Source organism: Castanea sativa, chromosome 5 (genome assembly GCF_040712315.1).
Source record: "Castanea sativa cultivar Marrone di Chiusa Pesio chromosome 5, ASM4071231v1".
Classification (NCBI taxonomy): domain Eukaryota; kingdom Viridiplantae; phylum Streptophyta; class Magnoliopsida; order Fagales; family Fagaceae; genus Castanea; species Castanea sativa.
Window position 1 is genome coordinate 80,144,105 of NC_134017.1, and position 70,031 is coordinate 80,214,135.

The 70,031-nt window shown below is 30.9% G+C and overlaps 3 protein-coding genes across 4 annotated transcripts; 2 read left to right on the forward strand and 1 right to left on the reverse strand.

The window, feature by feature from the left end:
- Positions 1-18,311: 18,311 nt before the first annotated feature.
- Positions 18,312-27,974, forward strand: LOC142635983 (beta-amyrin synthase). Of its 2 annotated transcripts, none has more exons than XM_075810030.1 (18): positions 18,312-18,541; positions 18,959-19,185; positions 22,858-23,043; positions 23,407-23,496; positions 23,632-23,829; positions 24,023-24,107; positions 24,279-24,445; positions 24,552-24,743; positions 24,833-24,946; positions 25,201-25,320; positions 25,484-25,606; positions 25,700-25,798; positions 26,154-26,210; positions 26,345-26,535; positions 26,637-26,814; positions 27,071-27,151; positions 27,251-27,334; positions 27,607-27,974. In XM_075810030.1, exons 2-18 carry the CDS (start codon positions 18,985-18,987, stop codon positions 27,739-27,741), a joined length of 2,301 nt encoding a protein of 766 aa, XP_075666145.1. In that variant the 5' UTR covers positions 18,312-18,541; positions 18,959-18,984; the 3' UTR covers positions 27,742-27,974. The 2 variants fall into 2 exon arrangements, with proteins under 2 accessions (XP_075666145.1, XP_075666146.1); XM_075810031.1 differs by having other exon boundaries at positions 18,391-18,519.
- A 5,806-nt stretch (positions 27,975-33,780) lies between these two features.
- Positions 33,781-35,025, reverse strand: LOC142635907 (uncharacterized). Its single transcript, XM_075809958.1, has 3 exons — positions 34,496-35,025; positions 34,267-34,339; positions 33,781-34,179 (listed from the first exon to the last, which is right to left on the reverse strand). The coding sequence occupies exons 1-3, from the start codon at positions 35,023-35,025 to the stop codon at positions 33,781-33,783; spliced, it is 1,002 nt and encodes a 333-aa protein (XP_075666073.1).
- A 16,468-nt stretch (positions 35,026-51,493) lies between these two features.
- LOC142636475 (beta-amyrin synthase-like) lies at positions 51,494-60,313 on the forward strand. Its single transcript, XM_075810712.1, has 18 exons — positions 51,494-51,542; positions 51,966-52,234; positions 55,453-55,638; positions 56,005-56,094; positions 56,232-56,429; positions 56,622-56,706; positions 56,877-57,043; positions 57,154-57,345; positions 57,434-57,547; positions 57,798-57,917; positions 58,077-58,199; positions 58,293-58,391; positions 58,747-58,803; positions 58,938-59,128; positions 59,230-59,407; positions 59,665-59,745; positions 59,845-59,928; positions 60,188-60,313. The coding sequence occupies exons 2-18, from the start codon at positions 52,034-52,036 to the stop codon at positions 60,308-60,310; spliced, it is 2,289 nt and encodes a 762-aa protein (XP_075666827.1). The 5' UTR covers positions 51,494-51,542; positions 51,966-52,033; the 3' UTR covers positions 60,311-60,313.
- The last annotated feature ends 9,718 nt before the right edge of the window (positions 60,314-70,031 follow it).

Sequence of the window (70,031 nt, forward strand, 5' to 3'; positions counted from 1 at the left end):
AAAAAAAAGTTTACTAGTTTTTTCTCAAAAAAAGAAAAGAAAAAGAAAGAGGTTTATTCAATAAAGAAAATGTGATACCATTTTAAGTTATTAATGCAATAATATTTGATAAAGAAAATGTCCAATTCAAATTTTGTGGCCAAGTTTTATATTTCCAATTGCTGATTTTTTAGTGATTAGTAGTAACTTAATACTAGTAATATATAGTACCAGTATTTGACTTCATTCTCGAATCAAATTCTTGAATCTGAAAGAATCACATGGACAAACTTGACCTTATAGAAAGCAAGTATTTGACTTCATTCTCGAATTTCACAATAAAATTTTCATAGATTTTGCAGAAAAATTCAACGGATTTTGTCAAAAATTAAATGTTAAAAGTACAAATAAGCAATTAGTATGTGAATACTAATCTCCAAACGAGATTGTACTTCCTGTTTTCGTTACCCTATTTTTGTATGCAATTTTTATGAGAAATGTTTTCTTTGTTTTAAAGCATTAGAAATTTAGAAATTAGAACTAGAATACCACCATGGAAAGTTCAATGAGATTCTATTCATCTTGATAGGCCAAACACGTATTAACCACTTATGATGAATTAACTAATTAATTAACCAAGTGAATTAATTAGGTTCAATTACATACAATGCGTGTGGTAGCCCAAACAAATCACTAAATAACTAAATATGCAGCGAAAATTAAGTGACACGGTGATTTGTTTACCAATGGGAAAAATCTACACGGCAAAAACCTTATCGGGTGATTTTAAGGTCACCACTCCTGAGAATCTACTATTATCAAAACAAACGGTTATAAGTAAACGAATCCTAGTACCTTGTATCAACATACAGCTGAACCCTTACCTCAATTTCTAACTGGACTTGTTCTGTAGTGACAATCTCTCATTGTATTGCACAGTTCTCAGTACGTGACTAACCAAAAGATGCGCGAATCCCAGTACGTGACTTGATCACCAACTTGAGACGGATGTTGGTTGTAAAGTTCTTCAGTTCATCACACAATGAACATCATGAAGTTGCTTAGTCACAAAACCCTATGATGTACAAACACAGCAGCTTCTTCAAAATGAACTAGGACAAATATTGTCTCCCGTTACAATTTGTATGAACAAGACTTTGCTCAATACTTGCATAACCTTAGATGGCCCTTAAAATAATCCTTATATATTGTTTAATATTGTGAGAAAAGAAAGTCCAAACACATACTCATGGATTGGATGAAAAACAGTTTTGAAAAACTGAGTTTCATAAATCTCGATAGATAGCCATCTATCGAGCTAGGGGCTTCAGCAGCTTTTAAACCTCAATAAATACTAGTTATCGAGATTTAAAATCCAGCACTTCTTCACTTGATTCTTGGACAGACTTCCATGGCTTTAACACTTGAACTTGAAACCTTGTTTCTTGAAATATTAAACACATACTAGATCTACTCAAATACAAGTGAAATGCATTTTGTTAAAGGATTAGCTAATTACATAAAATATTGACATATGTTTCTAACATCAATCACATATGTCTTAACACATCTCTTTGGTCTATGATTGTGTATGTGTACACAATCAATAGTATGAACAAAAGATGAATCATATGCCCTAGCAGGTTCTGAATATATTTTGCATTTATGAGTGGGAGTTTTTTTGTTTGTGTGAGACTACAATGAGCGATCCCAGGTTGCCATCTCTAGTGTGAAAGACAATGATATAATTTTAAGTGGTTAGTGGTAGCGTGATACTACAATAGTGCCTAAAAACATAGAGTTTTTTGATTTTTGATTTTTGACTTCACATTCAAATTAATGAATAAATTTATATAATTTTTTTTTGAGAATCGTATATATATATAATTATTTGGTTTCTACCTTTTTATACTATCCATTTGTCCTATCAAAAATAATTTAAAAAGAATAATAAATAACATATATTTTTTTGTAATTTAATAATTGGGGGATAATAATTAGGAATTAACAGTTGTTTCATTCGTATTGGCAACAATGAATGGAGACCATTTTCAGCTGCACATGTCAATACAAGAATCATGGACTCACATATTGTGTGTCCAAGTTAAAAAATCATAGTTCACCATGTAGTAATTGCAAAATATCTTTACCGTTGTAGAACAATATTATATATACAAAATTTTGGCTCTCTCCTAATGTGTGAGAGAAGATTCTGTCATCAACTGAATTATTTATATCAATTCTCTTTCTTTTTCTATTTTATTTTAGGGGAGACAATATTTGCGCACTTCTTGATGTATTCAATGTTCACATCCAATCTAAAAATCCTTTATATATAATATATAATAAAGAATTAAAACATTTTAACCCTCCATATATGCCTTTTGATAAAATATAATCCTATGGGTATAAATAGAGATTTATGTTCACTTAAAAAAATAGTAAGTTTAAGAGAAATACAAGAAATCCTATGGCTATTCTTCATAATTGTTATTTATAAAACCCAATGTCTTGGTTGTATTCTGGAGACAAATTTACAATAACTCTTTAGCAACAATAGTGTAGGGGGCAAATATTATCTAAGAAAAATGATATAGTACCTCTAAGTTATCTATTTTTTGTTTGTCTTTTGTATTAACATTTAGCTTTCATTATTACTTTGTGTAATATTTCCAACACTATATTCAAAATATAAATGTTAATTGTTTAAAATAATCATATACATATTCTTCTATTAATTAAGAATTAATTGTGGTTTCTGATTCTCCAAAAAAAAAAAAAAATTGGGTTCTAGTTAACTCAACTAGTAAGATGTCTTACCATCAGATGAGAGATTTGAGATTTAAATCTCGTCTATAATAAAAACTATTTGGTGTTTTGGTCTAATGATAATGAACAATTACTGTAGAACAGATGCCATGGGTTGAAATGCTATCATATTTATTTATTTATTATAAAAAAAAAAACTATGAATTAATTACTTGACCATAATCGATACATTTTTCAATGACAAAAGTACCCTAGAGCATATGCTCTTACAAAAACAATGTAATTAGTGTTAAGAAAGAACGAAAGAAAGAAAATATGAAAAGTAAGATTTAAATGTCACATAAGTAATTATCATTTATACAAGGTATGTGAAAATTGATATTTCATTTTTAAAACGTGAGTTAGAATTCTTGCATTAAATAAGAATTGTAACTCTTTGAGAACTTTATCAAATGAACAATCACAATTTCACCAATTCTCAATAATTAACCATATAACTCGTTCAATAGTTTAGTAGTTATCACAATCGATTAGTCTAATAAACATGGCATCGTGCTTTCTATTGAAATATGCAGAAAATATGAAGTTATGCATATATGTAGAAGAGAAGAAGATGTGCAGAAGAAGATGAAGTAGCAGCGTTTGTTGTAAAGGTTGCTATCTAAACTACAAGTCGTTTATATTAGATAGTACTAAACAGCAAGTGTACTTTAACTTAGCATTGTAAAGTGGAGTTAGTTATTTTAGTTTCTGCACGTGTCGTAGTTAGGTTGTTTTCCTGATTTCCCTCCTCTTATTCTGGTGTATAAATACAAAGGTCAATGTACTTTATATACAACAAGATATACAATTACATGTAGAAATACTTTCAAGCATTTATGTGTTATTCTCAACACTTTCCTTCAAAGGTTGACAAACACTAATGTTTTTTCGTTTTTTGTTTTGTGAAGACTAACAATAATTTGACTATGGAAAGGAAATAAAGTAACATATCTTGTAGTTTATTATCATTGTTTTTGGAAACTATAAAGTTCTTTTTCATTGCTCATTTACTAGTTTTCTTCTGTCATCAACCAGGAATTCAATCTTTTTAGTTTTTATATAGGATTGGCATTTATGTGGTTTAGTGTTTTTAGTCTAAGTTAATTGGAGCGAGTCAAGATTTTATTCTAGTTATAATAATGATTACCGCACACAAAATGATTATCTATGTTTTCAAAATATGATTTCACATGGAGTGTCTGTATAGAAATATGTAATAAAGAGCGTAGCAAAAGATGTAATATGTAATATAGAGGTGAAATAAAATACAATTTTTTTCTTTAGTTACTTGCTACAATGCACAACTATAGATGACTGTGTACTATCACAATTACAAGAAGTTAAAATTTTTTAGTTATGACACCACCATTGCAGCGTACTTTTTAGTATTGGAGGTGCTAAAAATAGCAACATAATTTTTTAGCACCACCAATACTAATGCTTTAACAAGATATATTTAGTTATTGTTGTGGCTCTTCTATAGCTATCACACTATCAAATACTTGTACTAAAAATGATATGATTTTACTGCTTTGGATAAGCCTAAAGTAGGAGAGAGTATTACATGTTTTGGAAATATGCATCCTCTTCCTCATACGAGGGTAGACCCCACAGCATGTGTCGGAAACATCCATATGAAGTAGGACTCACTTAAAGCTGATCTTCACTATTCAAAGTAGTACTCCAATAAGAATGACTTTTTGTCATCAATGTGGAAAACAGCTATGAACTTTCGTGTTTGATTTCTTAATACGTTTGAATGAAGAAATGGAGGAAGTCAAATGAGAACACAACTGATCGAAAAGGTAGTCGACAAGTCGTAGTAGAGATAAAATATACAATGTAGATTTCAATTTCAAAGATGAAAAAAAATGAAATCTTTATATCGCAAACAAAATTGTCAATATTCTTTGGATTCTTTATTGAAAGAGTTTAAACATATACCACTTCCTAACATAAAGAAACAGCAGTCCATTGGATCTATTGAATTTCCATTGAGTTTTGACAATTTATGTTGATGTACATGTGAGTAAGGCCATCAGGGTATGAACCTAGACACTGACGCGCACACCCAATGCAATTAGTTTACGTTCTTAAAATTTACAGTCAATTTTTGTGTGCTTAATTGGTTAGGTGAGTGAGTATATAATAAATCGATTTGCTAAATATGTCAACTATTTGAATGTCAAACATGCATGAGACAAAATTTTGGTGCCACACCAAAGTAGTTTAATTTGTATTTTTTGGTTAAGAATAATAAAGTAGCTCAAGTTTGAAGGCGTATTTGAGTTCATGTATGTCCAAAATTTCGCACTATATGGTACAAATGAAATTATTACTTTTTGACAAAGAATAGAATTGTTACTTTAGTGGTCCCCTTTTGAATCTTGATACATTATTTGGTGGAATAATTATTTTATGGAGTCACTGTATCTTTTATTATGTACAATTTTTTATTTATTTTATAAATCAATGTATGTTTTCGTGAAGATTGGCTTGCATAGAATGCCTCTTGATATCATTCTGTTCACTCTATTTCATATCTTTTTTTTCCCCGTTAAGTGGGCACCTATTATTATTAGACTATTTGTGTTACTATTATACATGTGAAAGGAAAAAAAATGATCAAACCAAAAAACATAAAATTTTCCATATTCTTTCAATTCTGATAGTTTTGAGCATGACTAAAATTCTTTATAATTATAATAACAAAATCTTCCATGTTAATAACTTATAGTTAGAATGCTAATAATTACAAATTTACAACTTGATAGAGAGTTAGATTCTAAGAAGCACAAGAAGTATGTATTTTAAATTTACACACTTCAGATTCAAAGTTCACTAATGATATGGACTTGACTTTTTCTTTTACTTATTTTTGTTTTGTACTAGTTAGACTTAGTGTTAGTAATTTAGTTTGAGTATTTAACTCTACTACTTAGTATTTAAGTTAGTATTAATTAAACGTTTAGTAGCATAGATGTGTAGTTGTAGATGCTTTTGCCTTTTATATTTTTACCTTTTAATTAACTCTTATTTAATAAATGGGGGCATTTTCACTGCCATTGGTGGCTACTAAATGGCTAGGTAGTGTCAGTGCAGTACTTTGTATCTTTATGTCAATGCACCTAACACCTTGGCATGTTGTCTAAATATTTTTTAGGAAATTACAAAAAAAAGGTTGTGTCATAGGTTAGTCGGGTTGGATCGAGTTGACTTGAAAAAAAAACAAAAGGGTGAGCCGCGGGTTGGCCAATTTTTTATTCATGCCAAAAAATTCGGGCGAATTTTGGCCTGTTTAGCCATGTCTAGGTGGGAGGTGTTTGCTAGATTTTAAAGGTTTTTATATTATTTTATTTTCTTAAAATATTAAGTATTTTAACACCCACAAATACGGGGAAAGGGTAGAAGGTCTTAAAGAAATTGACAATGGTGTATATCCAAAAAGACCTTAGATTTTAAATGTTAAGGGACTAAATTAACACAATTAATAGTTGATGAATGATATTAAGCTTTACTAAATTCTTAGAAAACTAAATTACTAATTTATACATCCTGTAAATAATTATTGGTAATGTATCATTATATAGAGTTAAATTGGGAGGGATTTTAAGTCCAACTTCTGGTAGTGTAACATTAAGGAATAGTTATACACGGTTTAACTTGATCATAATATATATATATATATATATATATATATATATATGTGTGTGTGTGTACATTTTTTGGATGTGGTCAAGGTTAATCATATAATTGATGTAATTAACTTTTGTCAATATTACATTATTCACTAATTTTCTATTGGATATGTTTATTTTTTATTATTTTTTACAAATCTATCGTTAGATTATATATTTTTGGGTCATAATTTACATGCTTGTGAAAATATAAATTTTTTTAATTTTAAAACTTACATGTTATTTGAAAAATATATCACATCTATAAAATGTTTAAATTAAAAATAAAAAAACTAAAATTATATACAAAACATAATTTTACGAATCTAATAATAAAGATTATCCTTAAATACAATACATATGCCAAATTTTGTATCAAATAAGTTGCTAATTATTTTTTTATTTATAAACTTAAAGCTTAAAAGTTTAAATAATTATTTATCTCCTATCGTGTTTATATTATGAGAGCATGCGCGCATAAAATATAATGTTATTCGATATAAAGTTGTTGAAATCGTGTGGCATTGACAAAAGTTATTATATACGAAACAAAATTTTATGAATCTAATACTAAAGAACATTTTATTAACATAATACTCATGCCAAATTATATCAAATAAGTTGTTATTTATTTTTTATTCAGAAAATTAAAGCTTAAGTTTTTAAAATATTGTACATTAAATAAATAATTATTTCCTATCATGTTGATATTATGAGAGCAAGTGGGGTATAAAATACAATGTTATTCAATATAAAGTTGTTGAAATGGTATCACATTGACAAAATTTGTTATGTACAAAGCATAATTTTACAAATCTAATAATAAAGAACATCCTATTAGCACAATACACATGCCAAAATTTGTATAAAATAGGTTGTAATTTATTTTTTTATTCATAAACTTAAAACTTAAACTTTCAAAATGTTATAGATTAAATAATTATTGATTTCCTATCAGGTTGATATTAGGAGAACATGTGGGTATAAAATACAATGTTATTCAATATAAAGTTGTTGAAATGGTGTAATATTATAAATATTATTATTTATAATCTCATCTTTACATATTAAGAGGATTTAGAAAGTTAGTTATTTCTTTTTTGATTTACAAAAATACCCCTAATTTAAATAACTTATTTGTGTTCCTAAAACATAGGAAATGGGGTTAAAGCTGTAAATCAACAAAAATTAATAACAAAGAAGTGAAGAACATATAGGGTAGAAACACTGCATAATGTTTATCACAAAAAAAAACCATCTCACTTCCTCGTATAGACAAAACTACCCCACCTTCTCCTTAAAATTAAAAAAAAAAAACCCTCACCTTCTATCAAAAAAAAAAAATCCTTCGCATGCTTTCTATTAATAAAAACCTATCCCAAGTTCTATTAAAAAAAAAAAAAAAGCTACCCCACATTTAAAAAAAAACCACCCCATTTTCTTATTAAAAAAAAAAAAACCCCATATCACTACATATATTGTGAATGGATAACTCTATGACTTTTGTAGATAATTTGGTTATGAGTGTAAAATTATGAGAAAATCTCAAAAAAAAAAAAATAAAAAGAAAAGAAAAAAAACCTCATCACACACACGAAGTGTGTTTGATGAGCCTAACTAGTATTATATATTTGAATAATATAATAATATATATTTGAATGGTGTAATATTATAAACAATTAAACTAGATGAAATGTTGGATATTATATATATATTGTAAGGTCATAATTTGCACTCAAACCCACGGTGAGAAGGGGATAGGCCCAAAAAGCCCAATACAATGAAATTTATAAAGAGTGGGCTTGAAATCTAGGTTTTAGTGATGTTAGATAACTAAGATGATGGACTCGATCACAATATTACACACAAGGAATTGTCTATATGAAAGAATTTTATCCTCGGACACAAGCCGATGATGATTTGTAATAACTCTTTTAAAGATGGATTACAAATAAGGATGGTGATGTATACAGTCTTTTTCTCTCTGTTTCTTCGATCCATTTTCTAAGCGTCTTCCTTTTCCTTTTATATCATCTCCCTCCTTCTCCCCATCTCACACGTATGAATCAGATTACTATTTAGATACTTGTCCCATTCACCTCTCCTGAAGTCTTTGGAGGTAGCCGTAAGGCATAACCTTGATACTCAGACACCACTTCCTCATTAATGCGGCTAGAGAAGCAGTTGTAGAACATTCAATGCGGTGGGGGTGGTAACAACTTTATCTTAGATATTTTCACTGTCCTTCTTCTTATCTTCCATATCTACCAAGCTTATCCTTACCTATAGGATCTTCTAGAATATTATCTCTGGACGTTAACCAGCTCTTCTCTTACCTCGACTTTACATAGCTGAGGACATATTCTTCCTCGGATCACATTCTTGGATATCCTTGATCAGATATCACCTTTTTACCTATTAGTATTGCTTCGTGGGTTGACATTCTCATATTCTCGGATCATTCAGTGTCCTCGGATTGGGCCTTTAGCCCAACAAATACTCTTGGGCCAGCCCAATACGTGTTCTTGGGTCCATTGACCATACATACATACATACATACATACATACATATGTATGTATGTATGTATGTATGTATGTATGTATATAATTTGAAGAGATAAAATAGATGTCTAAAATTTCAAAGGATGTGTCTTTGAATTATTTATAATTATTTTGATAACTATTTACAATAAATTAGAGGGGGAGAATTCAAACTCTCTTTCTCTTCCTAAAGGATGCTTTTTTAAGATAATCAGGTAACACTATTGTATTATATTTTATTTAATAGTAGAATATTTTTTTTGACCATGCTCGATGATTGTAAAAGTATACTGTGGTCTTACATTATTACAAACTAGCTTGTAACCCCATTTATATGGACGGATAAATTTAAAGATATACAATAAGATGCATAATATAATTCCTATATATATATATATATATAATTTAAATACTATTGATAGCCATTTTTATATTTTTTTTAGCTCTTAAAATTTTTTTGTAAGGATATTATTAGGTATAAAATGTAAATTATCAATTTTTTTTAAAATTATTGTGAAGCACTTTTTATTTTATTTTAATTTTTACAATTCATTTATTCTAAACTCGTTGGTTTTTGTACTTAATAACTCACTTGGATAAATATTTATAATGTGGTCCTACATTTGATTCTAAAATTAAGAAATAAAACTCTATAAGAATAAATAATTTAATTAAGACACATGACACAAAATTGAAACTTTAATTTGGAATTTTAATTTGAGTTTCTCTCAGTTTCACCTATTATGATTATTATTATTATTATTATTATTATTATTATTATTATTATTATTATTATTATTATATAGACTAGTATGTAACCCATGCAAACAAATGAATGCATTTAAAATTAAACACAATTTTTATTATAAAAATGCAAGTGATTAGTCAAATTATTAAAAAGAAAAAGCATGTGACACATGTATATGTATGGATACATTTAAAGTTAAACACAAATTTTATCATAAAAATATAAATAATTAATCAAATTATTTTTTTAGAAAAAAGTAAACATAACTAGTAACATATTAAAATTCTACCTAAATTTAATGCTACTTATGATCATTTCTTTTCTTCTAATTTTTCATAAGATAGAACGTGTGACGATCTTTCTTGTGTGATGATTTTTACTAAGTACATGTGATTGAGTTTTTGTTATTTTTATTATTTTTTATTTTTAGTTCATTAATATTAGATTCTTAGTATTTTGCACTCATTAATTAACTTGCCACAAATATTAAAAAAACTTAAGTGGACACACGACACAAACTTAAGTAGATAATTATGGAGTGGTTCCCACATATATTTAGACACATTATGCAAAATTAGATTCTAATTTCAAATTCTAATTGAACTTTCTCTATGTTTTATCTATTAATATATACTAGCTTGTAAATCTATGCATATGCATGAATACATTTAAAGATATACAAAAAGATGGATGGTATAATTCCTATATATATATATATATATAATTTAAATACTATTGATAGTCATTCTTATATTTTGTTAACTCTTTAAAAAAGTTTTGTAAGAATATAAGTATAAAATGTAAACTGTCCATCTTTATTTATTTATTTATTATTTCTTAATTTTTGTTATTGTGAACTACTTTTTTCTTTTACGATTCTTTTATTTTAAACTCTTTGATTTTTGTACATAATAACTCATTTGGATAAATATTTATGATGTGATCTCACATTCGATTCTAAAATTAGGGATTTAAAATCAAGATTTTTAAAAATAATTTGATTGACTTACACATAAAAAAAAGCAAGGAAAAAAAAATATTTTTTAAGGAAATTTTTATTTGATCCTAGATTTCTACTTTTTGACATTTTTGTTCCATTTAAAAAAAGAAAAAGAAAAAAGGATGATATCTATCACAAGAGCCAAAATACAACAAAATATCTCTGTTTTTTTTTCTTTAGAATAAAAGGAAAAAGCCTCAATTTCTAAGTTAAGAAAATTTTAGCTTCAAAATCATTTAGAGCTATTTTTTTCTAACCAACTATATGAGTATTGAAAAGATCATTAATATATAGTTTTAATTAATCACATAACTTATTAATTTAATGTATCATGTAATATAAATAATAAACATAAAGAGTCTTTCAAATTGTAACATGGTGAGGTGAAGGAATAACTCAAATCTTGTCGTTAAGTTAATAATTGAAGGAATGGGTTGGCGCGGAAATAAGTATGGAATTTCCAACTCTAGTCAGGAGCAATTATTTTGCGTGTAAAATTGCTTATAATTAATTAATTATCTGTGAATCTCGAGGTTGTATGTTAACGCATGAAATAATATTAATGTTTGGCTCTAGCATGGTGCATATCTTTTCTTGGAATCTCAAAATTGAATGTGTTGCTGGATCGTATCATAATTTATAAGCAAACAAAATGAAAGTTCCAAAGACAATATAATAATAATCAGAATCACTTGATTTTCGTTCTTGCTTTCTCTAAGAAGCTTGTGAAACTCGGATACTCTTCCAACCTCACATGGGTACAGTGTACACAAGATCATTCATCAGCAAACTGTGCCAATTTGCTAAAATAGGTTTAGTTCCATCTTCTTGACATTCCCAGCTCCAATATGCAATAAAAATGTCACAACACGAGAAGCAACACATCAAGAAGCAAAGAAACAAAAAGAAAAAAGAAAATAGAAATTACGTTCTTGGTGAAAGGTTTTGTAACGAAAAGTTGAAAGAGAAAGACTATTGCTGGGCAAAAGTGAATTTCATTAACTGTTTCATAATTACATGCAGTGAGGCTTTGTTATGTATAGTTGAAAAGAAAACGACTAAGTTAACAACTGAAACCACATGTTGTCGAGAATTAGAGTGAGATATTACGACATGTAGCATAAGCCAATACCAAGAAATAAACGACTTGATTCTTGTTTTTTCAATAATTTGATAATTGGAGACAGAAAATTTGGGATTTAAATCTAGTTTCATGCAATTACTATTTGACTGTGAGACATAAAAGTTAACACATGAATGGTCCGTTTGGATTGAGAGGGAGTAGAATAGAGTAGAGTAAAATTGACCAAAAATTAGCCTATTTTTAGCTAATTCTACTTTACTCCTCACACAACCTCTCCCTCATAATAAAAAGTTATAAAGATAATAAAAAAGTAAAGGTTACTTTTTAAAGTTATTTATACTATATTAAAATTTATATCTCAAATAAAATATACTATATTCAAATCCAAAATATTTGAATCCAAAACTTTTTTTTTTTGAAAACACTTAAAAAGATACCATTTAAATGACAAGGTTTTTGGCGAGCTTATAACTTGAATCCAAAACATTTTTATTGAAAACACTTAAAAAGATACCATTTGAATGACAAGGTTGTTGGCTATGGTAGAATTATTTCTTTATTGTTCATATTCCTATAGAGTAGGAAAAGAACATTATGTGGGACTCATTATCATCAAATCTAACGATTACTCTGGACCCGTTTTAGATACACAAAAGAAAGTGAAAATTTGGTCAAAATGAAAGTGAACATAGTCACAACAACTCAAGTTGCAGCATGAGCTTAATGCAATTTAGTGAATTTAAAAATGGTCTGAAAAATTCAATTTACAGCATAAATATAATGCATTTTGTATTTCTTCTCCTTCTAAATTACTTAAAATATTACTGGCAATTTTTTTTTTTTAAATTTCTAATATTTCTTGTTTACATTCTTTATTCTTTTGGCAAGCCCTGCTTTGACTGGCGGTGATGGGTATTCCTCTAAGGTTTTTTAATGCTCAGTGGGTTTTGTTTTTTTGCTGAATTAGTGGGGGTCTTAAATGAAGATATCCACTCTCTATTTTGACTCTTGTGGATTGGTTTATATATGGGACCCTCTTGCTTATTGAATTATGGTCCATCTTCGCCCGCCTTTGTAGACCGTCCAATCCTCAGTTTATATATTGTGAAATTGAAACTTGGGTTATTTATTGTTTTCCCACATTCACATGCCAGATTTCTCACGGCCATCAGACAGGAACGCGTCATTGACTAAAAGTTCAAATATATTTTTTATTTATGGCTAAATATTTCGATCTAATATTTGTATTGACTTTTAGTTAGTTAAATTGGTAAAATTTTTAATTGTTAAAAATTTGAGTTGAGTAAAATTTCTAAAAAAAAAAATTCTTAAACTAGAACAAATATTTTAATAATTTTTTTAAAAATAGAACAAGTATGAACTAAAAATTAAAAACAAGACATGACGGACACAAAGTGGAACCCATACCTTATAAGAGTTTTTACTTTTTAGGATGTGAAATGTATTGTGATCTCTATTTTAATTATGGTAAATTACGAAAACCTCCTCTTTTCATTTACCTTTTAGAGAGTTACATACCGTCCAACATTTAAACGAAAATAACTGTCAACCCATATGTAGGAAAGTAGGAGTTTTGACCAATCCTATCTTATTTTATTTTATTTTTAATTTTAGAGAGTTTTAACTTGTGACGTCTGGTCCTGATAATAACTCTTTATTATCAAAACAAAATACTAATCAATTTTTGGTAAAGATAGGAATTGAACCTCTTGTTTCTTATTCAACAATCAGAGATTTTACCAATTGAGCTAATTGAAACCCACTTGACAAATCCTATCTCAAAAATGTTCATCTCACAAAAAAAAAAAAAACTATATAAAAAAATATTTTGACTTGTGGGATCTAATTAAGATTTGTTTGGATACCGCTTATTTTGCTGAAAACTAAAAACTGAAAACTAAAAATTGAAAATTTAAAACACTGTAACAAAATAATTTTTAAATGTGTGAATAGTAATGTAGGACTCATTTTTAATATTTTTTTTTTCTGAATAAAGTGGCTGTGGGTCCCGTGAACAGTGCATAATGTCTCCTAAATAGTGTAATCCACGTGCATAAAAAAAAAAAAAAAGAAGAAGGAAACGCCAGATGCAGATGCTGGATTAGTGAGCATACTGTAGTGTGGGTCCCTTGTGTATATAAACGCAAACGCAGAAAATGTGACGCAGAAAATGTTAAATTCAGACGCTCAATTAGTTTAACTAGTAAAATATTTTGTTATCAATTAAAAAGATATAAAGTTCAAATTACGTAAACTAGTTCAAATTCCTTTTACTAGTAAAATATTTTGTTCTCAATAGCATTTCTTTATCATTTAACCATAAGATAGAGAATAAAATTTTTTTCCATTAACTAAATGGTAGGTTCTTCTAAAAAAAAACTAAATAGTAGGTTGTCAAAATAATAATTTTTATTTATAAATTTGATATAATTTTATTTATTTTATGGCATCTGCTCCGATGTTCACTCCAAAATGATTATTTTTTATCGTTTGATAAAAAATGTGTGGGAGTCAACCGGGAACTGAGTGTTATTCGTCGGCCTGTTGTCTATTGCCTGCATAATCAAAGTGTAGGCTTGGAATCTGTTGAAGATCACATGTTTCACATTATGGGCTCTGTGCAGCTAAAAACCACCGACACTATACCTACATTGTGGAGTAACAATACAGGACAAGTGTTGGATATGGCTACAGGCGTCTCCTAAATTATCTTCCTTTGGAAAAATGAAGGACACAACAGAAACATAGGTTTGCCAAAAAAAAAAAAAAAAAAATGAAAGCTTGAAACGTGCTGTAGTTTTGACTTGATAAAAAATAATCATCTTGGAGTGAACGACGGAGCAGATGCCATAGAATAAATAAAATTATATTGTATCTATATAATTTTTTTTTTATTTTGACAACCTACAATTTAGTTTTTTTTTAAGAAGAACCTGTCATTTAGTTAATGGAAAGTTTTTTATTCTCTATTTTATGGTTAAATGATAAAGAAATGCCAAATTATAATGCTTTTAAAAAAAATAATATAATAATTCAATATTGGGATTTGAAAATCCTAGAAAATGCTCATTGGTTTATAAGGTACTTGGCATATAATGCCCTTTTATTGAACCTGAAAAAAAATCCCAAACGAATCTAAAATTTACTAACTAATAAAAGTTAAACTTCCACATCCATATGAGGAGAGAAAAAAATTTAAGACAAATTAATCCAGCGTGTCAAGAAAAATGAAAAAAAAATTCATTACAAAAAATTAAACACAAATTACACCTACGGTCAATTTCTATTTTCTTAATTATATGGGTACACAAAATCAATTTTCATGGATACGGTTCACATTTTACACCTATTGTCAATTTTTATTCGTTTGTTTGTTTTTGTTTTTTTAATTACATGGGTACTCAAAATTATACATAAATCAAATACTCCAATAATTTTTTCTTTATCCACAAAGTTATTTGGAACAAAAAAGAAAAAAAAAAAAAAAACTCAATTCCATAAATTTTGATGTGTATCTCACATTGGTTGGAGACGGGGAAATCATGTAAAATATCGACGTGAAAGAAATTTTTGTAGCCTTAGGGCTAATAAGCTCTCTAATTATCTTAATTGAAGCTTCACTAATTCCTTCAATCTCCATCAAGGTACGTATCGACATATCTTTGATCCAAAGAAAGAAGCTCATTGAGTACTAAAATTTGCTATATATACATGTTGTATTGTTGTTATTATAATTATAATTTTATTTGGATAAAAAAATATGGTTCTTTTTGAAAATTTTAAAAACACAATTGATAATTGACTTAATTTACGCTTAAATTTATTTTTAAAAAAATAATAGATATCTTTCGTTAGAGATTAAATGAAATAATATTCTCTTAGAAAAATATTTTTGATTTCTGAACCGTAACAACAAACATGAGAAGGAAAGATGATAAAGACAATTTGGTGAGTCACCTTAATGCTCCTCCACAGCACAAGTATGATTGGTTAACGAAGTTAAATCGTGCGGCCAACCAATTCACTTAATTGTTTCAATTGTGCAATAATTCACTTAATTATTTCCATGTTACTAGTCACATATATGGTTGGTCAATACTCAATACTGTGTTTGTTACAAATTAATAAATTTGATGTAGTATTATTTTAGCAATTCAAATATTTTTTGACACATAAATGTTATAAAGTTTTTTTTTTCAATAATTTATTGGATTGCAACTATAATTCATTGTGACTATGTGTGTTTTTCTTACTATTTGTCGGTAATTTGATTTATCTTTTCAAATAATATATAAAAATTCAATTATTAAATAAACCTTAACTAATACTTTTTTCACACGTGTTAACAAAAACATAATTTAAAATATGCTAGTGTAGAAATTCAATCTATCTAAAATTTCCATAATACCATTGTTAAGAGGTTGAACATAGATTCGAATGTCTGAAGAAAGGCACTCACAGGTTAATATGTAGCTTACTGTAACAATTAATTATAAAAAGTTTTGAGGGCTAAATATTTTAAGAATGGAATGGAAATCATTAAAATATTTAGCAAAATTACTAAAATTTTGAAAACCTGATAAGTTGGTTGACTAAGTTTATATTTGATCTATATTTTTCAGAAATAAATTGATACTTTTGTGACAATTGCAATTCTTTAATCTTTCAAATTTCCTACGGCTGATATAGTAGAATTATAATGAATGACATTAGCAGATTTATGTGTCATTATATACGAATAAAAAATTCATTGTAAATTTGTTGGGCTATTCAAGGTTAATAACTTTGAGAAAATATATGTATAATCCCAAGTACCTATTCCCATTCAATTCAAGAGATACAGTTTCAAATGGTAATCATTCTCTGAAAAAGTGATACTTTTGAAAATGGCCTCAATTTAGGCCAAAATTTTGAATGTAACAAATTGTAATTGAGTTGAACGATCCCATGCATCTATTTCCATTCAATTTAGAATGCTATTAGATTAATTTATTTTTTTATTTTTGTATTGTATTTAGTAGAATTTCATGTACAGTGATTGTGAATTGAAATTGTATGTATGTAGTATTTAAAATTAATTTTTAAAATTATATACATAATTATAGTGTAATGAAAACTTGGCATAGTCAATATCATGAAAATTACAAGAAAAAACTATTTTAGTACCTCTAAATGTCTTGGTCGAACTAATATTCTATATGTTTTATAACCCAAGCTAACATCGATAGCACCATTACAATTCATCATTCTTGTGCGTAAGTTAGCACGAGCTACTAATTAGAAAATTTGAATATATGGTGCAAAATTAGACTTTAATTTGAAATTCTAATTAAACTTTCTTTAAGTTTTGCCTATAAAAATATATATAGATATGGGGGGAAGGGGGAATTATATCGAAATAAGATCCCTAAAAGTTGAGAACCAAAATCACTTTTATGTTAATTTATTATAACATATTCTTTTGTTTGCATATTGTTGGTTCTTTATTTCATTGTAGGATATCCCAAAATATAAAATTTTATTTGGATAAAAAAATATGGTTCTTTTTGAAAATTTTAAAAACACAATTGATAATTGACTTAATTTACGCTTAAATTTATTTTTTTTAAAAATAATAGATATCTTTCGTTAGAGATTAAATGAAATAATATTCTCTTAAAAAAATATTTTTGATTTCTGAACCGTAACAACAAACATGAGAAGGAGAGATGATAAAGACAATTTGGTCAGTCACCTTAATGCTCCTCCACGGCACAAGCATGATTGGTTAACGAAGTTAAATCGTGCGGCCAACCAATTCACTTAATTGTTTCAATTGTGCAATAATACAAGTTTCTCTGTTCTCCTCCTCCTTTTGGTAGAAACTAAGTAAAAAAATAATAACTAGTTTATTTATTTACTAAGGAAATGGATTATTGATCTTGTCGGAACTTTAATTATTGTTTTCAATGCGAAGTTAAATCGTGCGGTCAACCAATTCACTTAATTGTTTCAATAATACAAGTTTCTTTTTCGCCTCCTTTTTTTTTTTTTTTTTTTTTTGTAGAAACTAAATAAAACATATTAACTAGTTTATTTATTTACTAAGGAAATGGATTCTTGATTTTGTTGGAACTTTAATTATTGGTTTCAATGCTATCAAGTTTCATTGGTTTTTTCTTTTTGGTAGAAACTAACTATAAAAAATTAATATTTTATTTATTTAACAAGGAAATAGATTCTTGATCTTGTTGGAACATCACTTATTGATTTCACTGTTAAAAGTTTCGATTATTTTTCTTTTGGGTAGAAACTAAATTAAAAGAATTACTATTTTATTAATTTGCCAAGTAAATTGATTCTTAGTCTTGTTGGAACGCGTAAATCCCACTGTTTGGATGTATGTACCAACATATAGCTATTTCCCAAATATTGCTTAGATAATATTTTAATTTGTATCCCTGAAAGAGAGAGAGAGAGAGAGAGAGAATATCATATTCATAGTGGGTTTGGCTGGCCTTATCTATATAAGGAGTGGCTTTGAACACTTATATAACAGTCATTGCTTCACAAGAAGTTCCCTCTCAAAGTTAAGGCCAACCGATCCATACCTCTCTTCTTCTCTACCTTGTTTGACTGCCATATCTCACATAGGTTTCTTCAAATTCTTCTTTGAAAGGTACACCCTCTTGGCTATCTAGGTAAGCAGTAAGCACAATATTTTGCTCTCCCTCTCTCTCTCTCTCTCTCTCTCTCTCTCTACCATGTTTATGGTGAAATGGGATCATGAAGGTATCATAACTTTTTCATGTATGAACCATATAAAAATGGTCATGGAGTTATATAAAAGAGTTTTCATGTATGAACCATTTAAAAGAGTTTTCATGTATGAACCACTTTACAAATTCTCATGCATGTATATCAAAGAGTTTTCAGGTACGACCCCTTTAAATAATGGTCACATGATCTTGGTCCTATATATACACAGAAAACTAACTTTTGAAAATTCTAATCCACGCAAAAAAACTTGATGCTAAAGTTTAGTGTTAGTTATTGTTGATGAGTATGACTATATATTTGATTTATTAGTACTTGACTACAAAATTTGCATGCAACAGTGAAGAGAAGCTATTAGAATTAAAGAATGTGGAAGCTCAAGGTAGCAGAGGGTGGCAATGACCCTTACATCTACAGCACCAATGACTTTGTTGGAAGGCAGATATGGGAGTTTGATCCTGAAGCTGGCACTCCAGAAGAGAGAGCTGAGATTGAAGAGGCTCGTCAAAGTTTCTACAGGAATCGCTACCAAGTCAAACCCAGTGGCGATCTACTTTGGCGAATGCAGGTCCATACATCTACATCTCTCTCTACCCATCCTATCAATTCCAAAAATATTTCTTACTATTTCATCAAATAATCAAAGTAGTTTTTGGGTGAACTTACCATGGGATGGAAGATTTGGAAGCCCTATAAGTTTTGCTATCGGTGCTATTGAGTTACATGTTTTAGCCTTATAATAAGGCTCGTGTTCAGTGTTTTTTTACATTGAGCATGTTGGGATGTGAATACATGTTCAAATTACTAGACACAAAATTCACCCTTAACTTTATAGGTGGTTATGGTACACATAGCATGACCTTACTTTATGATTATTCAACTTTTGATTTCTCATTAATGTTTGGTATTGGCACCCAAAAGTTAAACGAACCACATACTTGGCAGTTACCTTATCAATCATGCGTTGATTGTACTAAAAACCCTGAAGCCTGTAGCAGCAGGCTTCTTAGACTTGGAGCCAAATTAGAGATTAGACTATTTATTAAGAGATCAAATTTTTAAATAAAAAACCTTAAATAAGAGAAATACAATAACAAAAAAAAAAAAAGGATTCCAAAATGTTTGGCTGATTACTGCATACTTTACATTTTGAAAGAAAAAAAAAAAGATTTTTTTAGCATTTATTAACAGTCTTTTTATAATAATAATAATAATAATAATAATAATAATAATAATAATAATAATAGGCTTTTGTTAATAAATGTTCTAAAGCAGTAATTAAGGTGCATCAAATTCTTTATTAATTATATTTTTTTACATTTTTAAAACATAAAGTCAAAATATCTAAAAAAAGCATACATAATTACAATAAATTTATACGTGTAAGTTAATAAATTATTAAAAATTGTATTTAATTATTTTCTTTGTTAAAAAATATGAATTTTATCTTAAAATTAAATATTTATTAATTTTTAACGTTTGTCTTTAGAATACTTTTTATCAGGGACCATAATAATATTGAAGGTCTTTGCATCAAACAAACATTCTTCTCTTTAAATTTTAGTCACACACATATTGCGTGTACATTTTGTGTTTAAAACTTGCATGGAAGGTGTAAAAATGTTTAACCATTTCATATTTAAGAAATTGTTGGTTCGATTCACACCGTCTTTTTATTATTATTATTTTTATTTTTTTTGGCTGAATAGTTCAATTCACACCTTCTGTGTGAATGGGTTGTTGGGGTTAGCATTTCCTTTTCTCACGTCACTGCTGATTTATATCTTTCATATTTATTCCCATGTTACAATGATAACTTTGGTGAAAGATTTCAATCAAATTAGTGCCTTTCTCTGTGACCGTTCATACAGAAGAAAACAATTTATATTTTCCTACGAAGTTGAGTTACATCAAATCAATTTTCTATGAAATGAATGAAGTCTTCGTTATTTACCCAAAAAAAAGTAAAAAGAAAAAAGTATGTAGACTTGGTCAGAGATGACATGCCTGAATATTTAGAGGATTTTTTATTTTTATTTTTTTAATGTCACTTTGTAGAGCCACAGTTATCACCACTACTACCAACCAACTTGATAATTTTATCCTATAATTTTTTTTTTGGGGATAATTATAAGTTTGTAACACCTGGATATTCTAGGAGAGGAGAAAGGCTCCTCTCTACGAGAGTGAATGATTTGACTGGAGAAGGGATGAGGGGCATGTATGTCAATGTCATGCTATCTTTACATTATATTTACTTTTTATTGTTTTTTGATAGACCGATTATTCGGGAGTGGGTGGTTTAAGTATTGAATATTTTTATTAAAAATATGAGAAAATGTCAACTAGTCAAGCTATAAGGTTATGAGCTTTGCATTACATCTTTGATCTTTATTTTATTATTAATTACATTTTGTATTTGAGATTACTAGAATAAATAATAAAGATGTAGTACTTTAACCTAAAAATCATTAAAAAAATTAGAAAAAGAATAATTATTTTATATTCTACCAAGTGATTTCCAAAGATAATATTATAGAATTTTATTTTTTATTTATTTTTTAGAACGTAAAGATTCAATTTCAACTATATGCTTGTACTTTGAAATGATAATATATATTTTTTATAATTTTCAGATTTTAATCGGGAAAAAAAAGTAGGGCATTATAAGTGACGTGGATGTAGGTAGGAAAATTGGCCGACATGGTGGTAATCCACGGGGTTGGTGGGGAATTGATTTCTTTCCTAGTAATCATTTAAAAGTGACTTGACCAAATCCATGGATGGGGTTGGAGCAAAGTCACAAAACCACATGAGTAAATTCCCCATTCCCCGCTAACTCGTTCACAAATTGTGAAAACTTAAAACAATAATAATAAATAAAAATTTGTCACATTGCTTATACTATGGTTGATGATGGTCGGCCATTATGTGGTATGTTCACTATGTTGTCTTTGTACCCATATCTATTGGGGTTTTCTTTGGACAAAAATAAGTTTGACCCTATCAGAAAAAAGAAAAGTTTGTCAACTTCCACTTTCATGTATTGGTTTTCTATTTTGTTTGTTTGTTTTATCCATATGGAATTTGAGGCAGCATAAAATAAATTTTTTTATTTTTTATTTATTTTGACCGTTAGTAATATTATTATTATTTTTCATTAAATACGTAACAGTAGAAAATATTTTTATGCAATACAAAAAGATTAGAAACTAAATTGACATATTTAAAACATTAGATGCAAAATTGATACAAAGTTTAAAAGTTTGTCATTTGGGACAGAAATAATAATTTACCTTAGCCATATTAGCCTATACACCCACCACTTCTTCCTTTTCATATGCGTTCATTGGGAATATTTTGATGGCTTTCGCAATATATTATACTCAAATTAACTAGTCAATTGGACTTAGTATTCTATTTCATTATTTAAAAAAAGGGCTTAGTATTCTTTTGACTTCGTTATTTTTTAGTGCTCATGTGAATTGGTCAAAAAGATGTCATTTCTTACGCTTTTAACTGGTGGACAATAGTACTTGGTATTCTTCTGCTTTAGTTTCCTTGGGAAAAAAATATTATCGCCTTAGTAATTTTTAGTGCTCTTGTGAATTAGTCAAATTGGGGGACCTAAATTCTAGCATTCAAGAAGCGTACTCTTTTGTCTTTGGTCAATTTGGTGTGGGAAAAACACACACCACTTTCAAATGCCTTAGTTAGTATGTGTATGCAGGATTAAATTTAATGGTGACACATAGAGGGCGTTTGGATCCGCGTTTGTGCGTCCACGTCCGCGTTTTTGCTCTCTTTTTTTTTTTTTTTTAAAATTTTTTTAAAAAAATTTTTTTTTTTAAATTTTTAACCCAGCCGCATGTATTGACTTTTCAGCAATAAACCATGGGTCTCACAAATTTCACTTTTCAGCAACTTTTTCATTAAAAATGGATCCCACAGCACTATTCACACATTTAAAAATTATTTTGCTACAGTGTTTTCAGTTTTCAGTTTACAATTTCAGCAAAATAAGTTCTATCCAAACGGACCCTATAGTAAGTGAAATTTTTGTCTACTAAATTAAATTATTAGTGCAATGAAGCTATTTTTGCTGTTTGTTATAGGAATGAAATTCTACTTGTGTATGCATGATAATCTATGAAGTTACAAAATTTTGATGATATTTGATTATAATGCTTAATAAGTTTGTTGACACTGAGGTCATCTTTCTTTGCCAAAATAATTGCAGTTTTTGAGAGAGAAAAACTTTAAACAAACAATTCCCCCTGTAAAGATTGAGGATGGAGAGGAAATCACATATGACAATGCCACGACTGCGTTGAGGAGGGCTGTCCATTTCTATTCAGCCTTGCAGGCTAGCGATGGCCATTGGCCTGCTGAAAATGCTGGCCCATTGTTTTTCCTTCCCCCCTTGGTGAGTTTTATCATTATCATCTCTTAGTATCATTGTGAAACACACATTTTGGCTTACTTGTTTACAAAAAAATACATCAATAGAAACTTTTTCTTATACTGAACTAAATCATCACGAAAATAAACAAATTATAGCAAATCATGCTTATTGATACAATATCTTCTGGTTCATGCAATTTATACTCCTAGAGCATCTTAGATTGATTTGGCTATGGTTCATCAAAAAAAAGATTGATATGACTATGAATTATATATTGTTTCCAATACACTGCAATTAGATTATAAGATGCATGCTTGTGACTTATTATAGTTTTCAGATTGATTCAATTGCTAATTGTCTTGCATTTAATCCAAAAAAATGCAGGTATTTTGTATGTATATTACAGGACATCTTAATACGGTATTCCCTGCTGAGCATCAAAAAGAAATCCTTCGATACCTGTATTGCCATCAGGTACATATTCTTGGAGGCTTTAAATGTTAATAGTAAGGACAGTCAAAGTTTCTGCTAGATTTGTTACTTCCCTTTTTTCTAGTAGTTCAAACTTTCCTTTATAACAACTATGTTGTAAATTTTGTATATTATTAGAACGAAGATGGTGGTTGGGGATTCCACATAGAGGGCCATAGCACGATGTTTTGCACAACTCTTAGTTACATTTGTATGCGTATGCTCGGGGAAGGACCTGAGGGTGGCAAGGACAATGCCTGTTCAAGAGCAAGAAAATGGATCCTTGATCATGGTGGAGTAACACACATACCTTCTTGGGGAAAGACATGGCTTTCGGTACGACCATGTTTAGTAAAATTCACATCTCAATAGACTTACATACTAAAAATAATTTGTACTGTAAACTAAAATCTAATCATGCTCGCATTACCAATTTGGAAATAAATAGACAATGTTTCAAATATATACACTCTGGATGATAACTATTATATGAGAAATAACTTAACTATGCAATGTTCCTTTTTTCTAGATACTTGGTCTGTTTGAATGGACTGGAAGCAATCCAATGCCCCCAGAATTTTGGATCCTTCCTTCATTCCTTCCCATGCATCCAGGTTTGTACAATATCCACTTACTGCTTCTATTTGAATTAGTCATCTCTACTTAAAGTTGCTACTACAAAGTTTTACTGGTTTTTGTTTTTTGAAATTTCACAATACAACTTGCAACATTCAAAATGCTTATTTTACTAGTAGCTTACCAATTGCTTTGCTCCTAAAATGTAGCCAAAATGTGGTGCTACTGTCGGATGGTGTACATGCCCATGTCATACCTATATGGGAAAAGGTTTGTCGGCCCAATCACACCTCTCATTCTTCAATTGAGGGAGGAACTCTACAATGAATCTTATAATGAAGTTAACTGGAAGAGTGTGCGTCATCTATGCGCGCAGGTGAGTTTTCCTTAATTTTCTCCTCGTGGTTGATACTTATTTTTTTTTTCTAGAAATGTTTTTAAATATTTCTTCCAATGCACTGATTGTAAAACTATTATTACAGGAGGATATCTACTATCCCCACCCTCTTATACAAGATTTGCTTTGGGATAGTCTATACATATTCACTGAGCCTCTTCTCACTCGTTGGCCATTTAACAAGTTGGTCAGAGAGAAGGCTCTTCAAGTAACAATGAAGCACATTCATTATGAAGATGAGAATAGTCGATACATTACTATTGGATGTGTGGAAAAGGTAATGTAACTTTACAATCAAGAAAATCAATGGTGAACATCTACTTAGGCTATGAAAACAGTTTTCCTAATGTCACATGCTTTGAACAGGTTCTATGTATGCTTGCTTGTTGGGCTGAAGATCCAAATGGAGACTATTTCAAGAAGCATCTTGCTAGGATCCCAGATTACATATGGGTTGCTGAAGATGGAATAAAGATGCAGGTTAGTAGTTATATTTAGCAAAACAATTGTAGAATTTTTTTCCCTCTGTTGAAGCTTTACATTTCACTTTATATTGAACTATGTAAGAAGACATTCTATAAATTGTTCTATTTTAGAGTTGGCTATGTACACCAATATATACATTCAAACTTTAGCATAAGCCTAAACGTATAGTTTTCTGGTTTTAAGTTTATAATTGCTGAGGTACCTTGCAAGAAAATAAGTGCTTGCTAATTTTGATATTTTGTATGCAGAGTTTTGGTAGTCAAGAGTGGGATACTGGTTTTGCCATTCAAGCACTACTTGCTAGTAATCTTGTTGATGAAATTGGACCTACACTCGCAAGAGGACATGACTTCATAAAGAAATCTCAGGTTTGCTTTTCAATTCTTTTACCATCTCTTAACCTTAATGATCAAGCATACCTTTTGACCTTTTTTCTTTTATTTAAATATATATATATATACACACACATAAATACATATATCCTGTATTCACTCAATCTAATCATTGCAATTTCCGTGAAAAATTAAAAAGGTCAAAGACAATCCTTCTGGGGACTTCAAAAGCATGTACCGTCACATTTCCAAAGGATCATGGACCTTCTCTGATCAAGATCATGGATGGCAAGTTTCTGATTGCACTGCAGAAGGTTTGAAGGTAATTTACTTTGTTTACATGATTCAATAAAGTCAAGTATTTCACCTCATCCATAATCATTGTGTTCCTGACCAAATTTAATCTATTTCACAGTGTTGCTTGCTTTTCTCAATGATGCCGCCAGAGATTGTTGGTGAGCAAATGGAACCAGAGCGGTTCTATGATTCTGTCAATGTCCTACTTTCTCTACAGGTAAGGATTAACTTGGCTAATGTTGTATCTTCAAGACTACTTATTGTGCACTTGTGAACATGAATAGGAAATCCAGAATGCCCTTGGTTTTACTACGAAACTAAAATTGTTTAACTACAATAAAATTACTTTTCCAAATGCAATAGGTTTTGTTTTCTAAAGTTTCTTCTCCTAAAAATTTACCAATTCCAGTTGTAGCTACCATTACATGTGAACAATATGACAAAACTCTAAAGGCTTTTGAAACTCACTTTGCACAAACCGTGGAACCATTATTTCCCTCTATTACATTGTTTATTTCTTAAGTATTTCACTTTGTTTAGATCAATAAGCTTTATTCTATGGCTTAATGTAGAGTAAAAATGGTGGTTTAGCCGCATGGGAGCCAGCAGGAGCATCAGATTGGTTGGAAGTAAGTAATTAACTCAGCAAATTGAATTGACCTTGAAATGTTATTTTGGAAATACTTTGAAACTATCTAATTGCCGTTAAATTCCCTCATTGACATAGATTAATGGAATATTATTTTTCTATTGTTCCCCTCAGCTGCTTAATCCAACTGAATTCTTCGCGGATATTGTTATTGAGCATGAGTATGTTGAATGCACTGCATCAGCTATCCAGGCTTTAGTTTTGTTTAAAAAACTATACCCCGGACATAGGAGAAAAGAGATTGAAAACTTCATTAAAAATGCGGCACGCTTCCTTGAAGGCATACAAATGCCGGATGGATCATGGTTTGTTCCTCTACCGGTTTATTAGATATGTTTGAAATGATTGATGTTTCTAAAAGAGAAGTATTACAGAAGGTCACTTACATGATAAAGCATTTTGACAGGTATGGAAATTGGGGAGTTTGCTTCACTTATGGTTCATGGTTTGCACTTGGAGGTCTCGCTGCTGCTGGCAAGAATTACAACAATTGTCCTGCTATGCGCAAAGGTGTTGACTTCCTACTTAGAGCACAAAGAGATAATGGTGGTTGGGGAGAAAGCTATCTTTCTTGCCCCAAAAAGGTAAATTTTTCGACATGGAATGTGCTTCTTGATAAATTTTCATAAAATCTTTAATTTCATCACTGTTTTTAAAAGTTCAACCATCTTTGACAACACACACCACATTGTTTCCCAAATTGTTATGAAGGGTAAAATTTTGGTCAGCTAAGTTATTGTGGATCAAGAAGTTAAAGAAATGTCTTATTGTTTTGTACTGATGAGAATTTGTAGACGCTAGATAATTTTGATAAAAAGTTTTCTGTCCTTTATTATATAGGAATATGTACCTCTAGAAGGCAACCGATCAAATTTGGTGCATACCGCATGGGCAATGATGGGTCTTATTCATTCTGGACAGGTCAGTTAGTGGTCTGAAAATGTAGCATTATACCTCTCATACTATCTTTTCATATGCTTTTATTTCATAACTCTCATATTAAAACCTTATTTGTGATAGGCTGAAAGAGACCCAACACCTCTTCACCGTGCCGCAAAGCTGATAATAAATTCTCAAATGGAAGATGGTGATTTTCCTCAACAGGTACATATCTTTAATTTACATATATCACTCCAAACAATCAAAAAAGGAAAAAAGATAATAATTAATAAAAAAAGAAGAAGAAAGGAGATTGACATGTTACACTATGAACACATTTAGCCCCGAAAAAAAATTTAAATGTGTGCTAGGTAATTGAAACAATAATTTTGTCTCAAAGAGGTTAGAAGAGAAAGACAAAGTAACAAAACAATATGGTTATATATATGCTTGAATAGTGCTAGTGTTTATAACAATTTATCACATTTTTATGGCAGGAAATCACTGGAGTGTTCATGAAGAATTGCATGTTACACTATGCAGCATACAGAAATATATATCCATTGTGGGCTCTTGCAGAATACAGCAAGCGTGTCCCATTGCCATCTAGAAATGCTCAAGTGAAGCAGTGAATTTTGTAGTTCAAGAAATATATGAATGACAAGGATATAAAATCCAGTAGTGAATTCTCTTACCATTGGGTAACTTTCCCCCCCTAAGGGGCTATTTATGTTTGTATAGAAATTTAAATACACTGGATAAAAAACTGACAAGTTCTTCCTTCCATGTGTGGACGCAAGACTTGCATAATGTTGTATCACTGGATAATAAAGTAAATGAGAAATTCTTCCATGTATTATACCAACCTTTAGCTCTTAAACTATGTGCACAATGAAACTACTTCTTTTCAACTATTCCATGGTAATAGATTCAATCTATGGTTTGAATACCACTGATTTAATATGATGAGAGCGCCTAGTATGAGTCTTGGCTATTGATGTTGTAGAAAAGGCACCTATTACACTTTTGCAGTACTTAAAATTGCATTAAGGGAGCCTTGGCCTTCCTACCTATCACTCTATTGTATGTTTCTCTCTCCTGCTTGTAGTTGCTTTTCACTTTAAAACAATTTGATTCAGAATGTATGTTATGTACTGTTCTTCAGTTTTAAAAGCAGATTTGAATCGATGGATGGTTAAAGTCCAAAAAAATATAAACCATGATACTCTGTAAACCATATATACTAGAGTTTCCAAAAGTGAAATCATTTATTTGTATGGGCAATGCTTATTACACAATGTGTGTTGTAACATACTGTGTTTTCATGAACTAAAACTTGAGTTTAACTCACAATTTCAGTTATTGAAACACGCTGTGTAACAGATTTTTCCCTTATTTATATCTATTTAAATTCACATACTAGCTTTGACTTCCCATACTAGGTATGTCTGGAGGTAAAAACAAAACATGAAAATGAAGATAGAGATAAGAAGTACACGTGTGTGGACGAGAAAAAAACAAGGAAAAAAGAAAAAGAAAAGAAAGAAATGTATGGATGGAAAAAAAGTACAGAGATAATGAAAATATAAAATAAAGATTTTTTTTTGAGAAAATAAAATAAAGAATAAGTAATTAAAGTTGAGAAATACTAGAATAATATTTTCACAATACTTTCATAATAAATCTTAAGTAGTAGGTTATTATTAGTTAATATTGGTGAGAAAAAAATAATTTTTTTAGAAAGAGAAAAAAATGATTTTAATAGTACGTTCAAATTAAAATCAGTATCAACTTATCATAAATGATTTTTTGTGAAAGTGTTATAAAAATATTATAAATATAACTTTTAGGAATAAATGAAGGAAAATTGAATCGAGAATAAAGAAATATTAAAGAAAAAAATGAAGAAATAATATTTAAATGAAATAGAGAAATGATAGAGAGTCTGTAAAAAAGTGTATTTGAAAAATGAAGTAGGTAGAAGGTAAAATGTACTGTTCATTCTCCAAACAGTACAAAGTTTTAAAGAGCTTGCTTGATATGCTCTTAGTCCTTGGTTATGCCACAAGTGTATACTCTTTTGAGTATATTTTCCTCTTGGTAATAATTTTATTTTAGCAAAAAAATTATGCACGACGATACAAACAAATTAATCACCAATATGTTGTTATTACTATCAAATTATCAAAAAAATGAAAATGCTCTTAACGACAAATACATGAAGATAGTATTATACAATAGTCATGGCATGCAAGAGTTAGAGATAGTGTATATATATATATATATATATATTCTCTTTGTATAAAATATTACATGCAAGTGGTTTTTTTCAAATGCCTTTTTTGTTGTGAACCAACTAGAACATGTTACCAAATTCAACTTGAATAAAACCTTTAACAAGCACATAGAATCTCAGGTGCATGCATAATAATTTAGTTAAAAATATTAATGTGATAACAAATTTGATTGATGTTATTTTAACAACGAAACACTTCCATCACATTGGAATATATTACTTATCGTAGTTTGTTATTTTACATCGCTTTTTCGTTAATTTTTTTGGTTATGTTTACTAATTAGGGTTTGAAATTCTATCCAATTTAGTCCAATTTGGTCTAATTCGGTCCAATTAGATCTAGTTCAGTCCATTTTGGTCCATGTTGTCCTTTTCGGTCCAATTTAGTCCATTTTGGACAATTTTAGTCTACTTTGGTGTACTTATTGAAAAATGGAAAAAAAAAAAAAGTTTAGGTTGAGACTTGAGAGTACTATCAATTATTTGAGTAATATCAATTATAATTATATAATAATTTTTGATTATCATGATAATCTCTATAAAAGATTGAGAAATTTGTAACTTAAAAATTTTAGTTGTACCAAAATAAATTAGGAAAATATAACGCATAATAACAATAATTAGAAGAATATGGACCATTTCAAAAAAGAATAATAATAATAGTGAAAAAAATCAAAAACCATAAAATTATATGTTTGTAAAAATATAGAGATAGAAATTGTTGTTAGAAATTATTTAATTTTTAAAAATAATCTACAATAAAATAGTTTAGACAATAATTATACACTATACCACATATCTCAAAATAATTATATATATTCTCATGCATGATGTAGGTCCATGATTAGTTTCCCATAAAAGTGGTATCAAAGTTTTCATAAAATGATTTATTAATCAATAACATAAAGACACTCATTAATCGGTGAGAAAAATATTGTAGACTTGGAACTACGTACAATATTTTGACATAACCAAAGCAATACTAATGTATTATTATTATTGATTTTACAATAATAACAATAGTTTTAGAGTCTATGGTGAATTGGCTACTGGAATAGGATATATTGGTATAGGTGTGTATTGTTGCACTATTTCAAAATTATGCATCCGATATATATTTATATTAGAATTGTATTATTATTAGGCTATAACGTATTATTATTATTATTATTATTATTATTATTATTATTATTATTATTATTATTATTATTATTATTATTATTATTATTATTGTTTTATTTTTTTTGGAACTTATTATTATTGGTAAACGAAAATTTTAAAATTGATTATGAAATGAAATATTTTAAAAAACTAATGAATTGAATTAATAATGTTTTTGTAAATAGAAAAGAATGTAATGGAAATTGTAAAGGAAGCACCTAGAAGTAGATGCTTTCCATCTACTCTTCCATGTTTTATTATTACTACCTGTTTAGGGTCCGTTTGGATATTACTTATTTTACTGAAAACTGAAAATGGAAAACACTGTAGAAAAATAATTTTTAAATGTGTAAATAGTGCCGTGGAATCCACTTTTAATAAAAGTTTTGGTGAAAAAAGAGGTTTGTGGGTCTCGTGAATAGTGCACAAGACCCACAAACCTGACAAAAACGTGCTTCTTTAAAAAAAAAAAAAAGAGGAGAAACGCAGATGCTGGACGCGCATTAGCGCTATCCAAACGCTACTTTAATCCCATCTAACCTCCCACGTTTTATCTTTCTTCCTTTTGTATTTCTCTCTCACCATTCCTATTCTCAAAGTCATCACATCCCTCATCTTCTTCTCCAGGTCTGTAACTCACTCCTCTACCCTCTTATCCTTTTCTAATTTAGTTCGTCTCTTCCATGGCTTTCCCTCACCATGCAAAACCATCTTGAGGTTTTGGTACGAAGGTTAGGTTTAAGGTTAAATTGACCATTGGAACAAACTTTTGTTAACTTTTATGGACGAAAATATCATTTGACTATCACAGTACCACATTAAAAAGACTTACCAACTAATTCACACAAAATCACCGTACACCCTTGGTGCGATGGTTACTTCATAAGTATAAGTGTTTGTGAAGTGTGGGGGGCGAGGGTTGGGGTTCAAGTCTCCAGGAGAGAGCTTCACACGCATATACACTTAGATTAGGCTAGAGTAAAAATTCTATCATGTATAAATAAAAAAAAAATTCCCAAATATTAAAGGCATTCATGGCTTCATGCCTAAACAAATTCCTAACATTGGTAAAATACTTCTTAGTATAGTATTTAATTGTACAAATGATATATATTTTTTTATTTAAGGGTCCGGTCAAATACATTAAGTTTGACAGCTTATAGGAAAGTTTTTATCGGCTGTCAAACAGTTTACAGTTTTTTCAATTTTTCTTTTGATAATTTTTTTAATTTCTGATAATTTTTTTTAAACAAATGGTTTACTAACATGTGCCTTAGAGGCACGTGTTAGTAAAACCCTTTTATTTATTAAGGTATTTGTATTCGTAAGTATGTCAAGCTGTTTTCAATTCAAATTACTAGCTTGCTGCTGTAACAGTCTCTCAAATAATGTGTGGGAGTCCACCGGGAACGGAGTGGTCTTCGTTGGCTTGTTGTCTATTGCCTGCATAATCAAAGTGTAGGCTTGGAATCTGTTGAAGATCACATGTTTCACGTTATGGGCACTGTGCAGATAAAAAGCACCAACACCATGTCCTACATTGTGGGGTATACAATACAGGACATGCATGGGTTGGATATGGCTACAGGCGTCTCCAAAAAAAAAAAAAAACCCTGTAAATGTACTGTACTTTCGACTTTCGAGTCAGGCCGATCTTCTTCTCCTTCTTGCTTAGGAAGGAGTCAGGTCACAACTAACTTTATTTTGTGATTTCCTCATTTTGCCATTTTGTTTTGTCCGTGTGTGCTTTTTAGGTTAGCTTTTTAGATATGTATCACGCTGATAGCTGTGAAGCATTCTCTCACCTTCCCACCCCATCTAAATAACTTCTTTCTCCATTTGTCTTCTGTGAGTTAATTTTTTTTATTGTTCTTTGTTCATTATTTAGGTAACAGATACATATAATATATGAAAAGTGTTACGTTCACAATATTTTTACAATAAATCATAAATGTTAAGTTGTTATTGATTCTAATTTGAACTCAATGTGACAAAAAAAAAAAAAACTGAAAGAACTGTAACTTTGAGTTACACGCTTACACCAATCTCCTTGTGCTTTTACTACTTGTTCTTGCTCAAGAAGGAATCAGGCCAGATCTATTTCTACTTTGTGATTTCCCCATTTTGCCCTTTTGTTTTGTCCATGTGTGCTTAGAGCACTCTTATCAGCTATCTAAAAAAAAAATGCCATTTTGACACACCAAAAACCTACTTTATTATTTTAACACATCATTTTACAATATCCCATTTATCAGATGTTTTATTTTTTTATCACTTCATTTAAATATTATTTCTTAATTCTTTTTAGAGAGGTGCTACGTCCACAACATTTTTACAACAAATCATAGGTGGTTAGTTGTTATTGGTTCAAATTTGAACCTAACACTAAGATTACTTTTTTGCCCCAACAATAACAACCAGTAACATCCTGCCACTTAGGATTTGTTGTAAAAATGTTGTGGACATATCATTTCTCTTCTTTTTAATTCTTATTTTATTCTTTCTTTATTATTTGTTCCTAACAGCCATATTTTCAAACATTCTTATTCTATAACAGTAACATTTTCTCTCCCTCCTCCTGTAAAAAAAAAGGTAACATTTTCTCAAAACCTGTCACCTTCACAAAAAAAAATAATAATAAAAATAAAAAAAACTTAGAACCTGTCACCTTATAAAAAAAAAAAAAAAAACCTCAAAACTTGTCATCTTAAAAAAAAAAAAAAAAAAGGTAACATTTTCTCAGAACCTGTCACCTTCACAAAATAATAATAATAATAATAATAATAATAATAATAATAATAATAATAAAACTTAGAACCTGTCACCTTAAAAAAAAAAAAAAAAACCTCAGAACTTGTTACCTTAAAAAAAAAAAAATGTTGAACCTGCCAAGACTCATATCAAAAGCCAAAAACATATTATGAAGAATTATCTAAAAGCCAACCTGTCAAGTTGAAGTTTCAATTGAACTATACTGCCAATGCAGTCCATAGAAAACTTACACACATAACTTATATCCAATAACACTAACTCACACAGAAAACTTATTAAATTTAACAGAGTTGAGCTTGCCACTTCCTTGATGACACATAGTACTTAAACTTTACATAACAAAACAATTGGCTAGTACTTAACACAACAAAACAACATAGCCAATGAGTTTTAATGGCAGCATCATAAACAAAATGAAATAAATAAACCAAATCAAAAGTTTTTATGACTCTCCTTGTAATTGCCATAAATGTTCAACGAGATTCTTTTGGAGATGAGAATGAACTTCCGGATCCCTAATGCGTTGATGAACTTCAATGAACTCCGCAAACTCATTTGTCTGCTCATGTGACATTGGTGTACGTGAAATCTCATCAATTTGTTCATAATCTAAGTCCGCTGTTCCAGCTTCATCTCGCTTATCTTCAATAATCATGTTATGAAGAATTATGCATGCTTTCATAATATCATGTAGTGTTTCATGATAGAAAAATTGTGCAGGTCCACGTACAATTGCAAATCGTGCTTGAAGCACTCCAAATGCACGCTCTACATCCTTCCTATATGCCTCTTGAGCTTTTGCAAAGAATTTTCTTTTTGCTCCTAGTGGAGATGGGATTGTCTTCACAAGTGTTGATCATTTTGGATATATGCCATCGACAAGATAGTATCCCATTGTGTAATCATGACCATTGATTGAGTAATTAACTGCAGGAGCACGTCCTTGTGCAAGCTCAGAAAATACGTGAGACCACTCCAACACGTTAATATCATTGTTTGACCTAGGTAACCCAAAAAATGAGTGTCATATCCAAAGATCATATGAAGCCACTGCTTCCAAAATAATAGTTGGCTCACGAATATGACCATAATACATCCCTTTCCATGCAGTTGGACAATTTTTTCATTTCCAATGCATGCAATCAATACTTCCCAACATGCCTGGAAATCCACGGTTTTGGCCATGGGCTAACAATCTAGTGAGGTCTTCATTGTTTGGTGACCTCAAGTATTCCTTTGAGAAAATAGCAATCACTGCTGCAACAAATTTTTTCAGAATCATCATTGCAGTGCTTTCTGCTATTCTCACATAGTCATCCATAAAATTAGTTGTTATTCTATAAGCAAGCATCTTAAGTGCAGCGGTCATCTTTTGAAGGGGAGATAGACCAAGCTTTTTGGCATTATTTCTTTTTTGGATAAAGTAAGGTTCATGAGCTTCTACCTTAGATAGGATTCGGAGAAAAAGAGAACACCTCATTCGAAATCTCCTTCGAAATACATTGGGAGGATATACAGGTTCTTCGGCAAAGTAGTCATCATAAAGCCTTTTATGGCCTGCCAAATGATTACAGTCGATATATCGACGCCGCTTACATTGTGATATCGAACTCGTGAGAAGTTTTATAATTATCTCATCTTCATCTGAGTCATCATCAAGCAATTTTTGCAAAAAAGAACGACCCATGGAGATAAACTAGAAGAAAACATTGGAAAGAAATTATCAATATAGATGCAAGAAACATAATATGAAATGAAATCGATAACTTTAAAAGAAGGTTTGATCATTATGTAAAGAATATAAAATATAACCAATGGATATATTCCAGAAACAATTAGAAGAGCCCAACAGTCAAGACAAGCATAGAAACTATATAAAAATATAACCAAAGCAGTCACTGATACTACTACACTGCAGCAGTCACTAACACAGCATACAACACCAAAGCAGAATCAAGGCACTTACACATTGGCCTCTCAACCCAATCAGCAGCATCAATAGCACAACACCAGCATTAAGCATGACAGTAATATAAATTCTATAGTAATATAAAATCAAACATAGAAAATACACGACATTTTATATAAGCTAAAATGTTAGGATTACTTAGATGAAAGAGTCAAGACCTTTTGCTAAGATCACAAAATACATATCTAAGACCTAAAATCAGTTGTACCCAAAAAATGCCACAAAATACATATCTAACACCTAAAATCAATTGTACCCAAAAAATGTCACAAAATACATATCAAGGCCTAAAATAAGTTACTACCAAAATAAGGTTGAAATAAGACATCACCAACATCATCTCAACCCAACGAATGACTTGATCTTTGTTTTGCAAGGATTTCCTTTTGGAGTCCATCATAAAAAGTTCTTTGGTCTTCGTTCATGCCACTTGTGTCTAGCATTATAATTCTTTCATTCTCTTTCATCTCTTTCAAGCGAGCCTTTTCCGCTTTGATACGTACTTTCTCTTTTTCTTGTGCACAAGTTGCTTCCATAATTTTCATTTTCTTTTTCAAATATTCTGTTGCAACATCTTTCCCATCATCTTTTCACTTTCGATTAGCCTTTTCAGCTTTTCATCCTATTGGCCTCTTGAAATCCATAGCGTCATCAACCCCCCCTCCTTGATCTATTGCATCTGGAGTTTGAGGCATTTCTTTTCTTGAATCTTCCCTAGGCATAGTAGATGCCCACTTTGGAAAATCCTTCAACACTAGCCAACAATGTTCATATTGAAAAACGTAACCGTGAATTTCTTTAAACAATTCCCTTGTTTTCACAATCTAAAAAAAATTAAATAAATATAACATAATTAGTTTCCTCAAACAATTTATTTGTGTTGTAAATCTAAAAAAATTAAGGACCATTGCAAAATTTATACCTTGTCATCGGCCGTGGTTCCACTTTCATTCTTTGTTTCAATTTTAGCTAAGGACCCACAAAATTTAACTGTTTCCCTATTAATCACTCCCCATTGGCTTGTTAGGGATGTTTGAGTATGTGTGGAATTAGTCTTGTGGTCCTTGAAGTATTTTGTAACTTTGCTATAAAATGTTGTTTTATTTTGCTCATTACCTTACACAGGATCGACACTGGTATTGAGCCATGCTGCTACAAGCAGCTTGTCTTCCTCAGGACTGAAGTTGATTCCACGTGATGTTTTTCTCATAGAAGTGGCAACTTCATCATTTGGTGGAGAATCTTGGACTAACATGAGACTATTTTCAGATACACTGAAAAGTTCCCCCTTAAGATCAATATTCCCCCGTAAGACATCAGTGTACAATGCATAATGTCCTGAGTCCATGCTCTAAATAGATATGTAGATAAAAATAATTTAGGTAGTCCAAAGAGAGCCCCCAAAAATAAAAAATCAAATGCATATCTGAATGCACTAAAACAGGAATTATTGCAAAAGATTTATTAATATATATATGGCTTTGTGAAATTGTGACTGATAGGTTCACCTTCAACACACACAGAGCATGGACTATTAGAATTTCGTAGTGTCTCATAGATTATTCGTAGTGTCTCATAGCCTAAATGCTAGAATTGGAATTTAGAATCCGTAGTGTCTTATAGTTTGCATCCAAGTAATCATTCGGTAATGCAAAAGAATTGGAAAAAAAAAAAACAGAACACAGCAGTGACAGCACATAACACATGAACTAGAATTGGAATTTAAAATCCGTAGTGTCTCATAGTTTGCATCCAAGTAATCATTCGGTAATGCAAAAGAATTGAAAAAAAAAACAGAACACAGCAGTGACAGCACACAACACATATGAACTAGAATTGGAATTTAGAATCCATAATGTCTCATAGTTTGCATCCAAGTAATCGTTCGGTAATGCAAAAGAATTGAAAAAAAAAATAGAACACAGCAGTGACAGCACACAGCACATATTAACTAAGAGAGAAACCTTCAGAGAATCACAGAGAAGACGGAGAACTTACTTGTGAAACTAAGATTGAATCGGTGAAACTGAGAATCGGCGAATTGATGTAAACCCTCAGAGATACCGAGATTGAATCGGCGAGTCGATGAAACCGAGATACCGAGACTGAAACTGATTCTGTGTGAGATACTCTGATGAAACCGATTCGGTGTGAGATACTCTGAGATGAAACCGAGATACCGAGATACCAAGATTGAAACCGATTCGGTGTGAGATACTCTGAGATGAAACCAGTGAAGGAACAAAAGGGGAAAAAAAAAAACCGATTCGGTGTGAGATAGAACAGAGAGGAGAGAACGAACAAAAAGGGAAAAAAAACAGGTGAAGGACTTATAGATCAGTGATGATGGAATTTGTGAGATGGAGAGGAAATCGATGGTGGCTCATGATTCTTGAAAGGGAGGAGAACAGAGCAAAAGGGAAGAGGGGAGAAGAAATGGGTATGGGAGAGTGGAGATGGAGAAGCCAGATCATGTGGCTCAAAGTGATGTTCTGGAGAGATCTTTTAATTGGGATGAGAGAAAGCTGAATAAAATAGTAATAAAAATATATACCACATCTCTCCGTACAGTGCCATACATAGAAGGTTACTGTAGCATGTCTCAAAAATTTGAGACATTTAGCACACCTCATGATGCTCTATTTTTGGTGTTTTGATGTGCCAAATGTCAAATATTTGACATTTGGCACATTTAAGATAGCTGATGAGAGTGCTCTTATTAGAGCATCACCATTGGCGATGCTAAAAATTTAGTAATTTGGTACCACAAAAAGTTATGTTATATATTTTATCGCCTTACTTTATAAAACAACCAATATCAGTAGTTCTATTTCAGTATTCAATATAATAAAATAATATAAATAACACAATAAAATAAATATATCCACTACAATAAATAAAAATCACACTACCAACATAATAAAATAATATATCTTTTAATAAAATATTTTTTTTTAGCATCTAAGCTATAGTGCTCATGCAAAGATAGTTGTGCGTTGTAGCTCATTAGCTAAAAAAATTTGCTTTCTCTCCACTTATGCATGGAGCATTTTTTATTATTTAATATTTAGTAAATAAATTTAGCATTTTAGCAATTTGCCTCCCTAATACTAAACTCTTCTGCGAGCTTCTTAGATATATTTCACACTATCACACGTGAAACATTTATCTCACTTTCCCACCCAGGTGCATAGATTCTTTTTAAATTTGTTTTTTATGTGTTAACTTATTATTATTATTATTATTATTTAGGAACACAGTAGATACATATAATATATAGTGGTTTCTTAGATATATTTAACTAGACATGGCAAAATGGGTCAGAATTTTTTGACCCGACCGGAAAAATCCCAAACCTGAACCCGTTTTTTGACCCGAAGCAAAAACGGGTTGACCCCGTGACCCGACCTATTTTTTTGCGGTTCAACCCAACCTGCGACCCGAACTGAATCCGAACCATTTTTTAAAACTTTTTTTTGGGTAAAAAAAAAAAAATTAAGACAATATTGGTTTAATTATTTGTTTTGAGCTTTATGGAAACAATTGATTCTTTACATAACTGCATGCAAATTAACCGAAATATGAATGATTGAGCATTTTGTAATGAGTAAAGATTTTTAGATATCAAATAGCAAAATATATGCCAAGATGATTTGGTTGTAGTAGAGTTAAAAACATAGATTTAAAATTGTAGACATATGTGAGAAACATTCACAAGTGTGAAAATCGTGAAGTCAAAGTATCAAATTAACATAAATTATAAATGCTTAGACCTATTTTTTAACAATTTGTCCAAAATAAACGGCTTTTCAAAATAAATTATGATTTTTCCTAGAGTGTGTGTTGCTTCACAATGATATGATATTCATAAAACAGACCATGTATAAATAAGTAAACAAGTAAACAATTAAACAATTAAACTTTAATGCATATCTCAAATCGAAATAGAGTGCCAACCACAATTGATAATAGATTATAAAATTAATTTTCAAGATTGTAAATTTCTTATATATTTTTATTCTTTGCCAAATGAGTAATCCAATAAGTCATTTGTAATTTTGTTTTATATTTTGGGATGTTGATATTGTGTAGAAATAAAACTTGTGTATTTGTTTTACTTATCTTTGTGTTATTTTTTTTTTAGATAGCAATGTTAGGATTTGTATAGTTTTAAAATCATTGAATAAGTATTAATAAGTTTAACTGAGTTCATTCTTGATATAAGTGGTGAATTCAAAGTAATCCATTTTACATCAAGTAATTGTTGCATGACTTTCCAAATGACAAATACATATTTTTTTCTTTAAAAAAAAAAATCATGTGAAAAATACGGGTTGACCTGACCCGATCTGATCGATTGACTCGAAAATGTTTTTAACCTGCATAAAATGACCTGTTTTGACCCGCAACCTGTTTGACTCGCAACCCAACCCGACCAGCCCGTTTTGCCATGTCTAGATTTCACACTATCACACATGTGAAACATTTATCTCACTTTCCCACCCGGGTGAATAGATTCTTTTTAAATTTGTCTTTTATGTGTTAACCTTTTTATTATTCATTTTTTTATTATTTAGGTAGACAGTAGAATTTAATAGGCTTATAAAATATATTTAAACAATTATTTATAAACAAATAATATTTTTGTTATAAAACAAATTTCGTAAGTTTTGAAATTATATATATATATATATATATATATTTATATATAGCGAGAGAAAGAGAGAATGGGGTTGCATTCAAGTTACATTTGGTATAACTTTAAGCAATGTTATACTACCCAATAACTTGTTATAGAATTTATATTTAGAAAATCTCATCGTTGAATCACATGTTCTATACTAATGTTACACTACCCAATAGCCTATTATAGAACTCATAATTTTTTTACTTATTAATAATCACTCATCATATCAGTAATTTGTAAAAAAAGTTTGTAATTCTAGCATTTTTCTCATTTTAAAGACCATAAAAAAATTTATAGATCTAAAATTTAAAAGAAAATATACAAGCCTAAAAAAAATTAGCCATATAACAAAAATATCCAGCTAATTTTACCCAAAACAAACAACTTGGTCCTTTGAATTTTTTTTTTAAAAAAGTTGTTCTTACACAGCAGCAAACGCACACATCAAAGAAAAAGAAAAAGAAAAAGAAAAAACTGCCTCAACAGCTAAGCAGCAGTAGCAAAGTCAGAGGCCAAAGCCGTTGCACACAGCCAATAGCGAAACCACCCTCTAACTCTAATTTCTGGCTCCATCCCTGAAAATAATAATATTTAATGATATCTTTTTTACCATTAGATTTCTTATATATTTACGATGTAATAAATGTGGAACATTACTTAGAATTACACCAAAATTACACCAGGTGTAACTTTAAGTAATATTACATCATTTAATACTTTTTAATTGGATGCAAATTTTGACAAATTCACTATTAGATTATATCATCTTTGTATATTCTCCATATTCGCAAATTTCAAAGCGATCAAAGATCAATAGCCATATTATCAATCAATTATTTAAATTCAAGCTTTTATAGCTTTAAATATTGCATAAAATATGAGTTTATGGATCAAATGGTAAATCACATTTGATTGGTATAAAAATTGTCATGCATGTTAAAAACGTATAGAACATGTATAATCTAACGTTGAGATTTTCAACATATGAATTCAATAACAAGTTATTGGGTACTGTAATATTGCTTAAAGTTACACCAGATATAACTTGAATCTAACTTGTATGTATATATATTGAAAATCTCACCATTAGATTATACATGTTCTATACTAATGTTACACTACCCAATAATTTGTTATAGAATTTTTAATTTTTTTTACTTATTAATAATCACTTGTCATATCAACAATTTGTAAAATCTTTTGTAACTCTAGCATTTTCCTCATTTTAAAGACCATAAAAAAATTTATAGATTTAAAATTTAAAACAAAATATACAAGCCTAAACAAATTAGTCCTACAACAAAAATATCCAACCAATTTTACCCAAAACAAACAACCTGGTCCTTATTTTTTTTTTATTTAAATTTGTTCTCACCTAGTAGCAAATGCACACATCAATGAAAAAAAAAAAAACCACCTAAGCGGCTAAGCAACAGTAACAAAGTTAGAGGCCAAAGCCGTTGCACATAGTCAGCAACAAAACCACTCCCCTAACTCTGATTTTTGGCTCTATCCCTAAAAATAAAAACATTTAATGGTATCATTTTTTATCATTAGATTTCTTAGAAATTTACGATGTACAAAATGTTAACATTACATAAAGTTATACCAAAGTTACACCAGGTGTAACCTTAAGTAATGTTCCACTATATAATATTTTTTAATTGAATGCAAATTTTGAAAATTCACCATTGGATTACATTATCTTTGTAAATTTTCCATATTCACAAAATTTCAAAGCGGTCAAGGATTAATAGCCATATTATTAATCAATTGTTTAAATTCATTTTTTTTATAGTTTTAAATATTGCATAAAATATGAGTTTATGGATTAAATGGTAAATCATATTTGATTGGTGTCTATATATATATATATATATATATTGTTGGAATGACTTGAATTGTCAAAATTAGTGGCTTGACATTAGCCAACAAACCATATATTAAATGGCTTGCATGCCCCCATGTCAAAAAGTTGCATGATATTCAACCAATTTCATGCGTGATCTTTCTCAAAAAAAAAAAAAAAAAAAATCATGTGTGAAGAAGTGCAAGAGCTTGCATTAAATGTTTTTCATGAATTGCCAAAGAAAAAGGCAATGAACAACATCGACATAAAATAAATTCATGCATTCTTCTTCATAGCCGAAATGGATGACTCTTTGGCAAATAAATGCTTGCCATTTTCTTTGACCAAGTAAGTCTCATGTGCTGAAACTGTTGATATTTCGGCTGAACATCTAGCTATAAATAGATGGTGAGTTTGAGAGAGTTCCTACATGAGATAGAGAGATAGCAAAGAGCTTCTTCTGTGTGTGTGCACCAGAGATAGGAAGCTAGAGTGTTCTGCAACTTTTGTCTAAATACAATAGGGTGTTCTCTATTTATTTGTGAGAGAACCAAGGGTGTATTTGGGGCTTGGGTTTGTATGAGAGTGTCTTCAAGCTATTGTTGTAATCTCCAAAGTTATAGTGAAACTGTATTCTGTTGCCTCTTGTGGACGTATGCATATTGCTGAACTACGTAAATTCCTTGTGCCATATTTTTCTTCTTTCACTTCTTTAACCTTGTGTAAATAGATTATTTCACCAATATTCACATCAACTGGTATCAGAGCTCTAAGTTGATTTATTCAATGGAGATCAACGATTCCATTGCCAAGGTAGACGTAGTTAAGTTTGACGGAACTGGTAACTTCGGGTTAAGGCAAAGAAGGGTGAAAGATTTGTTAGTACAACAAGGTTTAGTGAAGGCTTGGTATGGGAAAGCAAAGAAACCAGAGACGATGATGAATGATGAATGGAAGAACTCGATATGAAGGCGGTTAGTACAATGTCTGGCATACGAGTTTATGTACGATGTCATGGATGACGTGTCTACTGCAGCTATATGGTTGAAGTTAGAGAGCCGGTATATGTCCAAGTCCCTCAAAATGAACTTAATCTTAAGCGTAAATTGTATGAGCTTAAGATGGCAGAGGGTACGGATTTGGCTTAACACGTCCACACGTTCAATAAAATTATCAGTGACTTGTTGCGGATCAAATATAAAATTCGATGATGAAAACAAGGCGATGATGCTTTTTTCCTCCCTTCCAGCATCCCACGAACACTTGGTTGCAACCCTGCATTGGGGGAAAGAGACTCTAGAATTTGAAGAGATCTCAGGAGCCTTGTTAGATCACTACCAACGGAAGCAGAATTCGGGTGAAAGTTCTGGTGAAGGGCTTATGGTAAAGGGTAATCAAGATCGTGGAAGGAAGAAAGATAGAGATCACAGTTCTACCAGGGGACATAGCAGATCAAAATCCAAAAGCAAGATAGTGAAGTGCTATAAATGCCAAAAGAAGGGACATATTAAGCGAGACTGTCCAGAGTGGAAAAGAGGCAAGGACACAACCAAGGAAGGGTTATCAAGATATGCAAATGTTGTGGTAGCAGATTCAGATTCAAATTCAATTGGAGATATGCTTTCTATTTCATCCAGTGCCAATCGGCTAGTCAATTCTTGGATTCTGGATTCAACATGTTCTTTCCACGTGACTCCTTACAGAGATTGGTTCGACACTTACAAGCTGGTTAATTGTGGTTTTGTTCTAATGGGCAACGATGCTGCTTGCAAAGTTGTTGTAATAGGAACAATTAAGATAAAGATGTTCGATAATGTGGTGAGGACATTAGGAGATGTACAACATGTTCTAGAGGTGAAAAATAATTTAATTTCATTGGGAACCCTAGACTCTAATGGCTATTGCTATAAGTCTGAGAATGGGTTAATCAAGGTGTCAAAGGGCGCTATGGTTTTGATGAAGGGGCGGAAAATAGAAGGTAACATCTATAAGCTATTTGGCAACACCATTGTAGGTGGAGCTGCTGCGGTGTCTAAATTTGAGTAGGATGATACACTTTTGTGGCATATGCGACTAGGGTATATGAGTGAGCGTGGCATGAGGGAATTGCAGAAAATAAATCTGTTGGCTGGAGCTCAGTCTTGTAAGTTAGATTTATGCAAATATTGTGCCATGGGAAAGCAGAGTAGGATGCGATTCAAAACAGCCACGCACAAGACAGAGGGTATATTGGATTATGTACACTCTGATATTTAGGGGCCGGTGCAAGTGGTCTCTAAAGGTGGAGCTTGGTATTTTATGAGTTTCATCGATGATTATTCTAGAAAGGTTTGGGTTTACTTCTTGAAGAATAAGTCTGAGGCATTTGCAAAGTTCAAGAAGTGGAAAGTCGAAGTGGAAAACTAGACTGGCGGGAAGATAAAGTGCCTAAGATTTGATAATGGTACTGAGTACAAGGATGGGGAGTTCTTGAAGTTTTGTGAAGAGCATGGTATCAAAAGGCAATTTACATTATGAAGAACACCTCAACAGAATGGAATGGCTGAGACACTTTATCGGACAATTGGTGAGATAGCTAGATGCATAAGATTGAATGCTGGGCCTCCTAAAGTTTTCTGGGCTAAAGCAGTGAACATGGCTTGTTACATTCTTAACTGGTCGCCTAGAGCTGCACTTGATGGGATAGTTGCTAAAGAGATATGTACAAGGAAAGAAGTTGATTACTCGTTGATGAGGATATTTAAGTGTCCAGCCTATGTTCATATTCCCGTCGAAGAAAGGTCAAAGCTTGATTCAAAATCCAAGAAGTGCATTTTTCTTGGGTTTGAGAACGGAGTAAAAGGGTACAAGCTTTGGGATCTAGTGGCACAAAAGGTGGTGATTATCAGGGATGTGGTGTTTGACGAAAAGTCCATGATAAAAGCTTTCAGAAAGGAAGAAGAGTCTTAAAAAAAAGGAAGCAGTAGTGACAACAATAGATCAATGGTGCAGGTGGAGCTAGATGAAGTGGAGTCTCAGATAGAGAAGGAATCTCACAATAGTGATCAAGAAGATCACAACATGATACCAGAACGGCCTAAACGCAATATAAGACCACCAGTTAGGTATGGAGTCCTTGAATAAGAACAAGACTTGGGAGTTGGTAGAACTTCCAAAGGGAAAGAAACCGATAGGTTGCAAGTGGGTGTTCAAAAAGAAGGAAGCAATATCAGAAAAGGAAGGAGAACGGTTTAAAGTAAGATTTGTAGCAAAGGGATATTTACAAAGACATGTGATTGACTACGATGAGGTTTGATTCCTATATGATTCAGATTGGTTATACCCATTATGAGTATGATTGCTGTGTATATGTTAAGATGCTTGATGCGTATATGTTAAGATGCTTGATGCATATATGTTAAGATGCTTGATGATGGTTCTTATATTTTCTTGTTACTATATGTTGATGACATGTTAATTGCTGCTAAGTGCATGTGTGAGGTTGATAGGTTAAAAGCTTTGTTGTGCAAAGAGTTTGACATGAAGACTTGGGTACTGCTAAGAAAATTTTGGGAATGGAGATTCACAAGGATAGGGAGTCAAGAAAGCTGAGGTTATCTCAGAAGAACTATATCAGAAAAGTTCTTGAAAAATTCAACATGTAAGATGCTAAGCCCGTAAGCACCCATTGGCGAATCACTTCAAATTATTTGGTAGTCAGTGCTCGAAAAATGAAAAGGAAATTGAAGACATGTCAAAGGTTCCATATGCAAGTGCAGTTGGGTGTTTAATGTACGCGATGGTTTGCACCAGGCCGGATTTGGCTCATGCAATGAGTGCTGTTAGTAAGTACGTGACAAACCCAGGTCGAGAGCACTGGAATGTAGTAAAGTGGATATTCAAATACCTAAATGGAATTGCAGGATATGGGATCTTGTTTGTGAGGCAACATGGGGATAATCCAATGGTAGGATATGTGGATTCAGACTATGCAGGCAATATAGATGACAGAAGGTCTACAACAGGTTATGTGTTCACACTGTCAGGAGAGCTTGTTTGTTGGAGATCCACACTACAATCCCTAGTAGCCATGTCTACTACAGAAGCTGAGTACATGGCGGTAGTTGAAGCTGCAAAGGAAGCGCCGTGGTTGAAAGGGCTAGTCAAAGAGCTTGGTTTGAACCAAGGAGGAGTTTAGTTGCATTGTGATAGTCAAAGTGCCATTTACTTGGCAAAGCATTAGGTTTATCATGCTAGGACAAAGCATATTGATATAAGATTCCACAAAATAAGGGAGTTGACTGCTACCGGAGAAATTATTCTTGAGAAGATTGACACTTCAGAGAATGTAGCTGATATGTTGATGAAGCCGGTACCTACAAACAAGTTCAAGCACTGCTTAGACTTGATCAGTACTTGTGGCTTGTGATAGCCCATAAGGGAGGTGGAGGCGATTAAAGAGTTTAGTTTGTGAAGCTTGATACAATTCAAGCCAAGGTGGAGATTTGTTGGAATGGCTTGAATTGTCAAAATTAGTGGCTTGACATTAGCCAACAAACCATTAAATAACTTGCATGCCCATGTCAGAAAGTTGCATGATATTCAACCAATTTCATGCGTGAAGAAATTCAAGAGCTTGCATTAAATGTTCTTCATGAATTGTCAAAGAAAAAGGCAAGGAACAACACTGACATAAACTAAATTCATGCATTCTTCTTCATAGCCGAAATGGATGACTCTTTGGCAAATAAATGCTTGCCATTTTCTTTGACCAAGTAAGTCTCATGTGCTGAAATTGTTAGTAATTCGGTTGAACATCTAGCTATAAATAGATGGTGAGTTTGAGAGAAGATGCATGAGAGTTCTTACGTGAGATAGAGAGATAGCAAAGAGCTTTTTCTAAGTGTGTGCACCCGAGATAAGAAGCTAGAATGTTCTGCAACTTTGTCTAAATACAATAGGGTGTTCTCTATTTATTTGTGAGAGAACCAAGGGTGTATTTGGGGTTTGGGTTTGTGTGAGAGTGTCTTCGAGCTATTGTTGTAATTTCCAAAGTTATAGTGAAACTTTATTCTGTCGCCTCTTGTGGACGTAGGCATATTACCGAACCACGTAAATTCCTTATGTCATATTTTTCTTCTCTCTCTTCTTTAACCTTGTGTAAACAGATTATTTCACCAATAGTCACATCATATATATATATATATATATATAGTCTATTGTGAAAATATAAAACAAACATAGAAAAGGGTTTCCTAAGATGACCCTATCTGTCATATTCTTGACAATGACAAATGTGGTTTTAAAACATATGTTGTCCTGACAAACATGGGCTTTTGGAATTTTGAATTCAATCTGCATTTTTCCTCCACTTGCGGATGTCAATCTCTCCTTGGTCTTTTTGAAATATTTGGAGGGAATGATTCTTTCTTGGATGCAGTTGAGATCAGCACCTGAATCTATTAAGGCTATGACCTCAAATTCAAAATCTTTGCTGATGACAATCCTGACTTTGGAATGCCATTTCTAGAAGTTAATCCTTCTGATGGTATCTAAGAACTTCTCATTGGATGGTTCTTGGACCATGTTTGCTGTAGGGTTAACTGTTTCATCAACTTTTTCATTAGAAGGATTTTGGAATGAGGGACCTTCCTCATTACCTTGATGAGAAGTATTTTCCAAATATTTCACTCTTTGATCAAGAAAATTGTGATCAACCTTAAGAATGGTTAGTTCCTGCTTAAGGGTTCTAATTTCTGACTTTGTTTCCTTGACTTCCTTTTGAAGGTCATTGACTGTAACTTCCTTCTTGGATTTGGTGAACCTATTGTAGATTTTCTCTAAATCTACTTTGGGTTCCTGGATCCTTAGTTCAGGTTTATTGGTTTCCTGTACTAAGGTTTCATGGAATTTGCTAAGCTTCTGAGCTTTGATGACTGGATCTTCGATCTGTTCAATGAGATCTAAGATAAGCTCTTCCTGCTTACTAAGAACATTAATAGTTTTGTTCCTATAACAACTATCTTTGCATGGTATGGGTGCATCTGGGCCACTGAAGGCACTAGAGGGAGCTCTAGAAGGTTCAGAGGATGACCAATTCAACTGATAGATCTCTTGGTCACTAGAACTACTGGGAGACTCACTTTCTGAGTGGTCAAGTTCTAAGAGTTTAAAGATCAAGAGTCCTTTTGTTTCAATCAGGTGCTGGAGCACAATTCCATAGTGGGAAAGAGACAATTGGATGATAGTTCAGCCTTCCAGGCATTTAATACTCATTAATGAGTATTCACACCAAGGACCATGGTATGAAGGGAACTCCTATCTATCTTACAGAGATCCATATGCTCTTGCAGATTGTTGGAGGAATCACTTTAACAATGAAATCCTAGATATATCCCAAGACCTATGGAAAAATTATCATTTCATAGGAAGCACGGGAAGGATTTCAGTGTTTACCACCAAGCCCTACACCTCGTCCATCCCCAATCTCCAAAGAATTGGTAACAGTATACCTAGGATGGGTATCAGGCTATTAGGGCTCTGTTACAATAACAAGGGAGGTGGGATGGTAAGTTACAGATAAAAGAGAAGGCCGACTGAGGCCATATAATTACAAATATAAAGGCCGACTGAGGCCATCTGGTTACAAATGTAAGAACCGACTGGGGTAATACAAGTGTAAACTGGGGTTGCCATCTGATTACAAGACTAAGGGTTGTAAGTTACATTTTATTTTCAATCAAGTTGGCAGGTTATACCGCCATAATTATCTAGTATTTTGAGCATTGTCATTATTTTGATTATTTTCATGGATATATATATATATATATATATATATATATATATATATTAGGATCAAGTTACACCTAATGTAATTCATATTTAGAAAATCTCACATTTGAATTACATATTCTATACTAATGTTACACTACCCAATAATTTGTTATAGAATTCATATTTTGAAAATCATAACGTTGAATAAAATGTTTTATACTAATGTTACACTATCCAATAACTTTTATAGAATTCATAATTTTTTTACATACTAATAATCATTTATCATATCAGTAATTTGTAAAAAAATGGTTTGTAACTCTAGCATTTTCCTCATTTAAAGACCAATATATATATATAGATTTAAAATCTAAAACAAATATACGAGCTTAAAAAAATTGAGCTCTATAACAAAAATATCCAACCAATTTTACCCAAACAAACAACCCAATCCTTTTTTAAAAAAACATTGTTCTTACCCAATAGTAGACACACACATCAAGGAAAAAAAAAAAAAAAACCACCTCAGTAAAATACAGCCAACACCGTTAAATACAGCCAACAACAAAGCCATCTCTCTAACTCTAATTTCATGCTTTTGTCCTTGAAAATAATAACATTTAATGATATTTTTTTACCATTAGATTTCTTATAAATTTATGATGTAAAAAATGTGTAGCAATATTACTTAAAGTCATACCAAAGTTACAAAGTTACACTAGATGTAACTTTAAATAATGTTACATCATTCAATAGTTTTTAATTGGATGCAAATTTTGACAAATTCACTATTAGATTACATTATCTTTGTATATTCTCCATGTTTGCAAAATTTCAAGGCAATTAAAGAGCAATAGCTATATTATTAATCAATTGTTTAAATTCAAGTTTTTATAGTTTAAAATATTGCATAAAATATGAGTTTTTGGATTAAATGGTAAATAACGTTTGATTTGTAGAAAAATTAGCGTGCATGTTAAAAACATATAGAACATGTATAATCTAAATGTAAGATTTTTAAAATATAAATTTAATAACAAGTTATTGGATGATGCAGCATTGCTTAGAGTTACATCAGGTAAAATTTGAATTCAATTTATATATATATATATATATATATATATATATATATATATATATATATATATATGTATGTATGTATGTATGTATCCCCGTCATACCTGTGTTTCAATTATAATAAAAAGTTTGGAAAGGTTTCCCGAGTAGTGGTTTGAATGATTTTGTGTGATTGGTGCACATTCATTAATTTGTGATTACTTGCTTACTTTAATTATTTGTGAATTGAAAATTGACATAATTGAATTTATTACTAACTTGATTAACTCACATACTAAATAACAATTGGGGTCTAAATTTTCCTTTCAGATTGTTTTCTATAAGAGAAATGCTATATACACAATATTTTCACAACAAATTTTAAGTGGTAAGTTTTTATTGGCTGTTATTGATACGCAAAAAAGTAATTTTAATGATAGGTTCAAATTAGAACTAACAAATTACCACCTAAGATTTATTGTGAAAATAAAAAGAAAAACTATTGTTTTCATTTAGTTGCCTTTTCATCCTACCAAACAACTACAAGAACAAGAAGTCTTTTTTTAGTTTTTTTTTTTTAAATTTTTTTTTTTGATAATCAACAACAAGAAGTCAACAACAACCAAAAAAAAAAAACAACAATAACAGTATTCTGTCAATCCTCCACAGCACAAGCATGACCGGTTAAGGATGGTTTGGATTGCGCGTCTACATTTAAAAATGCGTGTCTGCGTTTTTTTTGTATGGGTCCCATGCACTATTCATGATAAACGCAAGTACGAAATTCAGCAAATTTTACTTTAAAACTAGGTCCCACAGTACTATTCATATTTTTAAAAATTATTTTGCTATAATGTTTTTAGTTTTTAGTTTTCAGCAATAAGCGGTATCTAAACAGACTCTAAATTGTGCGGCCAGCCAATTCGCTTAATTTTTTCAAATTTAAATAATACAAGTTTCTTTTTTCTCCTCCTCCTTGTTTTTAGAAACTAAATAAAAAATAATAACTAGTTTATTTATTTACCAACGAAATGGATCCTTGATCTTGTTGGAACTTTAATTATTGATTTCAAGGCTATCAAGTTTCATTTGTTTTTTCTTTCTGGTAGAAACTAGCTATAAAAAGTTACTATTTTATTTATTTAACAAGGAAATAGATTCTTAATCTTGTTGGAACATCAATCAATATTGATTTCAATGTTAGAAGACTAGAAATTTCGTTTATTTTTTTTTCTTTTGGGTAGAATCTAAATAAAAAAAATTACTATTTTATTAATTCGCGAAGGAATTAGATTCTTAGTGTCTGTTTGGTAAGCTTATTTTTTGCCAACTTATTTTACTATTCAGCTTATTTTTGCTACTATTCATAGGTCTTATTGCACTTTTTAGTACTATTTATGAGTCCCATTATACTATTTCAATTAAAATTTACCTTTATCTACAATACTTTTAGCAAAAAGTTTTGAGTTTTAACAAAATAAATGGATTCCAAACAGACCTTTAGTCTTGTTGGAACCCATAAATCCCACCGTTTGGATGTATGTACCAAGATATAGCTATTTCCCAAATATTGCTCAGACAATATTTTAATTTGTAGCCCTGAGAGAGAGAGAGAGAGAGAGAGAGAGAGAGAGAGAGAGAGAGAGAGAGAGAGAGAGAGAGAGAGAGAGAGAGAGTATCATATTCATAGTGGGTTTTGGCTGGCCTTATCTATATAAAGAGGGGGTTTGAACACTTTGATATAACAATCATTGGTTCACAAGAAGTTCCCTCTCAAAGTTAAGGCTAACCAATCCATACCTCTCTTCTTCTCTACCTTGTTTGACTACCATATCTCACGTAGGTTTCTCCAAATTCTTCTTTGAAAGGTACACCCTCTTGGCTATCTAGGTAAGCAGTAAGCACAATATTTTGCTCTCTCTCTCTCTCTCTACCATGTTTATGGTGAAATGGGATCATGAAGGACTTTTTCATGTATGAACCATATAAAAATGGTCACGAAGTTATATAAAAGAGTTATGTATGAACCATTTAAAAATGAGCATGAAGTTATATAAAAGAGTGTTCATGTATGAGCCACTTGAATAATTCTCATGCATGTATATCAATATCAAAGAGTTTTCAGGTATGAACCCTTTAAATAATGGTCACATGATCTTGGTCCTATATATACCCAAAAAACTAACTTTTGGAAATTCTAATCCACAAAAAAAAAAAACACTTGATGCTAAAGTTAGTGTTGGTTATTAGTTATGAGTATGACTATATATATATGATTTATTAGTACTTGACTACAATAGTTGCATGCAACAGTGAAGAGAAGAGAGATATAAGTGGTATCAATTTCATCAAATCTTGATTGAAAGAAGCTATTAGAAAGAATGTGGAAGCTCAAGGTAGCAGAGGGTGGCAATGACCCTTACATCTACAGCACCAATGACTTTGTTGGAAGGCAGATATGGGAGTTTGATCCTGAAGCTGGTACTCCAGAAGAGAGAGCTGAGATTGAAGAGGCTCGTCAGAATTTTTACAGGAATCGCTACCAAGTCAAACCCAGTGGCGATCTACTTTGGCGAATGCAGGTCCATACATCTACATCTCTCTCTACCCATCCTATCAATTCCAAAAATATCATGGGGTGGAAGTTTTGGAACCCCTACAAGTTTTGCTATCTGTGCTATTGAGTTACATATTTTAGGCTCGTGTGCAGTGCATTTTTGCATTGAATACGCTATGATGTGAACACGTGTCAAAAATTAAATACGTGTTTGAATTGTGTTATGTTTAGTGCAAAAAGGCATTAGACACAGATTTCACCTTTAACTTTACATGTTATGGTACATATAGCAGGACTTTTTTTTATGATTAGTCAACGTTTGATTTCTCATTAATGTTTGGTAAATTGGCACCCAAAAGTTAAACGAACCAAATACTTCGCAGTTTCCTTATCAATCATGCGTTGATTGTACTAAAAACCCTGAAGCCAGCAGCAGGCTTCTTAGACTTGGAGCCAAATTAGAGATTAGACTATTTATTAATGGTGGTTTGAAGATACTATAGTTAAGTATGATATATTATATGTATATGGAGTTACTTTTAAGAGATCAATTTTTTTAAATAAAAATTAAAAAACCTTAAATAAGAGATATACAAAAATTGATTTTTTTAAATTTTGAAAGGAATTCAAAAGGAATTCAAAAGGCTGATTACTGCATACTTTACATTTTGAAAGAAACAAAAATTGATTTTTTTAGCATTTACTAACAAAGTCTTTTTATAATAATAATAATAATAATAATAGGCTTTTGTTAATGAATGTTCTAAAGCAGTATATAAGGTACATTAAATCCTTTATTAAATTATTTTTTTATACATTTTTTAAAACATAATGTCAATATATCTAAAAAAGCATATATAACCACAATATGACAAGACTTAGGTACAGTACTTAGGTTCTGTTATTTAAGTTCTCTTCTTAAGATTTAACCATGTTAATTTTTTCTTATGTGATGGAAGTGTTTTTTTTAATATAGTAGTCACATGACTGAATTTTAAGAGGAGAACCTAAAAAACAGCACCTAAGGTATTGTACCTAAATTTTGTCCATCACAATAAATTTATACATGTAAGTCAATAAATTATTAAAATTTGATTTAATTATTTTCTTGAAAAATATGCATTCTATCTTAAAATTAAATATTTATTAATTTTTAACGTTTGTCTGTAGAATACATATTATCAGGGGCCATAATAATATTGAAAGTCTTTGGATCAAACATTCTTCTCTTTAAATTTTAGTCACACACGTATTGCGTGAACATTTTGTCTTTGGAACATGCATGGAAGGTGTAAATATTTTTAACTATTTCATATTTATATCCTTCATATTTATTGTGGGTTTTAATTAACTCAACTGGTAAAGTTTCTGATGGTTGTATAAGAGATTTGAGGTTCAAACCATAGGTTGAAACTCTTAAAAAAAAAATCCTTCATATTTATTCATATGTTACCATGAATACTTTGAGGAAAGTACCTTTCGAATGCCATAAAATATTTGAATGTGTCTTCGTTATCACCAATTGATTTTGGGGTAGAATGGAACCGCTCATAATCTCACACTTTCAATCAAATTAGTTCCTTTCTCTGAGACTGTTCAAACAGAAGGAACCAATTTATACTTTCCTAAGAAGTTACATCAAATCAATTTTCTATGAAATGAATGTAGACTTGGTTATTTACCCAAAAAAAAGAAAAAAGAAAAAAGAATGTAGACTTGGTCAGACATGACGTTCCTGAATATTTAGGGGTTTTTTTATTTTTTTTTAATGTCACTTTGTAGAGCCACACTCACCAACCAACTTGATCATTTTACCCCATAATTTTTTTTTTTGTTGATAATTATAAGTTTGTAAAACCTTGGATATTCTAGGAGAGGAGAGGAGAAAGGCTCCTCACGTTAAGAGTGAATGATTTTACTGGAGAATGGGCGAGGTGCATGTATGTCTCTGTCATGCTATCTTTACATTATATTTACTTTTTATTGTTTTTGATAGTTCGATTGTTCGGGAATGGGTGGTTTGAATATTGAATGTTTTTATTAAAAATATGAGAAAATGTTAACCAGTCAAGCTATAAGGTTATGAGCTTTGCATTACATCTTCGATCTTTATTTTATTATTAATTACATTTTGTATTTGAGATTACTAGAATAAATAATAAAAATGTAGGATTTTAACCTAAAAATCATTTAAAAAATTAAAAAAAGAATAAGTATTCTATATTCTACCAAATGATTTCCAAAGATAATATAAGTAAATTCCCCATTGGTTATACTATGGTTGATGGTCGGCCATTATGTGGTATGTTCACTATGTTGTCTTTGTACGTACCCATATCTATTGGGGTTTTCTTTGGACAAAAATAAGTTTGTCCCTATAAAAAAAAAAAAAAACAGTTTGTAAATTTCCACTTTCATGGATTGGTTTTCTTTTATGTATGTTTGTTTTACTCATATGGCATTTTAGGCAGCATAAAATAATTTTATTTTTTTATTTTGACTGTTAGTCATATTAGCATTTTTCATTATTTATGTAACGGTAGAGAATACTTTGACACAACACAAAAAGTTTTGAAACTAAACTGACATATTTAAAACCTTAGATGCAAAATTGATAAATAGTGTAAAGGTTTCTCATTAGGGACAGAAATGATAATTTACCTTAGCCATATTAGCCTATACTCCCACCACTTCTTCCTTTTCATATGCGTTCATTGGGAATATTTTGATGGCTTTCGCAATGTAGTCAACAGACTGCAGAACCGTATAATATATTATACTCAAATTAACTAGTCAATTGGTCTTTAGTATTCTATTTCATTATTTAAAAAAAGTACCTAGTATTCTTTTGACTTCATTTCCTTTAAAAACTAGCATGGTCTCAATTTTTTTTTAGTGCTCATGTGAATTGGTCAAAAAGATGCCATTGCTTACTCTTTTAAATGGTGGACAATAGTAACTGGTATTGTTCTGCTTTAGTTTCCTTGGGAAAAAAAATAGTATGGCCTTGGTAGTTTTTAGTGCTCTCGTGAAATGGTGACATATAGTAGGTGAAATTTTTGTCTACTAAATTAAATTATTAGTGCAATGAAGCTATTTTTGCTGTTTGTTATAGGAAATGAAATTCTACTTGTGGATACATGATAATCTATGAAGTTTCAAAATTTGGTGATATTTGATTATAATGCTTAATAAATTTGTTGACACTTATAAGGTCATCTTTCTTTGTCAAAATAATTGCAGTTTCTGAGAGAGAAAAACTTTAAACAAACAATTCCCCCAGTAAAGATTAAGGATGGAGAGGAAATCACATATGACAATGCGACAACTGCATTGAGGAGGGCTGTCCATTTCTATTCAACCTTGCAGGCTAGCGATGGCCATTGGCCTGCTGAAAATGCTGGCCCATTGTTTTTCCTTCCCCCCTTGGTGAGTTTTATCATTATCATCTATTACTATCATTCTGAAACACACATTTTGGCTTACTTGCTTACAAAAAATACATCAAGAGAAACATTTTCTTATACTGAACTAAATCATCACGAAAATAAACAAATTATATCAAATCATGCTTATTGATACAATATCTTCCGGTTCATGCAATGTATACTCCTAGAGCATCTTAGATTGATTTGACTATGGTTCATAAAAAAAAAAAAAGATTGATATGACTATGCATTATTTATTGTTTCCAATACTCTGCAATTAGATTATAAGATGCATGCTTGTGACTTATTATAGTTTTCAGATTGATTCAATTGCTAATTGTCTTGCATATAATCCAAAAAAATGCAGGTATTTTGTATGTACATTACAGGACATCTTAATACCGTGTTCCCCGCTGAGCATCAAAAAGAAATCCTTCGATACCTGTATTGCCATCAGGTACATATTCTTGGAAGCTTTAAATGTTAATAGTAAAGACGGAATCAAAGTTTCTGCTAGATTTGTTACTTCCCTTTTTTCTTGTAGTTCAAACTTTCCTTTATAACTACTCTGTTGTAAATTTTGTATATTATTAGAACGAAGATGGTGGTTGGGGATTCCACATAGAGGGCCATAGCACGATGTTTTGCACAACTCTTAGCTACATTTGTATGCGTATGCTCGGGGAAGGACTTGAGGGTGGCCAGAACAATGCCAGTGCAAGAGCAAGAAAATGGATCCTTGATCATGGTGGAGTAACACACATACCTTCTTGGGGAAAGACATGGCTTTCGGTATGACCATGTTCAGTAAAATTCACATCTCAAAGACTTACATACTAAAACTAATTTGTATTGTAAACTAAAATCTTATCATACTCGTATTACCAATTTGGAAATAAGTAGGTTAAGTTTCAAATATATACACTCTGTATGATACCTATTATATGATAAATAACTCAACTATGCAATGTTCCTTTATTCTAGATACTTGGTCTGTTTGAATGGACTGGAAGCAATCCAATGCCCCCAGAATTTTGGATCCTTCCTTCATTCCTTCCCATGCATCCAGGTTTGTACAATATCTACTTACTGCTTCTATTTGAATTAGTCATCTCTACTTAAAGTTGTTACAACAAAGTTTTACTGGTTTTTGTTTTTGAAATTACACAATAAAACTTTCAACATTCAAAATGCTTATTTTACTTATGGCTTACCAATTGCTTTGCCCCTCAAATGTAGCCAAAATGTGGTGCTACTGCCGGATGGTGTACATGCCCATGTCATACTTATATGGGAAAAGGTTTGTTAGCCCAATCACACCTCTCATTCTTCAATTAAGGGAGGAACTCTACAATGAACCTTATAATGAAATAAACTGGAAGAGTGTGCGTCATATATGTGCGCAAGTGAGTTTACCTCAATTTTCTCCTCGTGGTTGATACTTGGTTTTTTTTTTTTGCTAGCAATGTTTTTAAATATTTCTTCCAATGTAGTGATTGTAAAACTATTATTACAGGAGGATATCTACTATCCCCACCCTCTGATACAAGATTTGCTTTGGGATAGTCTATACATATTCACAGAGCCTCTTCTCACTCGTTGGCCATTTAACAAGTTAGTCAGAGAGAAGGCTCTTCAAGTAACAATGAAGCACATTCATTATGAAGATGAGAATAGTCGATACATTACCATTGGATGTGTGGAAAAGGTAATTTAACTTTACAGTCAAGAAAAGCAATGGTGAGCATCTACTTAGGCTATGAAACAGTTTTCCTAATGTCATATGCTTTGAACAGGTTCTATGTATGCTTGCTTGTTGGGTTGAAGATCCAAATGGAGATTATTTCAAGAAACATCTTGCTAGGATCCCAGATTACATATGGGTTGCTGAAGATGGAATAAAGATGCAGGTCAGTAGTTAAATTTAGCAATACATTTGTAGATTTTTTTTCCCTATGTTGAAGATTTACATTTCACTTCATAATGAACTGTGTAAGAAGACATTCCCTAAATTTTTCTATTTTAAGGTTGGCTATGTACACCAATATATACATTCAAACTTTAGCATAAGCCTAGACCTATGGTTTTCAGGTTTTAAGTTTATAATTGCTGAGGTACCTTGCAAGAAAATAAGTACTTGCTAATTTTGATACTTTGCAGAGTTTTGGTAGTCAAGAGTGGGATACTGGTTTTGCCATTCAAGCATTACTTGCTAGTAATCTTGTTGATGAAATTGGACCAACACTCGCAAGAGGACATGACTTCATAAAGAAATCTCAGGTTTGCTTTTCAATTCTTTTACCATCTCTTAACCTTAATAATCAAGCATACCTTTTGGCCTTTTTTCTTTTATACACACACACACACACACACACATACATACAAATATCCTGTATTCACTCAATCTAATTATTACAATTTCCATGAAAAATTAAAAAGGTCAAAGACAATCCTTCTGGGGACTTTAAAAGCATGCACCGTCACATTTCCAAAGGTTCGTGGACCTTCTCTGATCAAGATCATGGATGGCAAGTATCTGATTGCACTGCAGAAGGTTTGAAGGTAATTTACTTTGCTTACATGATTCAATAAAGTCAAGTATTTCATCTCATTCATAATCGTTGTGTTTCTCACCAAATTTAATCTATTTCACAGTGTTGCTTGCTTTTCTCAATGATGCCATCAGAGATTGTTGGTGAGCGAATGGAACCAGAGCGGTTCTACGATTCTGTCAACGTCCTACTTTCTCTACAGGTAAGGAGTAAGTTAGCTAATGTTGTATCTTCAAGAATACTTATTGTGCACATGTGAGCATGAATAGGAAATCCAGAATGCCCTTGGTTTTACTACGAAACTAAAATTTTTTAACTACAAGAAAATCACTTTTCCAAATGCAATAGGTTTTGTTTTCTAAAGCTTCTTCTCCTAAACTTTTTCCAATTCCGGTTGTAGCTACCATTACAATTAAATAATATGATAAAACTCTAAAGGCTTTTGAAAGTCACTTTGCACAAACCGTGGAAGCTTTATTTCCCTCTAGTACATTGTTTATTTCTTAAGTATTTCACTCTGTTCAGATCAATATGCTTTATTCTATGGCTTAATGTAGAGTAAAAATGGTGGTTTAGCCGCATGGGAGCCAGCAGGAGCATCAGATTGGTTGGAAGTAAGTAATTAACTCAGCAAATTGAATTGACCTTGAAATTTTATTTTGGGAAATACTTTGAAACTATCTAATTGCCATTAAATTCACTCATTGACATATATTAATGGAATATTATTTTTTATTGTCCCCCTCAGCTGCTTAATCCAACTGAATTCTTCGCGGATATTGTTATTGAGCATGAGTATGTTGAATGCACTGCATCAGCAATCCAGGCTTTAGTTTTGTTTAAAAAATTATACCCCGGGCATAGGATAAAGGAGATTGAAAACTTCATTAAAAATGCGGCATGCTTCCTTGAAGACATACAAATGCCAGATGGTTCATGGTTTGTTCCTCTACCGGTTTATTATATATGTCCGAAATGATTGGTGTTTATAAAAAAGAAGTATTACAAAAGGTCACTTACATGATAAAGCATTTTGACAGGTATGGAAATTGGGGAGTTTGCTTCACTTATGGTTCATGGTTTGCACTTGGAGGTCTAAATGCTGCTGGCAAGAGTTACAACAATTGTCCAGCTATGCGCAAAGGTGTTGACTTCCTACTTAGAACACAAAGAGATAATGGTGGCTGGGGAGAAAGCTATCTCTCTTGCCCAAAAAAGGTAAATGCTTCGACATGGAATGTGCTTCTTGGTAAACTTTCATAATATCTTTAATTCCATCAATGTTTTTTAAAAGTACAACCATCTTTAACAACACACACCACATTGTTTCCCAAATTGTTATGTAAGGGTAAACTTTTGGTCAGCTATGTTATTGTGGATCAAGAAGTTAAAGAAATGTCTTATTGTTTGTACTGATGAGAATTTGTAGATGCTAGATAATTTTGATAAAAAGTTCTCTATCCTTTATTATATAGGAATATGTTCCTCTAGAAGGCAACCGATCAAATTTGGTGCATACTGCATGGGCAATGATGGGTCTTATTCATTCTGGACAGGTCAGTTAGTAGTGTGAAAATGTAGCATTATACCTCTCATACTATCTTTTCATATGCTTTTATTTCATAACTCTCATATTAAAACCTTATTTGGGATAGGCTGAAAGAGACCCAACACCTCTTCACCGTGCCGCAAAGCTGATAATAAATTCTCAAATGGAAGATGGAGATTTTCCTCAACAGGTACATATCTTTAACTTACATATATAGCTCCAAACAATCAAAAACATGAAAAAGATAATAATTAATAATAATAATAGAGTAGAAAAGAAGAAGAAGAAAGGAGATTGGCATGTTACAATATGAACACATTTAGCCTGGAAAAATAATCTAAATGGGTGCTAAGAGGTTAGAAGAGAAAAACAAGTAACAAAACAATATGGAAGTGTATATGCTTGAATAGTGCTAGTGTTTATAACAATTTATCATATTTTTATCGCAGGAAATCACTGGAGTGTTCATGAAGAATTGTATGTTACACTATGCAGCATATAGAAATATATATCCATTGTGGGCTCTTGCAGAATACCGCAAGCGTGTCCCATTGCCATCTAGAAACGCTTAAGTGAAGCAGAGAATTTTGTAATTCAAGAAATATATGAATGGCAAGGATATAAAATCCAGTAGTGAATTCTCTTACCATTGTGTAACCTTTTTTTTTTTTTTTTCTCCCTTCCCTAAGGGGCCATTTCTGTTTGTATAAAAATTTAAATACACTGGATAAAAGAATGAGAAATTCTTCCTTCCATGTGTAGAAGCAAGGCTTGCATAATGTTGTATCACTGGATAATAAAGTAAACGAGAAATTCTTCCATGTATTATACCAACCTTTTGCTCTTAAACTCTGTGCACAATGAAACTATTTCTTTTCAGTTATTCCATGGTAGTAGACGCAATCTATGGTTTGAATATCCCTGATTTAATTTGCTGAGAGCGCCTAGTATGAGCCTTGGCTATTGATGTTGTAGAAAAGGAAACCTATAACACTATTGCAGTACTTAAAATTGCATTAAGGGAGCCTTTGCCTTCCTATCTATCTCTCAGTTGTCTGTTTCTCTCTCCTGCTTGTAGTTGCTTTTCACTTTAAAACAATTTGATTCAGAATGTATGTTATGTATTGTTCTTCAGTTTTAAAAGCAGATTTGAATCGATGGATGGTTAAAGTCCAAAAAATTGTAAACCATATATGATACTCTCTTTTTGGCCTATTGTAAACCATATATACTAGAGTTTCCAAAAAGTGAATTCATTTATTTGTATTGGCACTGCTTATTACAAACAATGCGTGTTGTAACATACTGTGTTTTCATAAACTAAAATTGGAGTTTAACTCACAATTTCAGTTATTGAAACACAGTGTGTAACGGATTTTTCCCTTTTTTATATCCATTTAAATTCATATATATACTAGCTTTGACTTCCCATACTTTGAGAGAGAGGCTCTCAACGCACGTTAGCTCATAAGCGCAAACGTGCACACGAGCCCTCCTTGGTTCTGCCCCAAGTGTATACCCTTGGAATATATTTTTCCCCTTGGTAATAATTTTATTTTAGCAAAAAAAAAAAAAAAAAAAGCATGAAGATACTATCAAATTACTCACCAATATGTTGTTATAAATATCAAATTATCAAAAAAATGGAAATACTCTTCACGACAAATACATGAAGATAGTATTATACAATAGTCGTGGCATGATGAGTCATTATGTAATGCATTCAAAACTAATTATAATTTATCAATTGTGATATGACCATCACTTTTAACCTAAATGTAACTTATAGAAAATACATATAATACAAACATCCTGAATGGGGACATCATTCATTTATTTTTAGTTTATACTTACCCATATGTTAATGTAATATTCGAGGGCAGGTTGAATGGTCTAGTTTTGCTATTAATGAGAGAACTATTTGTCATTTTCATCAATTTCTAGAGTTAGCAATAATAACGCCTTTAACAAAGGGTTTTTTTCCTTTCTTTTTCTTTTGTATAAAATATTACATGCAAGTAGTTTTCTTGAAATGTCTTTTTTGTTGTGTACCAACTAGAACATGTTACCAAATTCAACTTGAATAAAACCTTAAACAGACACATAGAATCATAGGTGCATGCATAATAACTTAATTAAAAATATTAATGCGATAACAAATCTAATTGATGTTATTTCAACAACAAACCACTTCCATCACAATGGAATATATTACTTATCATAGTTTATTATTTTACATTTTTTTATTGTTAATTTTTTTTAGTTATGTTTACGAATTAGGGTTTGAAATTCGGTCCAGTTTGGTCTATTTAGTCTAATTCGGTCCAATTACATCTACTTCATTCCATTTTGGTCCTCTTCGGTCCAGTTCGGTCCATGTTATCCATTTTAGTCCAATTTAGTTCATTTAGTCCATTCAGTCCATTTTGGACAATTTTAGTCTACCTTGGCATACTAACTGAAGAATGAGAAAAAATAAGTTTGAATTAAGACTTGAGAGTATCAATTATTTAAGCAATATCAATTATAATTATATAATAAGTTTTGATTATCATGATAATCTCCTTAAAAGAATGACAAATTTGAAACTTAAAAATTTTATTTGTACCAAAATAAATTAGGAAAATATAATGCATAATAAAAATAATTAAAAGAATATGGACCATTTCAAAAAAGAATAATATCAATCAAAAATATAAAAAACGATAAAACTATATGTGAGGACCTGAGGACCTAAGAACTCGAGGACCCGAAGAAAGGAAGGCCAACATTTAGAATGAAAGATGAGGTCTCTCCGGGTGTGCCTGAAGATGAGGTGGCGTGGACGATAACTACATAAGGGACATGTTACAAATATCTGGATGTATTAAGCTGATTTGGAAGGTTGCATTAAATGCTTGGCAACAACCATTCTGGCCGCATTAATTAGCAAGCATCACCTCTATCCGTCGCATTAATGTGGACATGACCTGAACAGTGCGGGATGCAAAGTGGAATCTTGTTCCATTACCGACGGACAAGTGTCACGGGAAAAGGACCGCAGATTGCAAGGTGTAAGGCTACGATGAAAACAAAGAATAGTATAAATAGGAATCAAGAGACTACGAATGGGGGGTTTTTGTTGTTGAACCCTCTCTACCAAATGTATTGTATGAGGACTCTTAAATGAATAAAGCAGCAGTAACGTTTGGAAGTTGATTTTATGAGTTTTTGGTCCTCACACTATATGTTTGTAAAAATATATAAATAGAAATTATTTAATTTTTAAAAATTATCTACAATAAAATAATTTAGACAATAATTATACATTATACCATATATCTCAAAATATTTATATATTCTCATGCATAATGTAGGTCCACGACTAGTTTCCAAAAAAGTGGTATCAAAGTTTTCATAAAATGATTCATTAACCAATACCATAAAAACACTCATTAATCGGATTGTAGACTTGGAACTACGTACAGTATTTTGACATAACCAAAACAATAATAACATATTATTATTATTATTATTGATATTACAATAATAACAATAGTTTTAGAGTCTATTCCGAATTTGTTACTGGTAACTGGAACAAAATATTTTGGTACGGGCATGTATTGTTGCACTATTTCAAGAATTATGCATCTGATAACCTCTCATCCTTTTCTAATTTAGTTTGTCTCTTCTATGGCTTTACCCCATCATGCAAAACCACCTTGAGGTTTTAGTACGCTGGTTAGGTTTAAGGTTAAATTGAGCATTGAGACAAACTTTTGTTAGCTTTTATGGACAGAAAAATCATTTAACTATCACAAGACCACATTAAAAAGACTTACCAACTAATTCACACAAATATTAAATGTATTCATGGCTTCATGCCTAAACAAATTCCTAACATTGGTAAAATACTTCTTAGTATAGTATTTAATTGTACAAATGATATATATTTTTTATTTAAGGGTCCGGTTAAATACATTAAGTTTGACAACTTTTGGGAAAGTTTTTATTGGCTGTCAAAAAGTTTGGTAATTTTTTCAATTTTTATCTTTGGACAACTTTTTAATTTCGGATAAATTTTTTTCTAAAATGGTTTACTAACATAAGCCTTAAAGGCATATGTACACGTATACGTATATATTGTCAAGTTGTTCTCAATTAAATTACTAGCTTGCTGCTGTAACAGTCTCTCAAATAATTTGTGGGAGTCAACCGGGAACTGAGCGTTCTTCGTTGGCCTGTTGTCTATTGCCTGCATAATCAAGTTAAAGTGTAGGCTTGGAATCTGTTGAAGATCACATGTTTCACATTATGGGCATTGTGCAGCTAAAAACCACCGACACCATGTCCTACATTATGGGGTATACGGGACATGGGTTGGGTATGGCTACATGCGTCTCCTAAATTATCTTTCTTTGGAAAGTTGGACACAACGGAAACATGGGTTTTGCCAATACTAAAAAACAAAGAAAAAAGAAAAATGAAAGCTTGAAACGTGCTGTAGTTTCGACTTTCGAGTCAGGCTGATCTTCTTCTTCTTGGTTAGGAAGGAGCAAGTTCACATCTAACTCTATTTTGTGATTTCCTCATTTTGCCATTTTGTTTTGTCCATGTGTGCTTTTTAGGTTGGCTTTTTAGATATATATCACGCTGATACCTGTAAAGCATTTATCTCATCTTCCCACCCCACGTGAATAACTTCTTTCTCGTCAATTTGTCTTCTATGAGTTAATTTATTATTGTTCTTTGTTCATTATTTAGGTAGACAGGTACGAGCAATATATAAAAAGTGTTATGTTCACGATATTTCTACAACAAATCATAGATGTTAAACTGTTATTGGTTCTAATTTGAATTTAGTGTACCAAAAAAAAATTGAAAGAACTGTAACTTTGAGTCACACCGATCTTCTTCTTCTTCGTCTCGCTCAAGAAGGAGTCAGGCCAGATCTATTTATATTTTTTGGTTTCTCCATTTTGCCATTTTGTTTTGTACATGTGTGCTTAGAGTATCAGTATTGGTGGTGCTAAAAATTAAGCAATTTAATACTACCAGAAGCTATATTATCTATTTTATTTCCTCACTTTACAAAACACCCAATATCAGTGGTTTTATTTTAGCATTCAATACAATAAAATAATATAAATAATAAAATAAAAGAATATATCTACTACAATAAACAATAATCATCATCATCAATACAATAAAATAATATACCTTTTAATAAAATATTTTTTTTAGCATATGAGCTACAGTGCACATGCAAAGTGATAGGCCTAAAATGTATTGACCCCTTTGGCAAATTAATTAATTGATTATTCAAGTTAATTAATGAAGTCAATTTAACATGCAATAACGTGGTAGAACAAACAAATTACCAACAAAGTTAAATGCAGCGGAAAATAAATTTGACACGGGCGATTTGTTTAGGAATGGGGAAAACCACCGAGGCGAAACCCCACCAAGTGAATTTAAGGTCATCACTCTTGAGAATCTACTATTATCAAAATAAGCGGTTACAAGTAAAATGAATGTCAATACCTAATACTAATCTACAGTTGAACCCTTACCCCAATACTCAATTGGACTTGCAATGTAGCGGCAATCTCTCATTTCAATACACGAATCTCAGTACGTGACTAACTAATAATGCACGAATTCCAGTACATGACTAACACACCAACTTAAGGAAGATGTTGGCTACAAAATTCTTTAGTTCATCAACATGAAGATCAAGAACCTCCTTGCTCACAAAACCCTTGGCGCAAAGACGCAGTAGCTTCTGCAAGAAAAAGATGAACTAGAGTAATTTCTGTCTCTGGTCACAATATGCATGTAGGGATTCTCCTTAAGACCTTTCGATAGCTCTTAAAATATTCCTTATATATGTCTAGGCTTGTGAGAAAAAAAACTTTACACAAATACACTTGGATATGCATGTAATCAGATCTGAAAATTCTGATTTCGTAACTCTCGACAGATACAGCTTCTGTCGAGCTGCAGTCGAGCTTCAACATTAAATCTCGATAGATAGGCTTCTGTCGAGACATCTGTTGAACTTTAATGAACAACACTTTTTCACTTGTTTCTCGAATAGACTTGCATGGCTTTAACATTTGACTTGAACAACATGTTTCTTGAATTCTTAAACCATCCTAGATCTACCCAATTACAAGTAAAGTTTGTTTTGTCAAAGGATTAGCCAATTACATCAATAATGTCCCTAACACAAAGATAGTTGTGCATGGTAGCTCAACAGCTAAAAAGTTTGGCTTTCTCTCCAATTATGTAGGAGCATTTTTTATTTTTTATATTTAGTTGGTAAATTTAGCAGTTTAACAATTTGCCTGATCCCCAATACTAATACTCTTCAATGAGCTTCTTAGATATATTTCACACTATCACACATGTGAAACATTATCTCACTTTCCCGCCCAGTTGAATAGATTCTTTATAAATATGTTTTTTATGTGTTAACTTTTTTATTATTCTTTTTTTTTTGTTTCCAATTATTTAGGGAGACAGTAGATACATATAATATATAGTGGTTTCTTAGATATATTTCACACTGCCTTGTATACCAGTACCAAGAAACCTTGCTGATCTGGATATATTTCACACTATCACACATGCGAAACATTTATCTCACTTTCCCATCCAGGCGAATAGATTCTTTATAAATTTGTCTTTTATATGTGTTAACTTTTTATTATTCTTTTTTTATTATCTATGGAGACCGTAGATACATATAATATACAGTGGTTAGAGTTTAATATGCTTATAAAAGAATTTTAAACAATTAGTTATAAACAAAAAATATTTTTGTTATAAAACAAATTTTGTAAAGTTACACTAGTGGTTAGAGTTTAATATGCTTATAAAAGAATTTTAAACAATTAGTTATAAACAAAAAATATTTTTGTTATAAAACAAATTTTGTAAAGTTACATTAGGTGTAACTTTAAGTAATATTCCGTTTTTCAATATTTTTTAAGTGGTTGCAAATTTTGACAAACTTATTATTGGATTACATTATCTTTGTATATTCTCCATGTTTACAAAATTTCAAAGTGATCGAAGATCAATAGCCATATTATCAACCAGTTGTTTAAATTCAAGTTTTTATAGTTTTAAATATTGCATAAAATATGAGTTTATGGATCAAATAGTAAACCACATTTGGTTGGTGGGTGTGTGTGTGCGTGTGTGTGTGAAGATTATGCTTAAGTTATACTTGGTGTAACTCTAAACAATGTTACACCATCCAATAACATATTATTGAATTCATATTTTGAAAATTTCACCGTTGAATCGCATGTTCTATATTAATGTTAGACTACCCAATAATTTATTATAAAATTCATAGTTTTTTACTTACTAATAATCACTTATTATATCAATAATTTGTAAATAAATAAAAAAGTTTGTAACTCTACTATTTTCCTCATTTTAAAGACCAAGAAAAATTTTATAGATCTAAAATCTAAAACAAAATATACAAGCCTAAAAAAATTAGCCCTACAACAAAAAGATCCAACCAATTTTGCCAAAGCAAGCAGCCCAATCCTTTAAATTTTTTTTTAATTTGTTCTTACCCAACAGCGGATGCACACATCAAGGAAAAAAAAAACTACCTCAGTGACTAAGTAGTAGCAGCAAAGTTGGAGGCCAAAGCCATTGCATACAGCCAATAGCAAAGCCACCCCCGTAATTCTAATTTCTGGATCCGTCCTTGAAAATAATAACTTTTAATGATATTTTTTCTTATGACGTAAAAAATATGTAACATTACTTAAAGTTACACCAAAGTTACACTAGTTGTAATTTTATATAATATTACATCATTCAATAGCTTTTAATTAAATGCAAATTTTGACAAATTCACTAATGGAATACATTATCTTTATATATTCTCCATGTTTGCAAAATTTCAAGGTGATCAAATATTAATAGCTATATTATCAATTAATAGTTTAAATTCAAGTTTTTATATTTTAAAATATTGCATAAAGTGAGTTTATGGATCAAAAGGTAAATAACATTTTATTTGTATAAAAATTAGCAGGGTAAAATACTATTTTGCTCCCTAAACTTTATTAAAAGTTTTTTTTTTCATCCCTAAATATTAAAAAGTTTTTTTTTCATCCCTAAACTTTGTAAAGAGTTTTTTGAATAGTATAGAGACAAAAATAAGGATGAAGAAAGAACTTTTTCAATAGTTTAGGGATGAAAAACAAACTTCTATTAAAGTTTAAGGACATAAATAAAACATTTTCAATATTTTAGGGGATGAAATATGAACTTTTTAATAGTTTAGGGACGAAAATGAACTTCTTAAAATTTATGGATGAAAAATCAAATTTATGGTAAGGTTTAGGAACCAAAATAATATTTTATCCAAAATTAGAGTGTATGTTAAAAACATATAGAACATGTATAATCTAACAGTGAGATTTTTAAATAACAAGTTATTGGATGTATAACATTGCTTAGAGTTACATCAGATGTAATTTGAACTCAACTCATACATACATACATACATACATACATACATATATATATATATATATATATATATATATATATATATATATCTCCGCTATTCCCGTGTTTCAATTATAATAAAAAGTTTGGAAAGGTTTCCCACGTAGTAGTTTGAATGATTTTGTGTGATTGGTGGCAAATTCATTAATTTTTGATTACTTGCTTACTTTAATTATTTGTGAAATGAAAATTGGCATAATTGGATTTATTAATAACTTGGTTAACTCACATAATAAATAAAAATTTGAGGTCTAAATTTTCCTTTCAGATTGTTTTCCATAAGATAAACACTATATACACAATATTTTCACTATAAATTTTAAGTAGTAGGTTCTTATTAACTGTTGTTGATACAAAAAAAAAAAAAATTTAATGATGAGTTCAAATTATAACTAATAACAACTTATTATCTAAGATTTGTTGTGGAAGTAAAAAGAAAAAATATTGTTTTCATTTAGTTGCCTTTTCATGCTACCAAACAACTACAACAACGAGTCGATAATCAACAACAAGAAGTCAACAACAACAAAAGAAAAAACCAAAAAAAAAAAAAAAACAACAACAACAACGTATTCTGTCAATCTTCTCAAAAAAAAAAAAAAAAAAAAAGTATTCTGTCAAAACAAACGTTGTCTCATCTTTCTTAATGTCCCTTGGATTATATCATTCATTTCATTTCCAATCCCAATATCTACAGTTCAAGTTTCAATATTAAGGAAACCATTATCAGGGACGGAACTACTTAAGGGATGAGAGGGTCATGCCGCCCCCCCCCCCCAAACCTTTGAAAAAAATATACTAGTATGTATATTAACAAAAAAAAATTTATATACTTGGCCCCCAAAAATTTACAAACTGATCCAAAAAATCTAACAAAAAGATAACAAGAAAAATCTATAAAAAAAAAATGCACATATCCAGATAATAAAATTTTTTTGGGACAAATCATAAATCCAGCCTAAGTAAAAACAATAACAACAAATCAATTACAAATCCTAGCAAAAAAGATAAAAAAATATTGATCGTTTTATCTACACATTAGTTAGACCTTAAAAATATTAAAACATGCAAATTGATTTGCAAAACTCTTGATTATAAAATCCTATTATTAAAATTTTTTTTCAAAAGAAAAAATACAAATAATAATTAATAAATTAATGCTAATAATGCAACTTTTTCAACCTCTAGTATTGGTATTCCAAGTTTTTAAAATTTTTGAACAAAGAACTTCGGCCCCCTAAGGTTGAATCCTGCTCCATCCTTAACTATTATAATATAATGGATTAAATAAATTATCTTCTTGAATAAATCAACCGGACTAAGGGTCTGTTTGAAATTTGTTTATTTTGTTAGAACTGAAATTTTTTTGCTGAAAGTGCTATAGATAAATGTAAAATTTAGTTGAAATAGTACAGTGAGACTCATGAATAGTACTAAAAAGTACAGTGAGGTATATAAATAGTAACAAAAATAAGCTGAACTGACAAAAAATAAGCTACCCAAACGGACACTAAGATTCATACAAACTTTTCAATACCGAGGTGCTGAGTTACAGAATCACCACGGAGAGGAGATGCAATAATTCTAAAATTGATTATTAAGGCGTAGCTTATGCAGTGTAGATCACTGCTTCTATTACATATAAATGGAATCAAATACATCGAAAGGACGTTATAGATAACTTTAACAAATATTATATGCATGAATTCGCAAATCTCAATATATAGTTTGCATAAAAATAGAGATTGCCCAACATGAAAATCTTTA

What these genes read in the sequence shown, in the direction of transcription:
- LOC142635907 (XM_075809958.1), bottom strand. Translation starts at nt 35,025, where the DNA reads ATGGGTCGTTCTTTTTTGCAAAAATTGCTTGATGATGACTCAGATGAA. An exon ending in AACCGTGGATTTCCAGGCAT is followed by an intron (nt 34,340 to 34,495) that starts GTTGGGAAGTAT and finishes TGGGTTACCTAG; the next exon opens with GTCAAACAATGATATTAACG. An exon ending in CACAAGGACGTGCTCCTGCA is followed by an intron (nt 34,180 to 34,266) that starts GTTAATTACTCA and finishes ACACTTGTGAAG; the next exon opens with ACAATCCCATCTCCACTAGG.
- LOC142636475 (XM_075810712.1), top strand. Translation starts at nt 52,034, where the DNA reads ATGTGGAAGCTCAAGGTAGCAGAGGGTGGCAATGACCCTTACATCTAC. An exon ending in GGGGAAAGACATGGCTTTCG is followed by an intron (nt 56,430 to 56,621) that starts GTATGACCATGT and finishes CCTTTATTCTAG; the next exon opens with ATACTTGGTCTGTTTGAATG. An exon ending in ATCTCTCTTGCCCAAAAAAG is followed by an intron (nt 59,408 to 59,664) that starts GTAAATGCTTCG and finishes TTTATTATATAG; the next exon opens with GAATATGTTCCTCTAGAAGG.
- LOC142635983 (XM_075810030.1), top strand. Translation starts at nt 18,985, where the DNA reads ATGTGGAAGCTCAAGGTAGCAGAGGGTGGCAATGACCCTTACATCTAC. An exon ending in CTATTGGATGTGTGGAAAAG is followed by an intron (nt 24,744 to 24,832) that starts GTAATGTAACTT and finishes TGCTTTGAACAG; the next exon opens with GTTCTATGTATGCTTGCTTG. An exon ending in ATCTTTCTTGCCCCAAAAAG is followed by an intron (nt 26,815 to 27,070) that starts GTAAATTTTTCG and finishes TTTATTATATAG; the next exon opens with GAATATGTACCTCTAGAAGG.